The sequence below is a fragment of the Phaseolus vulgaris genome, chromosome 10, assembly GCF_051622355.1.
Source record: "Phaseolus vulgaris cultivar YP4 chromosome 10, ASM5162235v1, whole genome shotgun sequence".
NCBI classification, from domain to species: domain Eukaryota; kingdom Viridiplantae; phylum Streptophyta; class Magnoliopsida; order Fabales; family Fabaceae; genus Phaseolus; species Phaseolus vulgaris.
Genome location: NC_143507.1, coordinates 9,903,357 through 9,973,961, shown reverse-complemented (window position 1 = coordinate 9,973,961; position 70,605 = coordinate 9,903,357). Strand labels below are relative to the sequence as shown.

The 70,605-nt window shown below is 33.6% G+C and overlaps 8 protein-coding genes across 13 annotated transcripts in view; 3 read left to right on the top strand and 5 right to left on the bottom strand.

The window, feature by feature from the left end:
* The window catches only part of LOC137818283 (actin-related protein 2/3 complex subunit 5A), a 3,589-nt gene extending 3,199 nt beyond the window's left edge, over positions 1-390 (bottom strand). For both annotated transcript variants that reach the window (XM_090296565.1, XM_068621604.1), the window contains exon 1: positions 75-390. In XM_090296565.1, the coding sequence (XP_090152691.1) occupies positions 75-172 (98 nt within the window). In that variant the 5' untranslated portion in view covers positions 173-390. The remainder of the gene's footprint in view (positions 1-74) is intronic.
* A 1,445-nt stretch (positions 391-1,835) lies between these two features.
* Positions 1,836-6,287, top strand: LOC137818281 (FKBP-like peptidyl-prolyl cis-trans isomerase family protein). Of its 3 annotated transcripts, none has more exons than XR_016516382.1 (7): positions 1,836-1,960; positions 2,385-2,478; positions 2,569-2,783; positions 3,392-3,501; positions 4,382-4,490; positions 4,582-4,719; positions 5,923-6,287. XR_016516382.1 is itself a non-coding variant. In XM_068621601.2 (7 exons), exons 1-7 carry the CDS (start codon positions 1,942-1,944, stop codon positions 6,040-6,042), a joined length of 744 nt encoding a protein of 247 aa, XP_068477702.1. In that variant the 5' UTR covers positions 1,836-1,941; the 3' UTR covers positions 6,043-6,287. The 3 variants fall into 3 exon arrangements, 1 of the variants encoding a protein (XP_068477702.1); XM_068621601.2 differs by having other exon boundaries at positions 4,643-4,719; XR_016516383.1 differs by lacking the exon at positions 1,836-1,960 and adding an exon at positions 1,963-2,053.
* A 1,062-nt stretch (positions 6,288-7,349) lies between these two features.
* Positions 7,350-9,658, bottom strand: LOC137819557 (uncharacterized). The gene is made up of 3 exons (XM_068623443.2): positions 9,588-9,658; positions 9,290-9,491; positions 7,350-7,636 (listed from the first exon to the last, which is right to left on the bottom strand). The coding sequence occupies exons 2-3, from the start codon at positions 9,445-9,447 to the stop codon at positions 7,543-7,545; spliced, it is 252 nt and encodes an 83-aa protein (XP_068479544.1). The 5' UTR covers positions 9,448-9,491; positions 9,588-9,658; the 3' UTR covers positions 7,350-7,542.
* Positions 9,659-28,612: 18,954 nt separating this feature from the next.
* On the top strand, positions 28,613-29,491 carry LOC150024210 (uncharacterized). Its single transcript, XM_090296745.1, has one exon. The coding sequence runs from the start codon at positions 28,723-28,725 to the stop codon at positions 29,083-29,085; it is 363 nt and encodes a 120-aa protein (XP_090152871.1). The 5' UTR covers positions 28,613-28,722; the 3' UTR covers positions 29,086-29,491.
* A 2,145-nt stretch (positions 29,492-31,636) lies between these two features.
* On the top strand, positions 31,637-31,957 carry LOC137813715 (secreted RxLR effector protein 78-like). The gene has a single exon (XM_068616116.1). It carries the CDS (start codon positions 31,637-31,639, stop codon positions 31,955-31,957), a length of 321 nt encoding a protein of 106 aa, XP_068472217.1.
* A 3,537-nt stretch (positions 31,958-35,494) lies between these two features.
* On the bottom strand, positions 35,495-35,967 carry LOC137819649 (TPD1 protein homolog 1). Its single transcript, XM_068623553.2, has 2 exons — positions 35,908-35,967; positions 35,495-35,823 (listed from the first exon to the last, which is right to left on the bottom strand). Exons 1-2 carry the CDS (start codon positions 35,954-35,956, stop codon positions 35,519-35,521), a joined length of 354 nt encoding a protein of 117 aa, XP_068479654.1. The 5' UTR covers positions 35,957-35,967; the 3' UTR covers positions 35,495-35,518.
* A 7,444-nt stretch (positions 35,968-43,411) lies between these two features.
* LOC137818571 (calcium ion-binding protein) lies at positions 43,412-45,364 on the bottom strand. Of its 2 annotated transcripts, none has more exons than XM_068622077.2 (4): positions 45,255-45,364; positions 44,983-45,103; positions 44,076-44,136; positions 43,412-43,994 (listed from the first exon to the last, which is right to left on the bottom strand). In XM_068622077.2, the coding sequence occupies exons 1-4, from the start codon at positions 45,286-45,288 to the stop codon at positions 43,674-43,676; spliced, it is 537 nt and encodes a 178-aa protein (XP_068478178.1). In that variant the 5' UTR covers positions 45,289-45,364; the 3' UTR covers positions 43,412-43,673. The 2 variants fall into 2 exon arrangements, with proteins under 2 accessions (XP_068478178.1, XP_068478179.1); XM_068622078.2 differs by having other exon boundaries at positions 43,412-43,991.
* Positions 45,365-47,806: 2,442 nt separating this feature from the next.
* Positions 47,807-60,824, bottom strand: LOC137819453 (protein PIN-LIKES 3). 2 transcript variants are annotated; one of them, XM_090296783.1, is made up of 11 exons: positions 60,634-60,824; positions 55,320-55,432; positions 51,995-52,074; positions 51,671-51,795; positions 50,781-50,902; positions 50,434-50,673; positions 50,007-50,102; positions 49,238-49,338; positions 48,920-48,972; positions 48,621-48,806; positions 47,807-48,088 (listed from the first exon to the last, which is right to left on the bottom strand). In XM_090296783.1, exons 3-11 carry the CDS (start codon positions 52,072-52,074, stop codon positions 47,964-47,966), a joined length of 1,128 nt encoding a protein of 375 aa, XP_090152909.1. In that variant the 5' UTR covers positions 55,320-55,432; positions 60,634-60,824; the 3' UTR covers positions 47,807-47,963. The 2 variants fall into 2 exon arrangements, with proteins under 2 accessions (XP_090152909.1, XP_068479408.2); XM_068623307.2 differs by lacking the exons at positions 55,320-55,432; positions 60,634-60,824 and adding an exon at positions 52,885-53,164.
* Positions 60,825-70,605: the final 9,781 nt, after the last annotated feature.

The following is a 70,605-nucleotide window of genomic DNA, read 5'->3' as shown; positions in this document are numbered from 1 at the left end:
TGTAAACAAAAAACAGAAACAGTTAATTGATGGATGCAGTGATGAGAGGAGAAAAGGAGTAGAGGGGTTGGTACTGTTTGAGTAAAGTTTCGATCTTGCGGGATTTGTGTTCAATTCTGGTAATAATGGCCTCTGCATTATCTGCTTCAACGAACCCTTCTGCATCTGCCATTTTCAATTTTCTTCCTTTCCTCTTCAGAGACAAGCCGAGGGTGGAAGAACCTTACCTCGTCAGGTGGGTCCTATGTTCTTCCTCAAAAACAATGCTTGCTTATTAAAAATTAAAATAAAATAAAATTGAAGAGACAAAGAAATATTAATGGAAACAATAAAAATGTATCAATTAACTATGAGAAAAAAAATATAACATGTGTAAAATGATTTTAAACTGTGATACAATCATAAACAATGTTATATATATATATATATATATATATATAATCAAATTAGACTAGCATGAATTAAGTCAACATGAAATAAATATTACGTGATAACTTTTTCTCATAATATGGCATATGAGGAATTTTGTTTGTTTTAAAGATAAGATTGATGTTTCTTCGGCTATTTTGGTTATTAAAGATTTAACTTGTTTGGTGGGTATGTCTAAAACTTTTATAAAAAATGATATTTTGAATTTCAACTTGATCAAGTTTTTTTTTTATGAATAATTCTTATTGGTAAAGTTCTTCGAGGAAGTTTCCTTTATCAAGTTGAGTTAAAATTTACACTGATGAGCTACTAGGGATATTTTGGTTTTGCTACTTGTGGAAGTATTTTTCGTGGGAGTATGAGAGAATTTATTGGAACTTTCTCTACATTTCTTGAAGTTCAGATTGTTCTGGTTGGAATATAATTCTGTTTTGGTTTGTGCTGCTGCTAGGACAAATGTTCCTTGAAGAATCGATGGAATACTTGTCTTAATTACAGTAGGAAAATCAGGTTTAGGGTTACTCATATTTTTCGTGAAGGGAATGTGTGTGCTGATAAGTTGGCTAATTTATGATTTATTGATAGATAATAATTTTATTGGTATTTTTAGAATTTTTTATGAATATATATAATTTAGTATGTATGGTTTTTGTTAACATATGAACTTTGACCTAATCCTCTCTTATTTTTGTATTTTTTTTTAATAATATTTTTTTTCATGTGATAAATTTTTTTTTACACAATTTAATATATTTAATTAAATTATAATATGTTAAACTTATAATTGTATTGAAAATTTATATCACATAAATTATATATAAAACCTTTATGTTCATATGAACTTATTTTAATACATATATAAAAATTAAAATTGATATAATATATATTCAAACTATACTAAATTATTCAATTTTAATAAAATTTGACATAAATAATTATGATAATATCAAATTATAATTTAATAATTTAATTAACAAAAATTACTTTTATATATAAAATTATTATGGTATAACATTTGATATATCTTTATATATAAGTTTTATAATAATTATTTCAAAAGTCATAGAAATAATAATTTATAATGAGATTACATGGAATAAAAATTAAATTCTAAAATTATCTTGACATTTTAAATGCAAATTAGTATTTTTATCTAGCAGTTGAGTTTTAGTTACATATTATTATCTTAATTATTTGTGTTTAGATTTGTTAAAAAAAGATTAAGAGAAATTATGTTTTTTAATCTATTAATTTTCTACTATTATCGCTGGTAATCCTTATGTTTAAAATCGAATCTAGCAATAGATTTTTTTTTAAAAAAAAATATTAATAGAATTAAACAATTGATAGTAAAATAATTTATGTTGAATAAAGTCTTAAAAATTTAACAAAAGTGATTGTGTAAAGTAAAAAATGATCCAATTTTTGTTTATTTGCTTAAGCAGCAAACAGAGTAGATAACGTAGAAGCAACAGGAAACAGGTGTTGTGCTTGCTTCTACTCTCAGAGGCTATGTTGTCGTCTTTTCGTTGTAAGTCTTTCTGAGACACCCTTTGCATCAAAGTCCCAATTCCACCTTAAATATATCTCTATGTTTATGTTCAGTGTTCTGTGAACTATATTGGTATTATGCTTCTTTTGATGTTAAAGTTAGTATATTGTGCCTGTCCAAATCTTTAGCATTTGGGTGTAATGTGATGCTGGGGTTTGATGCCACTTTCCTTTTCCCTTCCCAGTTTTACTTTTCTCATATGATGGTAGAATCTTCTAGTTCTTGTTGGAATTTCACATCCCAGTTTTGTGATGGTGTAAGAGAAAGTGAAATTTAATGTTAATAGTAGTTCTTTGAACAATTTTGGAGCTGGCAATGCTGCTTTAGGGTTTACATGATTAGGCAACAAATTAGGGAATGGAAGTTTTTGCAGGTACTAAAAGGGTTTTACTGTTTTGGGCAGTGAACTTCCCTTGTGCTGTACAAGGAACTATATTTTCTCAAAGGAAGCAATTAACTCATGGATGCACAAACCAAAATTCAAAGGATTATTACCTGTAAGAGAGTGGCATGTGGACTGATATTCTTTTGTGAAATTTCGGTAATGGATTGTGATTTGGTGTGTTGTGTTTTGTCTGTGAGGATAGAGTGCAGGATAGTTGCATGTTGCATTCTGAAAAGCCATTGAGGAGAACACTCTTCCTTTCTGTCTTGGTCTCAACTGGTTTTTTTCCAACTTTGTCTTCTTATGGGAAGACAAAGGGTAAGAATCCTTACGACGAAAATCGGTTGCTACAACAAAATCGGCGGATACAGAAAGAAAACAATGCGCCAGAGGAATTCCCAAATTTTATTAGAGAAGGTGATCATTATTTTTTCTTTTATCAATTTAAAGATCTACTTATAATTTAGCTAGCTATATATGCTTTCCAGTTTCCGTTCCATAATGTCTGGCTTACATTTGTTTCTTGCACATGATTATGTTACTTTCTATGGTATATGCTGCAAATCTGACCATGGTTTCTGAGCTTACATTTGTTTTTGACACATGATTGTCTTACTTTCCATGGTATATTCTGTAAATCGGACCATGGTTTCTGAGCTTAGTTTTTGGCACATGATTGTCTTACTTTCTGTAAAACTTGTTCACACAAGGCAAACGTTGTTCAGAGAGACTACCCAGTGAATAATATCTTTAAGAATTTGGTTCTTAACTAAGTCCAATGACGTCTATGATCCACGTAACTGACTTCATTTTACGGGATATTGTTGTTGTTATTATGTTACTTTCTAAGTTTAGTTAAACAAGTTCTAGTACTTTTTACACTGGCCGCTGGTTAGTGTTTCAATTGTGCTGTCTACTGAAGTTCAGTGAGTTAAATTTAGGAGCCTAGTGTGAAATTCATTTGTTTTGAACCTCTTGGATGGTTTTTTGGATATGATGGTCTGATTTATTGTTATATATTTCAGGTTTCCAAGTTAAAATAGTATCTTCAGAGAACTATGTAAAGAGTGACTCAGGGCTCATATACCGGGATTTTGTAGTTGGTGAAGGTGATTGCCCAAAGGATGGTCAGCAGGTTTTTTTCTTTTCTTTCCAATCTACTGCTTTTTTTTTTTCTTTTTAAATGAATATTTATCAGTAAATTAGAAAGGTTGAAATTCTGGTGTTAAATTCAGATTATGATAGGAAATAACATCCCTACAGTTAAGGGGAGGATATATCAGGATCAAATCAATTGCTGATACTTTGTTATTGTAGAAATAGGTTTTTTTATTCCTTTTTTATTTATATGATGTAATTCATTAACGTGAGAATTAGAACAAAGTTTTATTCCCTTCCTACTTACATGCTATCTAGAGCATTAGGTTCGATCCTAAAACAGTAAAACCACCATGGCTGATTCCAGTTCATTCCCATCAAATGGTAGTAGCAACGCGGTGTTGTTTTGAGGAATATCTTTAGTTTGTTGAGATGGGAAAATTTGGAAATTGATATTTAAGTTTGGTTTTGTGTAAACTAATGATGTCAAAGTTATGTATTTCGAGGAATTTGCTTAGTAAGTCAGCCAAAATATTACGGCAACAGCATTTTACTTCCTTCAAGAATTTTTGCAAGAAATTTTGTGAATCTGCATTGCTGGGTTCTTCTTAGTGAAATTAATAAGACCATATGTGATTTCTGTGTTACTAAGCTTTCTTAATTTTAGTGTATAACAAAATAAACTCCTAGTCAATGCAAAATTTTACCCTTTTTTAACATTGTTTTATCATCTGTCAAGGATTAGACTATTGTTAGGTGAGATGGTGATTGGTTGAAAGTGGGAAGCAATCTAAAAAATGTCATTTTCAGCTGCAAAACTGGAACTTTTAGGCACTAGGAGTAGGCACTAAATTTTGAAGCATGATTTGTATGCACAAATTATTTTCGCTAATTTGCTTGTAAATCATGCCTTGCAGGTCACTTTTCACTATGTTGGTTATAATGAATCTGGTCGTCGAATCGACAGCTCTTACATGCAGGGTACTCCTGCCAAAATCCGCATGGGTACCAAGGCATTAGTTCCAGGTTAAATTTTTAGACTAAGTACCGTCAATTTCCTTGCAACTTTATGAAAAAAGTATTCATCCTTTGCTTGATTTCTGTCTCTCCCTTAAAGAACCCAAAAGGGGAGGAAATTAGTGCAGAAGGAAGTGAGAAAAGTACATTTTCTAATGTAGGATTTGAGGAAGGAATTAGAGACATGAGACCAGGTGGGAAGAGAAGAATCATCATCCCCCCTGAACTTGGACCACCAGTGAGTTCCAAAATATCTCATTTTTCTTTTATCACCTTTCTTAACTGATTTTGGTTTTTTTTTTCCATATTATATGATATTGACTGCATAGAACTTCATCCATTCTAAGGTCGAAGAAATTATTGTTGCATTTTACTCACAAAATTGTCATGTATTGACAATTTTCAACAATGAAGGCCTCTAATTCAACTTTGAGACATGATAGGATCTAGTTAGGACAAAATAGATGTGTTGATAAAAAATGAAGGAATAGTCTTTGGGAGTTTGAATATATACAGTTTCGTTGGATCTCTGGTCAAGAAAACAGCATACCTAGTTCCATACAGAGTTATATTGAAAATTATTATATTGTCTATTTTCTGTCAATAGTTACTGTTTCCTTTATTTTATGCCTAATGTCATTGTATTAGCAAGTAATTGATAAATGTGTATACATTTCCTGAATGGATTTTAGATTATCTTTCAATAATGGCTGACACAATGTTGGGATCAGAATGCTTAATTTATGCACACTCCTTACCCCCAACCATGAGAGCAGCTTGTTATGATTAGTCATGATCCTTTCTTTTAAGTGGGTAAATTTTGATCTTAGACACCACCAAATGCAGAAGAAATTTTGTCAGAATAGTGAAGTAGTCTATTACTTGGATCCAACTTACTCTTTTTGCGATAACTAATCTAAACTGTTATCATGAGATTCAATAATATGTTTATGTGTGTTATTAATGGAGAAGAAAGAAGAAGAAAAATGGAGTTGTTCTATGGTTTGCAGCAACATTTGTTTGAAATACAGGAACCACCACCAGGATAGGGAACACTTAAGCAGAATTTGTGACAAGCATTGTTGTCTGGGCAATGCCCCTCGGTGATGGAGCAAATCAACCATGGTTCAATAATATGTTGAATTCGCTAAAAATAAAACAAAAATATTAATATGTTGGAGACTATTACTTGGAAGATTGAACCTCTACTTTCCCCCCTCCCTATTTCTCTGCATAAAAATTTTCATTTCAATATTAAGTCCAAATTGGAGTGAAGTATAGATTTCAATCAGATTCCTGAGCACTTTTTTAACAATAACTCATCGATTTACTAAGACTGTCTAATTTACAGTTCTTGCACCTGCACTGAACTTCTCTCAGAAGCACAATTTCAAAGTAAGTATTCTCTCGAGTAGAATGAGTGATGTTTTGTGTTCTGCAGGTAGGACCTTCAACCTTTTTCAGCGCAAAACAGTTTGAAGTTTTTGATGTTGAGCTATTAAGCGTACAGAACTGTGAAAGGAGGACGGTAGCCTTTTACTCAGATGTCATTTGCAATTGAGACAAGGCTGCCATTTGAGTTGTCTAAAGCATGACCACCGAAAGCATAAAGCACAGATTATTCTAGCTAGGAACTCAATTATGATTGCACTATATAGAAATAGTAACTCTCACAACTTTTAGCTTCTTGCTTTGAGGCAATCATCATTTGACATTGTTAAGATATTTTCTTTTTCTCTAATTTGTAAGTTGTTAACCTTGTCAATCATCAAAAAAGGCTACAGACATACAGCATTCATTGGTAAATTTGTCATGAGTTTTTCACAGTTGTAGGATCCTGTTATCTTTGTTTGATTGGATCACAAATCAATGACAGCTTTGTAGCATGGACATGAAACGGTTCCATCCTTATATGATAAAAACAGGTTACTAAACCAGAAAGTACTTTCCACTTCTGCTGAACAAAATGGCTTTAACTTTGACAATACATAAGCACCCTTTATATATTTGTTTCCATATTCAATATTTAAATCCACCTACACCGTGCTTTTGCATGTTAATTGACACACTCAAGTGCATCAGTCATGTGAATTAGAAGAGTTAAGCCATTTAATAAAGGGATTATCATTGCCAACATTGGTATCATGTAATTGTTTCCAATAGCCAGTTTCCAACAATCGTGCGTATCATAGACATACTGAATGAGAATAAACTTCACGACATTACTGTCTGTTGTTTCTTTTTATTTTACACACTGATAATTTTAGTCTGTTGTTGTTTCTTTAATTTTACACACAATTTGATATCTTCAATTAAAAGCATAGTGCGTTTCTTTCAATGTAAGAGTTATTGACAGCTTTCATAGTTCAACCGCTTTAAGATTTTAACAAGGTACATAGTGAATCTCATTACAAAAATTCAAAATAATTAACCTAATGATGTTTAATGTTTAATCTTCAAAATGAATCTATATATTATATCATTATGAATTATATAAATTGACAATCAAGATTATGTGAATAAATATGACTGAGTTTTTTCTTTGTAAGAGAAATAATGTTTCTCATACCTAATTCAAAATGATTTGTTCCTAATTTCTGTAATTAAAATAAAACTTAAACAATAATTTTGAATTTTTAGAAAATAACTGTATTTGTCATTTTTAAATCTGTATTAGAATCCTCTTAAAATTGTCAGAGACCCAACAAATATTTTTTTGAATTGACCAATATGTATCATACGCGTGTCTCTGTTTGATATGTGTATCCGATACGAACACGCCATTTGAACACGTCATTGGAAATGTGTTCGAACTTCTTAGATTAATTAGGCATAAATGAACCTCCGAAAGAAGTTATGCTGCTGGAATGACTAAATGATGTACGTAACTTTCCTTAGGCCTTGAGTACCTTCAAATGTACAACAAACATGAATAGTATTTGACAGGTATGCAGTCCCATTTAACATCTTAATTCTTATGTTCTTTTTAGGTGATGGGATGAGTGCAAGTTGCTCCAACAGCATACATGTATTTCTGCCTTCAAAATTTGGCAAAGTTATGCTAAGCATGCTTAAACAACTTCATGCTGAGCCAATGAAAGTACACAGCAACCACTATGATAGGAAGACTCAATGGCACCAAGAAGCAATAGTACCTGTTATATTTGTCAAAAACATAATCAGGAAATGATAAGTTTTTCTGTCTTACTCAGGTAGAGACAACAGTAATTACAGAGATAACAGACAACAATAATTACAGAGATAACAAAAATTGGTAATACAAAAACTATTGCAACAACACATTTTATTCCAACAATATATGTAATTGTCAATCATTATCAAAGACGTCATTTATTTTTCTCATTTTAGTCCGAGAATCCAGAACAGGGTGATGTTTTGGTGGTGGTAAACCGTGACAAAAAGTAGAACACCTAACTTAAGGCATTAATCCATATCAACCATACAGCAATTACAACAATCTAGACCCAAGTTTGGAGGATCTCAAGCCCTAATGAAAGAAAGAAAGAATCACCTAGGAAGCTAGGACAAACATCATTCTGGATCAATCAAGAAATGGTATTTCACTAACTACTTAATCATAAAAAACAGCTTCTCTCCTCATCTCCACCATTTTGTTTCTTCTGATTTGATCATTTCCCTAACATTTTTCCAAAAAGCATCATCAGTGGGGCTATTATGCTACCAAATTCACTGCCTTAATAAGAAGATATCCAAGCTGTTTGGTCTAGACTGCAATAGAGTACAAAATCTTTAACTAGTGCAGACTTGATGCTACTATAATGCAGTTCCGTGACACCAAATATCACCCCCTAATTGTAGAGAACTAATGAGAGTTATCTGGGGATTTCAGGCATTGTTCTGGTATATTCTTTGTTCCCATAAGAGCAACTCCATTGGACATCATTACGGTCACAAAATCAAGGTATTATTTGCTTTCGAGCTCAAACTTGACTCTAACTTCAAAAGACATTACAGTGGGTTTAAGAGAGAAAGATATTTATGAATTACTATTGTCCTCGACTCCTAGTTGACTACACTAAGGGACTTGAGTGGCCTAGGAACTCTTACCTCAAGTGTCAATGATCATTACAAACTTGCTGGACATTGCTAGGGTTAATGCATCAAGGCATTGTTCCTTTAGAACTTGGATTCGAATTTGTCATGGTTTTTTTCTTAAAATATAGTTAAGAAAAATGGTATACATAAAATATTATTGATCTTCACTACTAAGTCATATGTGACTTTTGAGTGTATCAATACAACTTTCATTAGCCACAGACACTCATTCTAATATATATCTAAAAACCAAACACTTTTCCCCCTCAAAGATGTATGAAACAAGCATACTCAACATGGTGCAATCCTCAACTTTTCACTTCCCAGATACACAAAATGACAAAAAAAGTCAAGAACACAATCCCATCTAATTATAGGGTTTAGGGTTTAGAGTCATCACCAAACCCAAATTCTAAACTAAGAAAATCAGATCCTTGTCATGAATGGCACATACTGTAACCTTTTACCGTCTATCATGATTCATGAATGACATGTTCACGAAACACGGTATAACACACTGACTATCATCAGCATATGAAACAAAACAACAATTAAAAAGAAAAAGAAAACAAATCCATCACAGAACATATTGCAATTTCAAACCGTTATTATGTTCTACACTCTTTTATCATACCATCTCCAAAATCCAACAACCATGCTGAAAAATTACTGACATGAAAACCAACTCATAGAATCATGTGAATATAAGGAGCAGTCAAGTAGTTAATTACCAGTCATTTTGCACTGCAGAAATGAGGGGAACATGAGAAGGTGGCAGAAGCTTGGAAATCACAGCAACAAAGAAATACCCAACAAAGAAAACAGAGCCAATTGACAGAAACAAACATCCCCACAATTTTCTCTCATCAAATGAAGCCAACCAACGCATAGAATCACCCAACCTTCACCACAATCAAAAACCTCAAGAGATTTCTGAAAACAAAAACATGAGAATAAAAGATTTGAGCTTTATATTATAATTATAAATTATAAATGGGAGCTTATTTAAGCACAAAGAAAAGCATCCACCTTTGAAACTTCAAGATTGTTACGTCGATAACAGTTTACGGACTTGAGGAGCCTTTGAAAGTAGATTGGGTTTTGTAGTAAAAAATAAAAATGACATTTTTAGTCCCAAATTTACAATAAATTTGGTTTTCATAAAAAAAACTATTTTAATCCCTTAAAATTGGAAAAAAAATACTTAACACTAAATTTAAGAGACTAAATGATTTTATAAGATGTTTATTTAGCTATTCAAATTTAGTATTTATGATTAAATTGTATTTTTCTTTAAATTTGAGAGATTAAATTTTTTTTTTTAATTTGGTGGACTAAAGCATGATTCACCTACAAATTTAAGAACTCAAAATATAATTAAATTCTAAAAAATAGTTTTGGTTTTTGTGTATTTTTCATCTTTTTCTTAGATTTTGTTTAAATGATTAGTAAAAATATGGGCAAAACAAGGAAAATAAAGACAAACAATATGAGAAAACAAACTTTTTTTAAAGAAAAATTTTAAACGAAGAAATATTTACACATTATTCTATAAAGATAAAATATATTTGTAGGTTATCTCCAATTACAATTAAGTAATACTATTTAACAAAGTTTATCTTTGGAATTTTAATTTTTTTAACCAAACTTCTTACCTATTGAGAAATGCCTACTATCATATTATAGAAAGAGGTTTTGTTTTAAATACATGTGTATTCAAAAGCATTTCTATATATTTAAAACTCATACAAAGAAAATTGAGAATCTTTTATTGTTTTTTTTATCATATTGACCTAACTAATGTAGGTTATCTATATTAGGTTATAAATTTAGAGGTGAATATAAATAAAAAAATTATGTTGATGAAATAAGCACTAGAAAAAGAAAAAAAAAAACTTTAAACCAAATAGATTAGAATGGGTTTGCCACTCCTAATTTATTATCTATATTTATGAATTCATATTATTTAAAAATAATATGAAGGTTGAGGAAACAAATAACTCCTTAGTTATTTTTATATTTAGATTATAATGTAGGAACTAATTGAAGGAAATAAGAGGAGTCAAAAGGTTGTAGAAACTAATTGAATGTAATTGCACAATAATAGGAATAATAACATAGCCCTATAAACTGACCATTAATACAATAATAACAGAGTCAGTATAATAGTTTAAGGTAATAAAATTAGAATTAATAATAATAAAATCAGAATTAATAACCAACATCCTCCCTTAATTCTTAATTCGGATTTGGAACAACCTTCATGCTCAATAGATCTCTTAACTTGATGAAAGCATTGATCTTCAATGGCTTAGTGAAAATATCTGCAATATGATCTTCTGAGTATTCCAATTTGATCATGTTCTTCCCAACTTGGTCTCGCAGGAAGTGATATCGAATATCAATGTGTTTACTTCTTTGATGAAAAACCAGATTCTTTGCAAGATTAATTACAGAGACATTGTCAACATAAATCTTAATTGGAATATCTAGATTAAAACCAATTTGAGTCATGATATTGTTTTTCTCAATCGCCATCAATTCTTCATTCATAGCCTTTTGCCATTTGGGGTGTTGAATGACATCTGCAAGTCTCACATGTTCTGAATCTGTAAGAAAAGCAAAGTGAACTAAATCTCCATTGTCATCAACTTCATCATCAAGATTTACTTCACAATTTTGAAGGTGTACAGGTTGTCGTTGTTGCCTTCTTGGTCGCTCCATCATAGTTGCAATTGGAGCGCAACTTCAGGTTGAATTACAACTTCAGATTGAACTACAGCTTTCGGTTGAACTACAACTTCAGGTTGAACTGCAGGTGCTTCAAGAGTGACTCCATCTTCCACATCATTATTTAAAACGTAAATATATCATTTTTTTTAATCCATTTCAGCTGCTGCATTCCATTTCCATTCTTCATCTTCGGCAAATGTAACATCACGACTGACAATCACCTTTTTTGCCATTTGATTGTATAATTTGTATCCTCCATGCTTATATCCAATGAAAATGGTCTTCACTGCCTTATCATCCAACTTCGATCTTGCTGCCTTGCGGACATGGGCATAAGTAATTGACCCAAATACCTTCAAGTGTTGCACATTGGGTTTGAATCCACTCCATGCCTCAATCGGAGTTGTGTTAGGAACACTCCGAGTGAGTGATATGTTTATCAAATATACCGCATATGTTATGGCCTCAGCCCAAAAATAATTTGGCATACCTTTTGCTTTAAGCATGCTCCTCGCTATGTCCGTGATTGTTCTATTCTTTCTCTCGGCAACTCCGTTGTGTTAAGGTGTGTAGGGACATGTTATGTTATGTTGCAACCCAATTTCTTCACAATGCCACTTGAACTCATTAGACTTGTACTCACCTCCTCCATCACTACGCACCATCTTAATTTGTCTGGCCACTCTGTCTTTCAACAAAAGCTTTAAATATTTTAAAGCAGTGGAATACCTCATCCTTGCTTTTCAATAGATAAATCCAGGTTTTCCTTGAAAAATCATCAATAAAGGTTAAAAAAATACTTATTACCCCCAATTGATGATATGTTTATCGAGCCACAAACATCTGTATGAACAAGCTCCAAAGGAAATTTTGCACACCAAGGCTCATTAACAAATGGTATCCTGTGATTCTTTCCAAAAATGCAAGCCTCACACAATTGATCAAGGTGATGAATATGGGGTAAACCATTCACTAAATTTCGTTTGGAGAGATTTTCCAAACTTTGAAAATTTAAGTGCCCAAAGAGTAAATGACATAACCACGATTCATTATTCACTATTGCATTCAAGCACTTGAAATCACTCATATAAATCTCTACTGGAAAACATGCGGTTTTTTTTATAAGAAGGTTTTAAGAATCAAATTTATTTTCAACAGATTACTTTTCATATCAGGTACATAGAAAACATCATAGATGTACTTGTGATCACCATTTTTCAATGTGATAGAAATTCGCCCTTTTCCAGTCACCGAAATGAACCTGCCATCACTGAATTTCACTTTTGTGCGAAATGAGTCATCCAAATATGCAAACAACTCTTTCTAACCACACATATGTGCAACTTGTATCCAAATACCAAGTCTGATTGTTTGGAGTTTCATTTGATGTGGTTGCCATCAATACTGCATGATCCTCTTCATCTTGTTCGTGATTACTATCTTCTTGAGCACAATTGGCAGCATGATTATCACCTTTTGATCTGCAATCATTTGCATAATGGCCGCGTTTATGACATTTATAACACTCCACATTTGATTTATTATAAATGTCTCCTCGTCCTCCGCGGCCACGTTCTTCGTGCCAAAAGTTATTTGAACTTGGAATGTGATTGAAACCAGTGTTGTTTTGCTCAACGCCTCCATGATTCTAGCCACCACGACCTTTGCTGGAATAGCTACCACCATGTCCCCGTCCTCTGCCTCGTGAACTACCGTGTTTATTATAGGAGCTACCAATTGAGGCTTGTGCTTGTAAAGTCTGTTCAATTGGTTTTCAATATTGTCATTCATCCGCTGCTCATGCGCTTGTAGGGAACTAGACAATAACCTTATTGTCATTTTTGAAATGTCATTGACCTCTTCAATTGCGACAACAACATGTTCAAATCTGGGAGTTAAAGATCTCAAAATCTTCTCCACCTTTGTCTGCTCCGAATGTGTTTCACCATTGGTCTTCATCTGATTTGTCAAGGCAAAAACTTTATTTATATAGACATCAACAGTCTCTGTGGTTTCAATCTACAGCAGTTCATATTGGCGTCTTAGGGTTTGAAGACGCACCCTTTTGATCTTGTCATCACCTTTATAATTGGTTGACAAAATGGTCCAAGCCTCACTTGCAGCTCCTTCTATTTATTAAAACGTCTCGTCATTCATCCCTTGATGGATGAGATACAAAACCTGATTGTCTTTCTTCTTCTGATCACGATGCACTATTCGTTGCGTCTCAGTTGCATTAGCAGCTAATGCAGACACTCCACTCTCAACGACATCCCATAACTCATGATAATTAAACAAAACTCTCATTTGCACACACCATCGATTGCAATTTTTTTCATGAAGGATATGGACTGATAATTGGGTAAAGTTCATGATAATGGACTAGCTCTTGATACCAGTTGGAGGAACTAATTGAAGGAAATAACAGGAGGAAAAGGTTGTAGAAACTATTTGAACGTAATTGCAAGATTGCAAAATTGTTGAACTGATCTTATTAATTTTGATTTACTTCGATAATATATATAATAAAATTACAATTACTGGAAGGTATAAAATAGGAATACTAACAACCCTATAAACTGATCATTAATACAATAATAACGGTATAATAGTTTAAGGGTAATAAAATCAGAATTAATAATAATAAAATCAGAATTAATAACCAACACATTACTAAAATTGTCAATTTTTAATTAGGTGATTAGTTCACAAATTAATTCGTTAAAATAATGAATAGTAAAAATATATAGTTGCATTATTTATTTTCTAAAGTAAAGGTTACCATTACTCATTTTAAGAAAATATTTTACTGTTAGAGTAGTTGGTTCACTTGAAATTTTGTGTGTTTAATCCACTTTTAAATTTGAATTTTGTAAAATAAAAAGATAGTATTATTAATTTTATAAAGCTTTAGCAAGTTTATAAATTCGGTATGAAATGTAGTGTAATTAAAATGATATTTAAAAAAAAAAAAATTTCATTAAAAATCTCTTATGATAAAACATTTCATTTTGAGATATTTAGAGAAAGACAAAGATAACTCCTCACAATTTTATTCAAACAAGAAATTATAGTACTAAAATATTTGTAAAACTGTATAATCCTCTTCACAAAAGGTTATTTAGATAAAACTATATTAGTGAGAGTTTCACTCATCTATTTCTAATTTATCTCTAATAGCTTTCACTTTCTCCTCACTCACCTTATCCCTTCCAAATTCATCACAAATTCCAAGACAACTAGTCCAATTTATCCTTATATTTAGTATATGTATAGGTTTAAGATATTATATATATATATATATATATAATCAAAATATATAATTAAAAACTTAGAAATAAACAAAATATTTCAAAATAGGATGCATAGATATGTTAAGATTATAGGAGCATTTTGATCTCTTTCATTATATTCTTATTATGATTTCTTTCATTTTACTTTTAACTATTTTATTAGTTTTCAAATTATTTTTTAATAGAAAATGAAAAATATAAAATTTAATTGTGTTTTTAATATAGATTAAAAATAATTAAGTAAAAAAATTGATTTTTCTATTCATAACTAAATTGATTCATATATACATAATTTTTGTTTTCAAATAAAAAAAATTCAACTAATACTAACACTAATTCTCATATGTGGTTAAAAGGCATAATAATTTTAGTGGAATTCATAGATTACAGACTGATAACAGTGTTATTGAGGATTCTAAACTCATTACGAATCATATTTTGAATTTTTATGCTGAGTCTAATTCTAATGATCAGGCTACTGACAGTATGAAAGAGTTTATTTGTACTTATATCCCTGAAACGGTTTCCTCTGAGGAGAATATTATCTTGATTAAATGCCCGAATTATTTGAAAATAAAAAATGAAACTTTTAATCTTAATGGTAATAATGCTACTGGTTCAGACGGTTTTGATGGTGTTTTCTATCATTTTTGTTGGGAGATTATTGGGACAAATGTTTGTAAAGATGTTCAACAATTTTTAAACAAAATTGGATTCTTCCTAGAATGAAAAGTAATGTGGTTTCTCTTATTCCTAAGACTCAGGCTGATGAATCCATTAAAGATTTCAGGCCAATTGTTGTCGCTAATTTCAAATTTAAGATTATTTCCAAAATACTTGTGGATAGACTTGCAATTGTGGCTACTAGAATCATTTATCCTAATCAATATCAGTTTGTGTAGGGTAGACATATTCATGATTGTATTGGTATTGTTTTTGAAGCTATTAACATGCTTTATAAAAAAGTTAAAGGAGCTAATGTGGCTTACAAAGTTGATATTCATAAAGCATTTGACACTCAGAGTTGGAAGCTCTTAGTGTTAGTTTTGACACGCTTTGGTTTTCATCCCTCATTTACACTTTGGTTTTCATCCCTCATTTTTCGGTTGGATTAGTACAATCCTTCATTTAGCTATGCTTTCTATCAGGATAAATGGTGGTTTGGTGGTTTTTTTCCTTGTAGTAGAGGTGTGAGACAAGGTTATCCATTATCTCCCTTACTTTTCTACCTCGTAGAGGAAGTTCTAAGTAGAGGTATCTCTAAGCTTGTGAATGATAAGAAGATTCAACATATGGCTAGTCCACAAGGTTATATCACTCCCTCTCATATTTTATATGTTGATGACATATTTGTTTTCTATAGGGCAGATAATAGGTCCCTTAGAAATTTGAGTATTTTTCTTAAAATATATGATGATTTTTCGGGTCAATATGTTAATAATTCTAAGAGTAGCTTTTTCACCATGGATACTTCTGCAAGATTTGTTACCAAAATTCAACGTCTTCTTTCTTGCAGTCATGGTTGTTTACCTTTTAATTATTTAGGGTGTCTATCTTTATTGGTGCTCCAAAGTGTCAATTTCTTCAACCTCTGGTTGATAAAGTCAAATTGAAGCTAGCATCTTAGAAAGGGAAATCTCTTAGCATGACGGGGCATATCTAGTTGGTGAATACAATGATTATTGCTTTCTAACTTGTAGTTTTAATATGTATAAATGGTCTGTTTCTATTCTTAAGCAAGTTGAGCAATGGTGTCAAAATTTTATTTGGATTGGTGATATTATGAAAAAGGCATAGCTGCAGTTAATTGAGCTAAGATTTGTTCTCCACTTGAGAATGGAGGATTAAAGATTATTAAACTTCACCATGAAAATAACGCGTATCTTCTTAAGCTTACTTGGAATTTCGCTTATAGTAATAAGACTTGGTCTCTTCTTCTCTTGAAAGCCTTCTTAAATCAAAGTACAAGCTTAAAATGACTTATAGATCCTCCTCTATTTGGCCTGAGATTAAACAGTTTTATGACACTATTCTTGAACATACTTCTGAGACTATTTGTACAGGTACTTTATTAATTTCTGGATTGATAAATGGTGTTCTATTACTTCTTTATCCAACATTGCAGGGGTACCTGATGGTTCTAGCATCTCGGATACAATTTCCCAATTCTGGACTGGTAATGATTGGAATATTCCATTGTCTTTACAGCAGATGCCTCATTTTTTGAACATATCATGATTAGACAGGAACAAGATATTCCTAATTGGATTATGGACAAGTCTGGTCGTTTCACTCTCAAATTGGTGGTTTCTCTGCTTTCCTTGATGCTCATACTGCTTTGGTTGCTGAGTTTTATGGAGTTATACATGTTATTGAAAAAGCTCAAAAGATGGGTCCTACTAATTTATGACTTGAATGTGATTCTGCCTTGATTTGTATTGCATTTACTGCTAGAACTAAGGTTCCTTGGATGTTTCGTAATAGGTGGAACACTTGTCTTAATTATTGTGGGAAAATCAAGTTTAGGGTTTCTCGCGTTTTTCGTGAAGGGAATGCTTGTGCCGATAAGCTTGCTAAGTTAGGATTTATTCATAGAGAACAATTTCATTAGGTATTATAGGCTTCCATGTAGTCTTTTCTTAGAGTTCTTTATGAATAGGTATAAACTACCTATGTATCAGTTTTATTAATATATGGGTTTTTGTCTAGTATTCCCATATTTACTTGTATTTCTTTTCTTTTTTTTTCCTTTAATAATATTTTTTTCATGTGGTGGCAAATGATTGTTGTTACTTGAGGTGTTAGCCTAACTGAGATGTCAAGTTTCATAGTGATGTCTAACATGAGAGATTTTATAAAAAAAATTCTAATATATATATATATAAGATCAAATAATAATAAGATATATATTTCTCATGACATTCATTTGCTTATAATCTATAATTAATTAACTAATGGTAATACTGAGAAATAATTCTCTAGGAGTTAATTAATCTCTCCTTATATTTTTTTATCAGCAAAGAATTAATTAAATAAAGGGGATACTTCAGGGGTGTCCTAACCCTTATACAAAAACCTATCCATCTTACTCCTAAAACTAGAGACAAAGAAACTTGAACAATATACAAAATCATAGCTCATAAATGCCTAACTTTGCTACATAAATATGCAGCAAAGCATCCTATGTTAAGGCAAAGAAAAAAAAAAAAATCCTCATATACAAAGCAAAAAGTTTCCACCCCCTCTACATCAAACCCGACACAAACCAACAAAGGACTAGAGACTTTGACAAAACTGCACTATACCAGCATGCATCTGCATAATGAGCTTGAAAAATCTGCACAAAAGTTACACCAAATAACACTATCAACCACAATGGTGCTCCTTTTGTTATTACTAACTTTAGTGAACTTAATGGGGAAAGGTGGATGTTTCCTTGAACCTTAGTTCAAAGCCCATCTTGAAAATGACTGAGTTTCTTTGCTCCCACATACACCTGATTATAGTTGTCCAAACGCCTTTCCAAACCAGATTTTGCTTACTACTAGCCTGGATCAAATGAAAACTCTCAAAGTGGGTCTTTAGTTCATTGTGTTGGACAAACAATATACCAATCCATTTAAAGCACGAGGACCAAACACACATGGCATATTTGCATCCCAAGAATACATGTTGACATGTTTCATCCTTGGTCTGACACAGTGCATATAAAGTTGTGTTCAACGTCACCCCTCTCCTGCTCAAACACTCTCTTGTTGGAATTCTACCTACTAAGACCCTCCATGTTGTGATCGTCACATTGGGAGACACCTTAGCCTTCCATAGGTACTTGTACGCATCATGCTGATGACCTTTGTCATGCTTAGCTAGGCATTCATATGAATAGTTCATTGAGAAGAGTCTTGATTCATCAGTACTCTGCACTTGGACGTCCTTCTCTGCCCTAGTCATATTGACCCTTGATATCTATATTACAAGATATACTTCCATAAAGGATTCCCACTCAAATCTGACACGCCTCCACCGCTATACCGATCCTTCCCACTCACCTACCTCTTCCACCTTTTGACCCTGATTTAACGATAGAGAGTACAACCTGGGGAACAAGGTTTTGAGGTTAGTATTGTCAACCCACAGATTCTCCCAGAATTTAACTTTGTCTTCACCTCCTAATTTCCATCCTAATTCTTCTTTAAACCACCCATCTCCTCCTCCCTCCCTACAAACTTTAAATAAGTCTCTCCACCACCAAGACTTAAATTTTACTGGTGTTTGGGAACTTTCAAGTTCCACACCATACTTTGAAGCCAACAACTCCTTCCACCTCCCTTTCTCTTCAGATATACAACGCCATCTCCATTTAGCCACTAGAGCATAATTAAACTTTCGTATGTCTCTAAATCCCATACTTCCCTCCTCTTTCGGTTTGCACAAGACTTTCCAGCTTACCCATGCAATCGACCTTTTCCCCTTCCCCCATCCCCACAGAAACCTCCTTTGGATACTGATAATGCTTTTACAAACTGAATCCGACGCTCTGAAGAGGGATAGGTAGAAAAGCGATACAACAGTGATAACATATTTGATTAGATAGATTCTCCCTGCCAAAGATAAAAAAAAATATCCCTTTCCACACGTTGAGCCTAGCTTTTAATTTTTTTAAAACAGACTCCCAGAATTGTTTCTTCCTTGGGTTTCCTCCCACTTCTAGTCCCAAATACTTAAAAATTATGCCCATCTGAGCGCAATTCAAGGTCTTTGTGTAGCAGTCAAAAGCACTTCTATGAACATTGATGCCTCCTAGCTTTGATTTATGGAAGTTAATCTTCAAGCCCGAGGCTAGTTTAAAACCCCTAAGTATAGCCTTCATAGTCACCACATTATCGAAAGAGTCCTCACATAGAAATAGTGTATCATCCGCGAATTGCAAAATGCTCACCTCTACCTCATTTATTCTCCACACGTTGAGCCTAACTTTTAATTTTTTTAGAACAGACTCCTAGAACTGTTTCTTCCTTGGGTTTCCTCCCACTTCTAGGCCCAAATACTTAAAAGATATTCCCATCTGAGTGCAATTCAAGGTCTTTGTGTAGCAGTCAAAAGCACTTCTATGAACATTGATGCCTCCTAGCTTTGATTTAAGGAAGTTAATCTTCAAACCCGAGGCTAGTTCAAAACCCCTAAGTATAGCCTTCATAGTCACCACATTGTCGAAAGAGTCCTCACATAGAAATCGTGTATCATTCGCGAATTGCAAAATGCTCACCTCTACCTCCTTTCTTCCGATCGTAAGACCAGACAACAATTTGGCCTTCAAAGCTTGCCTTACTAACCCGAAAAGGCCTTCATCTACCACAATAAAGAGGAAAGGAGCTAGAGGATCACCCTGCCTCAACCCTCTCGATTACTTAAATTCCTCCATAGGACTCCCATTAACTAACACAAATACTGTAGTGGATTTCAAACATCCTCGAATCCATTTAATGTGGAACCCCGTCCTATGTAGCATGTCATATAGGAAGTCCAACCTAAATGAATCATATTCCTTTTCAAAATCCACCTTCAAATACAAATTGCTCCTCCCATACCTCCTGATATCCTTTACTACTTCATTATCCATAAGCACACTATCTAGTATCCTTCTGTCCTTTAAGAATGTCGATTGGCTTTCATCAATAATTGAGGATAACACGTTCTTTATTCTGCCAACCAACACCTTTATATTATTTTGTACATTTCACCTACTAAAGAGATTGGTCTATATTGCTCAAGCTTAGTTGGATCCCTTCCTTTAGGTACTAATGCTATGAATGAAGCATTACAACCCTTCGGGATACTTTCGGTTTCATGGAAAAGAGCCATTGTTACCATAAACTTATCTTTTATAAACTCCCAATTTTTTTGATAAAGTTGAAATTAAAACCATCAGGTCCTGAACTCTTTGAACTTTCATATTGCCACGCAACATCCCTTATTCCTTCCGCAGAGAAAACAGCTACAAGACAGTTTATCTTCCATCACATAAGCTTTTTCCTTCCTTCATCTATTCTTCCATTGTCATTCCATTTTTACTCTTTGTATCATGTTCTTGTTTGGTTTTCCTTGTTTCCATTCGGCAATTCTATTTTGGTTTCTTTTCCTTGTTCTTTAATTTCGCACCTTCTAACATCATTTTCACCTTATAATTGTCTTTTCCTTTTGTCTTTGTGAAATGAACCTTCACATCTACTTAACCACTTGGTTAAGTTAATGTTCAGTGGGAATTTTCCTAAGGGTATCACTCTTAAATTTCTAAAATCTCAATCTAAGTAAAGTGTCACACCATAAAATGAACAATCCTAAAATCAACTCACATCATGTGGTTATTAGAGCTTAGGTTTTATTTTTCTTTGAGTTGATTGACACTTTACATTCTTTACTTTCAAGCACCTTTAATTTCTTGTCTTTAAATTCAAGCACCTTTAATTTCTTGTCTTTAAATTCAAGTACCTTTAAATTCTTGTCTTTACATTCTTGCTATTTAATTTTCAGCCCTTTATTTTTCTTGCAATTTTCATTCAGCACTTTTATTTTCCATAGCTTTGTTTCACTTTTGGATTGTTACTTTTTTAGTCTTATTGTGTCTTGCCTTTTTCTTTGAGTCATAAGTTCATTAGTGTTCCAGGAGTCCTTACTTTGATTCTATTTACTTTTCTTTTAATTTTGAAAGTTTAAGAAGTAATTAGAAACTTGTTTTAGTAGAAGTAGATTTAAAGTTCCAAACAAAAAATTTCAAGTGTTCAATTATATTGAATCCCAAAATTTTTGTGAAAATTGGAGTTATTGGAAATTATGCATGATTAAAACTATAGACATTTCATTTCCATAATTCAAAAAAACTAGTATAAAAAAAAGTGAAAGCGCAAATTTGTGGTATCAATTACCAAAGAAAAACATTTTCCAAATTTGAATTCAACTTGATTGAAAAATTGATTTCAACCATTGTGGAATTTTTTATCCCTTTGTTTTAGCAATTTCTAAAGAAAAACTTTCATTGTTAAAAGTATAGTAAGTATCTTTGAGTTCTTTTTGTGTGCCTTTTTTCTTGATTGTCTTTCTTCAAGTTTTGTCATAATCTCTTTCTCAGATTTGGTTTAGCTTTTCTTGCTTAAGCTTTTTTTGTTTGTCTTTTATTTCTTTTCCTTAAAGTTTTGTGGTGGTGTCCTTTAAGATCAAGTGTTGAAGGCTTTGACCTTTTCATTTGAGAGTTCTCAACCTCAATAAAGACCTTTGTGAAGGGGAGAAGAATTTATTTGAAGTGCTTTGAGTGTCCTCTTCTTGAATTTCACCAAAAGTGATGCAAATGTGAGAAGTGTTTAAATTGTTTTCACTAATTGTTTGTTCCTTTGTGCAAAAATTATGGGTAATTTGTCTTTAGGTGAATCTTCAAAACCGCAATCATATCACAAAACCACCTTTTCGGAGAACTTGTGGAGGTCAAGAAGCGACTTGTCCACAAAGACGAAAAAATAAGCCAACTAGCAAAAAGATTGCAAAGATTAGAAGAAGCTCAAGTGAGGCAAAATCAAGAAAGGAGATTGGAGTCACCAAGACCACCTAGACCATCCATGCACAATGGAAGTCAAGAACATGATTGACGAGTGCACACTTTTGCAAAATGGCACCATCAACACCACCACCAACCACAACATTCTTTTGATTTTGTAAAGTTACCTAGTTTTAATGGGTCCAATGACCCTACTTTGTATTTAGAATGAGAAGCTAAAGTTGAACATCTCTTTAATGTGTATACGGTCACTGAGGACAAAAAGGTTAGTTTAGCTTCCCTAGTTTTTTAGACTATGCCATCCAATGGTGGCAACAAACTGTAATGGACATTGGGTTAAACAAAAGGTCAGTCTTGGTCTCTTGGTATGATTAGAAAGAATGTAAGGGTGCGCGATTTGTTTCTCCTCCTTATAGGAAGGAACTCTTGTTGAAGCTCCAACGGCTTCATCAAGAACCTAGGACGGTAGATGAATACTTTTAAAGACTTAGAAACAACTTTGACTAAAATTAATATGCATGATAATGAAGAGTCAAAGATAGCTAGATTTGTAATTGGTTTGAGGAGAGAAATTCAAGATATTGTAGAATTATATGAGTACTCTTCTCTAAAGAAAGTGGTTCACCTAGCCATCAAGGTGGAATCACAAGTTTTGAAGAAAATAATTTTCAAAAATACTCATAATGATGGCTTCTACAAATCTTCATGGAAGGATACAAACAAAAATTCTACAAAAACTTCTCCTTCCAATTTTTCAAAAGAAACCACTTCTCACCAAAAATTTTCTAAACACAATCCTTCTACCTCTACCCCTAAGTCACCCACCAAAACTTCAAGCACAAAATGTTTTAAATGTTTAGGTTTTGTGCACATAGCTCTCAATTGTCCAAATAAAAGAACCACAATGTTACAAGAAGTAAATCAAGATCAAATTAAAACAAAAGCCAGAAAAGAAAATGAAAAAGAAGAGGAAAGTAAAGTGGGTCTCATCTTGTTGACTCTACGAAAATCACTGCACCTCCTAGGTATACTTCTTCCTTCTCTTTTTCATTCCCAAATAATTCTAAATACTTGACATCTTTGTTAAAGAAGTTTAGGGATGATCTTCAAAAACCTCCTGAAGGTTATCCACTTCTAAGAGGATTTTCACAAACAAATCATCACTTCCCTTAACATTCTCTACAACCATATCCTGTATCTAGAATTCATCATGTGAACTCCCTAAGCTTCATGAACATAAGTTTGTTTCACATCCTAAACTTAGAAATATCTTCTCTGGGAACAAACTAACTATGTTATTTGCAAGAGTTCTAAATTCTCGGACGAATTCTTTCCAACTTGGGGGGACTTATACAAATCAAAGCAACCAGCGGATGGCTAAGGACAAATCAAGCACCTCACAAAAAGGTCAGTCATCTCAGTATACAAAGTCGAGCCCCTCCAAACCTCGAGAAAGCATCAACGGAAGAAGAAGTTATAAACCAGAATATCAGAAGTTCTTCCTTCTAGTCTTTTCCACAAGAGAAAAGTTATGTAAATAAATTGGGCTCATTTTAGGGGTCCAAATAGCAAATATAGGCTAAAATAAGGTACCTTTAGCATAGTAGGGGGTGTGAGTAGCATTTTAGCTTCCTAACCCTTTTGGAAGGCATTTTGACCTAGTTTCTAGAAGGACAAGCCTAGGATGTGGGTTTGATTTCCCTTTTCCCATCCTACCCCTTTAGCTTGTTCTCTAAGGCTCCTTCACCTATAAATAGGAGGCCTACCTAGTGTATTTTACAAGTTGAATTGAATAGAAGAAAAGTTACTCTGCACAATTTGTGTGAGATGCTAGTGAGGCTTGTTCCCCTTAGTCTTTAGTCTTATCTTGTGAGTATTGAGAGCTTTCAAGTGGCGGCTATCTTCACTTATCTTTGAGGCCAGTCACACTCCAAGTGGCGTGTTCCACTTCTCAAATCCATCAGATAAGATTTCTCCTTCCTTCATCTATTCTTCTGTTGTCATTCCATTTTTACTCTTTGTATCATGTTCTTTTTGGTTTTCCTTGTTTCCATTCAACAATTCTATTTTGGTTTCTTTTCCTTGTTCTTTAATTTCTCACCTTCTAGCATCATTTTCACCTTATAATTGTCTTTTCCTTTGACCTTTGTGAAATGAACCTTCACATCTACTTAACCACTTGGTTAAGTTAATGTCCAGTGGGGATTTTTCTAAGGGTTTCACTCTTAAATTCCTAAAATCCCAATCTAAGTAAAGTGTCACACCATAAAATGAGCAATCCTAAAATCAACTCACATCAGCTTCCCACGGACGCTCCCTCCTCTTCTAGCATATGTTATAAATTCACGCCTAAGCAAGCGACCCCTAGTGCGCCACTGTCATCTCAGACTCCGTGCATAACTTGGTTTTTCTGCAGCCCATCTTGCTTCCGCAACATCGTCGATGACCCACTCTCCGACACAGAGTTATCTGAGTTGCTCGCCTTATTTATATTGTTTTGAGCTTCCTCAAACTCTCGCACTTCCAAGCCTCCCAACAAGCTTCCGCATTCATCAAAATCTTTTCCCTCCTCGCACCTTGACTCGAAGCCAACATGCGATGACCCAAACCCTGACCTGCCATTTGCCTCTTCTGTCTGGGCTAGCTCAAAATCCAGACCCTTACCTAGTTGGGCCACTACCTTGCCCTCCTGGGCTGAATCTACAATGACTTCCCACTAAGCATTTTTGCACTCGATATCCACCACAATTTTAGCCAACTCAGCATGTACATACAGACTAGGTTGATGAAATCAAACTCTTCATATGCCTTTTGAAACTTCTTTTCTTCATTCGTGAAAGATTTATCAACTTTCCTCTGGCTTGCTTTGATTTTCAAAGAGGATTCCTGAACCAACACCTTTGTCGTATGCATATTCTGTTCCCCTCCTCCCACCACCTTTCCTCCCTCCACCTCCCCTTTTGACTGACATCCGTCCCCAACCCATTGCCTGACCTCCTCCTCACAACTTTTCTTAGAGAATGTTGTTTCTTTTACATATGTTTCTGATGAAGAAACACTATCAGAAGAATCAAAGGAGTTGTGATTATGCTTGCACTGACCTCCATATTTTATTGGGAACTCCTCTTCAATGGAAATACTAAGTGTTTTATCATTGATCTGCATGCTCTTTGTCAACCTAGCATTGTAATTTCTCAATAAGTGGACTTGTGATCTAGCATACTCAAGGTTCTCCCACAACAACGTGGATTTATCAATGGACACCAACGTAGCCCCTTCTCCAACCACTTTTGCAAAGCAATTCTTGTTCCATAAATGAATCGGTAAATCATAACACCTCACCCAGACGATTTTATGGCCCGCAACATGAGCTTCCAACCAAGGCTCAACACTGTCAAAGACACTTTCGAACCACTCTTTGTTGAGCTTTATTAAATCATCCATGTTCTCCCCTTCTCTTGGTGTTAGCAGTGCTAGGTCATCCCCCAAATACCTCACTTTTATCATGCTCATACCCCCTTTCACAAATTCTTCACCCAACTGATCAAAGTCCAAATCTACATTGAACTGACCAATAACACTATTTTTCATCCACGACAAGACATGATGTTGTTCTTTAATAACATGCCCCTTCCACTTCTGTTGTGTTTCTCCTTTAACTACATCAACAAAGGAATTTCCCTCTCTTTTCCACCCAAACCTCCTTTCTTCTCTTCTTCCCATTTATCTCAGGATCATCCAAATGCAGCTTCCCATAGTCCCTTGGTTTCTCCGTGTGTAGGGTCCTCGAGTCCCTTCTCTCATCTCTATTGGATTCGAGCTCATGTCTCACAAAGAGTTTCATGTTTCCTATGTAGATTTGGTCTAACTCCCTCTCTAGACGCCCCACGTTTCTCACATAAAAGAATCTCACAAAACCGAATCTTCTCCCCCATTTATTTAGCCTACGTGAAATAAAAACTTCTTTCACCCTAGCCCATCTTTGAAAGACCTTGATCATGTCCAGTTCACCAAAACCATTTGGGAAATTTGAGAAAAAGAACATTGTATAACCATGAGAAGAGAGAATTGTTTCGCAGGCAGAGCTATGACCACCGTGCCTCTGAGTGGTACGTGTTTTGCTTCCCGATATGGGATTTTTCTATTACGGGGTAACTAGGGGTTAACCCAATAGCATGTTCACCAGCTCGATTATCACATTGACATACACACACAATGTGAACAAGGGAACCAGAACCACCAGTACCACCCGAGCCTCCTAAGCCATCTGAGCTTCCTGAACCACTAGCACCTCTTGAACCACCAGAGTCTCCTGAACCACCGGAATCACCTGAACCATTGGGACTGCCAGAACCACCCTAAACCCTTGGACCTGAACCACCCGAGCCTATGAACCACCAGAGCCTTCTAGTCCACTAGAGCCTCCTGAATCACTAGAATCCCCTGAACCACCACCTGAACCACTGGAACCAAAGATCGAGAAACGAACCTCTATTGAAGCAGTTTATGAATTAAAATTTATTTATATCATGTATAAGTTTGTAGACCAAAATCTCATACATTTGATAAAAGTGATAAGATTGATGTTGGTCTTAATAAAAGTAATAAATAGTTATTTATTATTCTACCTGTCTTCTTGTAGTTGGATCTCTAAGTTTTTGGAATGTTCCAAATTCTACTTGAGCATCTAAATCTGGGTCGATACCAGCAAAAACATCTCTGAACAAAGTTCTAGCACCATACCAAATGTGTCCGAAAAAGAATAACAGAGCAAATGAAGCACGCCCAGGACTGCTACAAAAAACACCATCTGATTTCAAAGTAGCACTATGAAAAAATTCTTTAAAATGTACTGCTCTAACCTCTAATAGTAACAGGTATTTTGTGCATGCCTGAAATTGGACTTTGCAAATTGCATAGAAGAATTTTCTTCACCCTAAGAAAATACATAAAATAGGTTAAATACTACAAAAAAAAATGCAAAGATAACCTTAGACATACCCATAAGTTTAAACTAAATGCACAAAATATATAAAACATTTTAATCAAGACATAAAAAAATACACCAAAGTCAATAGTACTTTGTTATCTTCACATAACCTCAAGTTACATGAAGTGTTTTGATTGAATTTTTAATTTCCATTTATCCACATCTTTTAGATTTGCAGATCATTTCCAAGTGACCCAATTGATTTTTCTAACTCTTTTGGAAAACTTCTCTAAAGTCTCTTGAATTCCTAGATTACCCTTCAGATATTTTGTTTTTACTAATAATAAAAAAATAAAAATATGTAAGAGATATTTCAACCGAATTAAAAAAAACTTCCATAATAACTATACAAAGACATGATCAGAACCAGACCAAAAAGCCTAAACAATTCCTTGAGATCCGTACAGAAACCAAACAACAAAAAGGATTCAAAATTCCTTTAATTCAAACAGAGAAGAGAGATTTAAATTAAAGTGCTTGGTAGAATATCTTAGGGCATCATATCACTTATTTCCAACGAATTTTGAAGACTATAGAGCTACACCAACATCACAAGCAAATAACAATCTGGCGAATGATGAGATAGTTTTTTTTTATCAACGATAAAACAATATATACAACATAATCATTTCAGGAGTGATCCAACCCCATTTATATAGATAAAGATAACTTGGTGAAAAACATCATAACCTAACCTCACTAACTTGTGACTCCAAATCTCACTAACCATCGCAATCCAAATATTCCGCATCTCTAATAAGATCTACTCTGAAGCATTACACAACCAAAATTGCAAAAAATAGAGTGAGCCTGAATTAGGACTATCGAAGAGATGCCTAGCCAACCATAACAAAGATTCCACACCATCCAAAAAATATTTACATTAAAAAAACAAATAAGAGATCATGTACCCAGAACAATTCAAATGAGAGAAACTCTTCTTCAATGAACAAATACTAACCCTTTCATCTTGCCAACTGTTTCCTCATTATTTTTTTCAAAGAATAGTTTCCAAACATCAACTCTCCTCATATTCACCCACACTGATAGAACTAAATAAATGCTAGCATTCTTACATTAATTAAGGAGAAGTTTAACTAAAATAATCAACTTTAGTAAGTTTCATTCCTCATTCTTTCTTTTCTTCGACAACTTAGTGATTTTTTTAATAAATTATATAGTATAACTTGTTTTTAAAATATAACAAAAATAGTGTGCTATAGTTTATAATATTTGGATATAAATATCTGAAATAAAGTGGACATATATAGGCAATGAAAATTAAAATTCCTAAATAAAATCTTAAATTGATGATTCCTTATAATTGTAATCATAAACCAATAATAATGCACAGGTGGGAAATCTTGCAGAAGCCAAAATTGGAATGAAAGGCAAAGCTGATTTTGAGGGTGAGAAATTAATGGAAGAACACAAGAAGAAGCTATTTCAACAAGTTTTCAAAGTTTTTAACATAACCCAATTGACTCTGTGTTCTCCAACTTCGTCACCATCATCTGGATGTAATTTCCTAACCCTAAGTAACTCACCATTCAACCTATACCCTTCAAAGGTAGGGTTGCTTGGGAGTCACATAACACCACCATGAGCCTCAATTGCCTTGCTTGTGGCCCAGTCCTCCAAAGGGTGAATTCAAACAACGATGGTGCATGTCTCCCACCACAAGAATCAACCAAACCCTTTGTTAATAACATTCAGAACAACAACAGCAACAACATGAATAGAAAAGTGAGTAGCAATCATAACAGAAGCTGGTCTTCAGGGAACATGGAACCACAATATGCACTCAGTGGACCTTTGGCCAAGGTTAAGGCAGAACACCATAGACGCACCAATAGTGAAGGTGGTGTTGGACCAAAATTGGTAAGGAGCAGTGGAATGAGAAGAGATTGGAGTTTTGAGGATTTGTCTGCACAACAAAAAGACAAGGGAGTTAGATGCTATTGAGATTTCCCTATCTGTCATTCATTCATTCATCTCTCAGTTCTTGGTTTCCCTTTATATATATTCAAAATTTGTTGGGTTATTCTTTGGAAGAAATTATTACATGCATGATCCATGCAAGATAGCCATGTGGTTTTATAGTTTTGATCAGTCTTATTATAGTTTCACGTGTGATCAAGTTTTTTCAAATTTTTTACCGAAGGGAAAATGGAACTTGTTCATGTGTGTGTCCCTAGAGATTGATGGAAATCATGTAACATTTTTTTGTTCTTTTGAAAATAAGGTGGAAGAAGTGAGATGTACAATTAAAGAAGGGATTAGTGAGACATTCTAGCATGGTGTTTCAAACACTTATAGCAAATTTTATGGGAGTTTTCTTTTCACCATAGTAAATTTTAATTCCCTTTTCTTTGGCTATATATAGTTTATTCTAGTATTATTCTTTTCCATTTGTTGCCTTGTCATTCATTTTCACTTTCTTGTTTCTCATCTAATTTTCACATTTATTATTATGATGTTTTTAGTTTAATAGATTTTTTTTATAAAAATATAATAGAATAAAAAGAGTATTTAAGGATATTCTAACTCTTGTACGAAAAGATTAAACTAGTAAATTCTACCGTTCTCATAAATCATAACTCAACCATCCCCATATATTACTTACATTATATAGACAAAAAAAAAAAAGAGAGGATAAAATATAGCTTAATAGATTTAAATGTTAATTGTTCTCTAATGACAAATAAAGGTAACAAGAGATTAAGGTTTTATATAAATGATCCAAATCCTCCTATTATTGTGTTGACTTGAAGATTCTTAACTATGTTTAACCAACAACGTGATATTGCTAAGTGTATACAAGAATTCGATTTAGAGTCCATTCGTAATGAAGTATTTGTTGAAAGAAATCAATGGAAACTTTTTAAACGATAATTTAATTTTATAAAAAAAATTGAAATTCTTAATTATAATAAAAATATGATATTTAAGTAAAAAAATCCTTTTAAAATAATTAAAATTTTATAAAAATAATTTGAATTATTTGAAATTAGAAAATTTCAAATTTTATCTAAAAGTTAAAAAATTTGAAATTCTTTATATCCTCTCTTCTTTCGCATCTGCATTATTTTCTCATACTTTCTTTACCTTAATTTGATTATTATTGTCATTAACTTAACTACGATTAGAATATTATCAGCTTTGAGCTTAATTGAGACAAAGACGTTGTCAACTCAATCGAGATAAAAATAGTTTATTTGAGACTTTTTTTTTAATTGATGTTGATGGGTATGCATTACTATTATCATTTATTTTCAAAATATAAGCTATTATTATTTCTAGTTTTTTTTTTATATAAACCTGAGTGTTGGTTTTTTTCTTCTAATTCAAATCGATTGGAATGAAATTTGAAGGAATTGAGAAGTTGTCCAACAGGGAGAACTTCTATAAATGTGTAAATTTTTGTTTTGTTAATTTTATACTCTTTTACATTGGGAATTGGGAATATGGTTGCATACTCTATTCTTTAATTTTTATTGGATGGTGTTAGTTATCACATATAGGTATTTCTTAATTGAGGTTGGAAATATTGTTAAAAGATACATCTTCAGAATGAGGACCAAAACCTTTTCTTAGTCTGGATGTTTGGCAAAAGGATGGCAGATTTAGAGATTTCGTCCGTAGTCATTGGCTCAGTTATGAGATTCACGGAAGAGGGATGTTTGTATTTAAAGAAAAATTGAAGAAGTTAAAATTCGATTTAAAAATTTGGAATAAAGAAGTTTTTGGCAATATTAACCAGGTAGGGGAGTTACTACAAAAGAGAATTCAGGAGCTGGATGAGTGCGACGATGCTGGCGGCTTAGATGAGGAGGGAAGAGAGGAGAAAAGGTCTTTCTTGGCAGAACAAAACAAAAACTTCTTCAAACAAGAAGCTATTATTCATCAGAAAGCTCGCATTAAGTGGCTGAAAGATGTTGATCTTAATTCAAAGTTCTTTCAATCAGCCGTTAAATGGAGGATGAGGAATGGGCTTAATGGGTTGTTTATTAACAGGTGTTGGTGTGAAGATAAGGAGTTGGTTAAAGATAAGGTAAGAGAATTCTTTGAGGCTAGGTTTGAAAGTGGTGATGGTCCTCAAGTCAGGCTGGACAATGTACCCTTTAATTTTGTTTCTGATGCTGACAACGAAATGCTGGTTAAGTCTTTCTCCGAAGAGGAAATCAAGTTAGCTATTTAGAGTTGTGATAGTTCCAAAAGTCCTGGGCTGAATGGTTTTAATTTTGGTTTTATTAAATTTTGTTGGGATTTTTTAAAGGATGATATTCTTTAGGTTGTGAATGATTTCGCTAGGTCTTATAAATGGCCTAGGGGGACGAACGCCTCATTTGTGTGTTTGGTCCCTAAGTTTGAGAACCCACAACAACTTTGTGATTTTAGGCCTATTTCTCTGGTCGGGTGCTTGTACAAAATCATCACGAAGATGCTTTCGTTAAGGCTTAAAAAGGTGATTAGCAAAGTCATTGATCCAAGGCAATCTGATTTTCTTTAGGGAATGGGAATCTTGGATAGTGTTCTTGTGGCCAACGAGGTGTTAAAGGAGGCAAAAAGGAAGAGGAAAAGTTGTGTTTTCTTTAAGGTGGATTATGAGAAGGCGTACGACTCTGTGAGGTGTGAGTTCATATACTATATGCTTGGTAGATTAGGGTTCTGTGAACAATGGATTGTTTGGATTAAATCTTGCCTGGAGTCTGCTTCGGTGTCAGTGCTTGTGAGTGGTAGCCCAACCAAGGAATTTGTTCCTCAAAAGGGTTTGAGACAAGGAGACCCCTTTGCTCCATTTTTGTTCCTTATAGCGACTGAAGGCCTTGCATGAGTGGTAAGGAATGTAGTTGAGAAAAATATGGTGGATAGTTTGGAGGTTTGGGCTAAAAAGGTTGAGGTCAATATACTTCAGCATGCTGATGATACTCTGTTTTTTCTGCAAAGCGAATATCAAAATGTGTTTAATATAAAGGTTATTTTAAGTTGTTTTGAGTTGGCTTCAAGACTAAAGGCGAATTTCTTGAAAAGCAATATTGGTGGGGTGGGGGTCGATCATTATATGATTTGCCGCTTTGCGGATATTCTTAACTGTAAGGTGATGAAAACCCCCTTCAAATACCTTGGGATGATTGTGGAGGGGGGGGGGGGGGTGCCATAGGAAGAAGTGTTTTGGGAAGGGGTGGGGGATAGAATAAAGACTAGATTGGAAAGATGGAAAGGTAGGTTTATCTCAATGACCAAAAGGATTTGCCTTATTAAGTCTGTTATTTCTGCTATTCCTCTGTTTTATCTTTCTATGTTTGAAGATTGTGAAATTGCAAAGGGACTTCCTGTGAGGTTGGGGGTCCGAAGGGAGAAAGATTGTGTGGGCCTCTTGGGAAAAGGTGTGTGAATCACGTGATGTTGGAGGTCTTGGGGTTATTAATATTAAGCTTTTTAATGTAGCTTTATTGGGAAAATGGATTTGGAGGATGGGCTCCTCCAAGGGCGGTTTGTGGAAAAAGGTTTTAGAGTCCAAGTATGGAGGCTGGAGAAGTTTGAAAGTGTCCAATCCAAACAGGTTCGATCCCTTTGGTGGAAAGATTTGAATGAGGTGTGGGCATCGAAGGAATGGGGTGACAAGTTTGAAGACCATGTTAAGTGGGAATTAGGTAATGGGAATGTTATTTTATTTTGGGAAGACATTTGGGTGGGTAATGTTGCTTTGAAAGGTAAATATCCGAGATTGTTTTCCCTGAGCGTTAATAAAGAGTCTTTGCTGGAGGATTGTGGAGATTGGGCTAACGGTGTGTGAAAGTGGAATCTAGTTTGGCGAAGAAGTTTGTTTGAGTGGGAGAAGACCCAGGTCTATCAACTTTATGAGGAGGTTTTTGGGTTGGGCCTTGTTCTGGGTTCTGATGACTGGTGGTCCTGGAAAGGTAGTGTGCCCCCTTATTTTTCGTTGAAATCTGCCTATCGTCTTTTGAGGGGAGAAGGCAAATGGGAGTTATCGTATTTTTATAATCTGTTTTGGAATTGTAAGGTCCTACCTGCTGCTCAGGTTTTGGTCTGGAGGGTGTTGGAAAACAAGATTGCTACTAAAGTTAACTTGGATAGGCGTGGGGTGGTGGTTGACAATATTCTTTGTTGCTTGTGCGGGGTACAAGAGGAATCTACAAATCATTTGTTCTTTGGTTGTAGAACTACCTGATTAGTTTAGAACCCGTGTCCTTGTGGTTAGGTTTGGTGTCGGCTGCTCCCATTGATCCCTTCTCAAATTTTATTATGTTCTCTTTATGTAAGGCATATGTATCTGTCAACTCAGTTTTGGGAAGCGTGTGGATTGATGTGGTAAAGGAGATATGGAATCATAGGAATAAGATCATTTTCAACGGTGGAGTGGTGGATCACCTTGAAATCTTTTCTTTGGCCCAACTGAATGTTTGGTCTTGGGTTACTTATAAAGTTCCCGGTGCTCATTTTTGCTATTCTGATTGGTGTTTGGCCCCTATGTCTTGTCTCAATTTGTTATAAGTTGTTCAATTTTGTTTTCTTTGGTTCGTTTTCATGTGTGGGTTGAGTGATGGATGTTTGTGAGTTTGGGTTACCTTGTTATTCCCTTTAGAGGCTATGGTTGTTTATGGGTTGTTTTCTGTTAGGTAGTGGTTTTTTTCCTCGTTTGGGAGTGAATGTTTTGGTGAGGTGTGCTAGAGTGTCATGATATGTATAAGGGTTGAACTACCCCTGAAATGATTCTATTTATTTATTTATTATTGCTGATAATAAATAAATAAATAAATTATGCACCTTATATTCTCTAAAGGCTAAGGCATTTTGAATTGTTCATTGTCAATGACAAATTGAAGGAATACCTCAACAATGTTTTTTCTATATTAAACTTTGACATATTATTAGTATTAATTGAATTTTGTACTACTCGTCTTCGACAGAGAGATTTCAATATATACAAAGACAATATATAATATAACAAACAATCAAATATTTATATGTATATAATAACAAAATTGGTTATAACTAAGTGAATGTAAATTACTTATTAATCAATTGAATATTTAATTTAGGCTTAAAAGCCTATAAATATAGATTGATCACACATGAAGTGTTCAATCAATTCTTTTTATTCAAACACTTATTCTTATACATTCATCAGTTTCTTTAACTTTTATTGACTTCTCGGAGAATCTTTTACAAGTGGATCTCCCTTAGGTCTTTTTCATCAATAACTCCACATTCCTTGGACACTCAAGCTTGGCTCCCCCGAAGTATCACTCTTTCCACCCTAAAAAAATCACACTCTTTTCTAGTAAGAACATTTGACACCTACCATTGGTTTAAGGTTTAAGATCGAAATAGTACTCACTGATACGAGCAACACTTGTAGGATAAAACTTAATGCATCGAGTAAATAATCGAGTCTCATCCAACCCTGACGAAAAAACAACTTGTCTAGGATGGAGGATGACCAACACGCTACTAAATCTTAAAGAGTTACAACATGGATAAAAACACAAGGGTTTTAGACTGACTCACAATCTCAAACCCTATATCAAAATAAGACTTATTATTAGTTGTATTAGTCATTTTTTCCTTAACAATTGAGAACTATTAGTCATATTAGTCGTATTAATCAAAATAAGACTTATTATTAATCGTATTAATGAAAATGAAAGTATAAATATATATATATATATATATATATTAATATTAGATTACTTTACATTATATTTGTTCTCACTTCCTTATTTTTGTCTCTTATATATGATGCAAATAAAAATATCAATTTAAATAGATGGAATCTCTGGAATTTTCAAATTCATTCTCTGCTATTCTCACAATAGTTTTTCTTTAGAATAAATATATCATTGCTAATTCAATCACTTTTAGAAGGACAAGACTATTAACTTTAACATTTTCCTTTAACATAGAAGCCCCTGTTATTTTGGAAAGACATATATTGATCACTTTTTATATGTCTCCTACCATCTATACCAATCTCTTAATCAATATATTTTCACCAACTATGTAAAGAAACTAGTAGAATAAACAAAAAAAAAAAATTATAGATAAATAAGTCACCTTCTTTCTCCGAATAGTAAGAAAATTTATATGTGTGTATGAGGTCGAAAAAATATATAATGTAAAAATTATCTCATAATTTAATTTTGTCGATATTTGGTAGAAGTAATTATCTCATAATAATTAAAATAATATATAAATAATTATCTCTTAATAATTAAAATAATATATTATTACTTTGAATAACAAGTGATAAATTATAAAAAAAAAAAAATCAAAGAACATCAAATTAATGTTTTATTATAAAATGATAATGATGATGAACAAGATTGGAGTAATAAGATGAATTTATTATAGAAAATGATTTACATTACATTTAACATGCAACCTTTGAGGAAATTGGATTTAGTGGGAATTGAGTGTCCCAAGCATAGTTGAATTCGATAGCACCTTTCCAGACAGGTTGACCTAAACTAAGAAGACAAACATCACCTGAAACTTTCAAAAGTGAAGATTCGACTGGTTCAACAGTTTTAAACCCTTTGCAATTCAATTGTACATTTTGTTGAACACATGCACACCAATTTGTGATAGTCACACTCCATTCTGGCTTTCCACCTACTGTACGTCCTGTTCTAGATTGGGTCACATGAATATCGTTCAAAGAGCATTGTCCATAAGCTAAAATCATCAAACACAAACACAAGTTATCAATAATGTTTTATAAACAATTACTATATCTCTTTCATTGGGAACAAAACTCACCTTGAGAGACAAAGACAAGTAAGAAAGCTACAATGAAATTCTTCACCATTTCTAATAACACAAATAATAACTTCAATTATTCAATTGATTATCCCAAAAACTAACATTGAACACCATGTTATTTATAGGCATATTTGAATTAGTTCCATTAACTTTAATAAATAAGATTCATTTGAAATTTGACACCCTAAAAGAAGTAAATTAAAATTTAATAATCATAAGTTAGAAAAATAATCTAAATTAGGAACATATATATTTTTAATTATATACATGATTATATCAATAAATACAGAAGAAAATAATCACATAAAAGTAATAACTGACTAGTCATTCCTATCTGGATAAGATTATTCCAATAATAATGCAATTAATTAATTTCAAAATTCAACGGAGGTAATGCATGAATACATTTCATATTCTTTTCAAAAACACCTTTGTAACAATTAATTTCAAATTAAAATTCTTCTTAATAACTAATTTTGTTTCCATGTATAATAAGTAATTCATAAAAATAAAATAAAAAATGAATTAATTTAGTTATTATTTCTAAATTTGTTAATAATTGTATTTTCTAAAATTGTCTTTAAAATCATTTGGACTAATCATAATTGTTTCTTTACCCAAATATTTTTATTAAATTCTTATTTTATAACGGGGAAAATGTTTATGGAGTTATGATTCTTTCTCAATAATAATAATAATAATTATTATTATTTTGAAACAAAATTTATTTATTGAATAATTTATTATAAATTAATTAAGAGATGTTGAATTTGGGTTAAAAATAATTATCATATAAGATGATTTTTTTGAAATTTATTTTACAGAAATTATTATCTGTCTAAAATATTGTTCTTCTCTTTTCTTTCTAAATTTAAGAAATGGTTGTACGTTTTTTTCATGAGTTTATTTTAGAAATTTTGGTACAAATAGAACAATTTTGTGAGATTAAATGCCATTTTTTTAGTAAGTTTCTCTTTCTCCATTTTTTAGTTGGTTTTATGAAAATGGTGCATGTCTGTGATTTAGAGTTTTACTTTTATATGACAAAAATAATATTTATTAACATGATTCTTAGTCTAGATTATTTTTTAGAGTATTTTATGAATATGTTTAGCCTTCTTGTTAGAGCAGTAAAATTAGGAACTTAAGCCTTAATTATACTTTTGATAGCACTTAAGGTATGTGATTTAGGGGATATGAGTTTGTCACAATGTTAATGTTGATTTTTGTGTAGAGAATGCGTTTCGTTTAAGAATATTTAAAGTATTGAGTTTTTTATATGGATGGTATATTTAATGATAATTTTTGAGATATTTTTTTTATAGTAATTTTATGTTTGCAATATAGTGAATGTTTCTTATAGACATTATTTAGTAATGTATTATATCAACAAAATGTTGAATTGTTAAAAGTGATAAATATGATAAATTGTGTTCCTAAGTGTATCTTGCTTGATTATTTTATATTATTTAATTAACAATGATATATTAATTAATATTTTTTTTATTGTAGTTATATATACGTATTTATTAATTTACAATGTTTTTGGTTAGTAAATAAATAAAAAAATATAGGTATATTATTAGAAATACAATAAATATTAATTCTAATCAATATAATAATGTATCATGGTAATTGTTAGTACACTCATTAAAAACAATAAAATAATAATAGTAATAATAATAATTTAAATTAATTTATATTTGGAGGTTATCTTAGGATTTAAAATAATAAATATAAGCAAGATGAAATAATTTTGTATATTGTCTGATATTGATGGGCTTCTCAATCAAGAAAAGATTGTTATGGAGGAGCTTGATCATGTTCTTCATTATTAATATATGTTTTGGAAATAAAGAGTTAAGATGTTATGGTTCAAAGATGGAGATCGAAATACTGCTTTTTTTTCCATGTTGTGGTCAAAAGAAGAAATAATTCTAGTGGGATTTATCGTCTACGGATTGATAATGAGGTTACTAAGGATCCTAAACTCATTGAGGATCATATTTTGGACTTTTATAAAAATCTTTAAGCTGAGTATATTTATAATGCTTCATATACAAGTAATATGGAAGATTTTATTGGTTCTTATATTTCTGAGCTAGTTTCCTCTTAGGAGAATATGATGTTGATTAAATGTCCCAATTTTTTGGAAATCAAGACTGTTGTTTTTAATCTTAATCATAATAGTGTTCCTGGTCTTGATAGTTTTGGTGGTGTTTTCTATCATTCTTGCTGGAACATTATTGGGACAGATGTTTGCAATGTAGTTCAACAGTTTTTTAAACAAAATTGAGTTCTCCCTGGAATGGACAGTAATGTGGTATCTCTTATTCCTAAGATTAAGGGTGCTGACTCCATTAAAGATTACAGGCCAATTGTTGTTGTTAATTTCAAATTTAAGATTATTTCCAAGATACTGGCGGATAGACTTGCTCTTGTGGCTGCTAGAATCATTTCTCCTAATCAATATGAGTTTGTGCAGGGTAGACAGATTCAAGATTGCATTGGTATTGCTTTTGGAGGTATTAACATACATTCTAAAAAGGTTAGAGAAGGTAATGTGGCTTACAAAGTTGATATTCATAAAGCCTTTGACACTCTGATTTGGAAGTTCTTATTATTAGTTTTGACACGCTTTGGTTTTCACCCCTCGTTTATCAGATGGATTAGTACAATTCTCCGTTCAGCTATGCTTTCTATCAAAATAAATGGTAGTTTGGTAGCTTTTTTCCCTTGCAATAGAGGTGTCAGACAAGGTGATCCTTTGTTTCCTTTACTTTTCTGTCTTGCAGAGGAAGTTCTTAGTAGATGTATCTTTAAACTTGTGAATGATAAGAAAATTTTAAATATGGCTTGTTCGCAAGGTTATCTCACTCCCTCTCATATTTTATATGTTGATGACATATTCATTTTTTGTAGAGAGATATTAAGTCTTTTAGAAAATTGAGTATTTTTATTAAAACATATGGTGATTTTTCTGGTCAATATGTTAATAACTCTAAAAGTAGTTTTTTCACCATGGATAATTCTGCAAAAAATTTCACCAAAATTCAACGTATTCTTTCTTGTAGTCTTGGTTGTTTTCCTTTCAATTATTTAGGAGTGCCTGTTTTTGTTCATGCTACAAATTGTCAATTTCTTCAACCTTTGGCTAATAAAGTCAAATTGAAGCTAGCATCTTGAAAAGGTAAATCTCTTAGCATGATGGGTCAGATTCAGTTGGTTAATACGGTGATTACTGGATTTCTAGCTTATAGCTTTAATATGTATAAATGGCCTATTTCACTTCTTAACCAATTTGAGCAGTGGTGTCAAAATTTTATTTGGACTGATGATATTTTGAAGAAAAGGCATAGTCACCGTGAATTGGGATACGATTTGTTCTCCTATTGAGAATGGAGGTTTGAAGATTATTAATCTTCGTCATGAAAATAATGCACATCTTCTTAAGCTTGTTTGGAACTTTGCTTATAGTAACAGGCCTTGGTCTTTTTTTCTTGAAAGTCAAGGTTCTTAAATCAAAATACAAATTTAGAATGGTTTACAAATCCTCATCTCTTTGGCCTGAAATTAAGCAGTTTTATTCTACTATACTTGATTATACTTCTTGGACTGTTGGTACAGGTTCTTTTATTAATTTCTGAAATAATAAATGGCGTTCTACTACTTCTTTAGCAAATATTGCAAGGTTATCTGATGGTGCTAGCATTCTGGATACAGTCTCTCAGTTTTGGACAGGTTGTGATTGAAATATTACCTTATCTTTAGAGCAGATGCCTCATTTTTTTAATCATATAATGATTAGTGAGGAACAAGATATTCCTAATTGGATTCTAGATGAGTCTAGTCGTTTCACTCTTAAATTGGCTAGGACTTTTTTCTTGGAACCAGGAGTTCCTTGTGGTTGGGGTAAATTCATTTGGTCTTCATCTATTATGCCTTCCAAAACTCTAGTACTTTGGAAAGTTTTTCATGGCCGGCTTCCTACAGATCAACATATTCAGAATAAAGGTTTGCATATATGTTCTATGTGTACACTTTGTGAAAAGCATGAGGAATCTATTCAACATTTATATTTTTGAATGTTCTAATGTTTTGCATATTTAGAGTTGGGTTCGACAAATATTTCTTACTTCTCATTTATCTAATAAGGATGATCTTCTTTCTTATAGTAAGAGTAATGACAGTCCTTTGGTTAAATTGATTAAACTTGTTGTGATAACTTTTTCTATTTGGATGATATGGCATAGGAGGAATTATGTTAGATTTTAGGATAAGATTGAGGCTTCTAGGGCTATTACAGTAATTAAAGATTTAACTTGTCTAGTGGAAAATTCGTCTAAAGCTTCAATGAAGAATGATATGTTGAATTTCAAAGTGATTAAGTTTTTTGGTATTAATACTCGTAGTGGTAAAGTTCTTCGTCCTCTTCTTGTTAGATGGGAGTTTTCTTCACCAGGCAGGGTTAAAATTAACACTGATGGGGCTGCTAGGGGTATTTTGGTCTTGCTACTTGTGGAGATATTTTTTATGGGAGTGTGGGGGAGTTTATTAGTGTTTTCTTTACGTTTCTTGAAGTTTAGTCTGCTATGGTTGCCGAGTTTTATGGAGTTATACATGTTATGGAGGAAACTCAAAAGATGAAGCTTACTAATGTTTGGCTTGAATGAGATTTTTCCCTGATTTGTGTTGTGTTTACTACTAAGACTAATGTTCCGTGGATGTTTCGTAATTGATGGAATACTTATCTTAATTACTGTGGGAAAATCAGGGTTAGGGTTACTCATATTTTTCGTGAAGGGAATATGCATGCTGATAAGTTGACTAATTTAACATTTATTCATAGAGAATCATTTCATTGGTATAATAGCTTCCATTTAGTTTGTTCTTAGAATTCTTTATGAATAGGTATAGTCTACATAGGTATCATTTTTGTTAACATATGAGTTTTGGTTTAGTCCCCCCATATTTTTTGTATTTTTTTTAATAATACTTTTTTCATGTGATGACAAATGATTATTGTTACTTGAGATGTCAGCCTAGCTAAGATGTCAAGTTGCATAGTGATGCCTAACATGAAAGCTTTTATAAATAAAATAACAATTTTGTATATTTTTTCAATCATAATGAAATCACACTACAAGAAAATCATTAAATAACAACTAAATTTAGAAACAAAAAATAATTAGTTACTATATTGACTAAATTAGATACTAATTTAAAGACTAAAAAATTATTGATATCTAATATGGTTTCTATTATTAATAATATATTATAAAATGGTTTATAAATCGGTATCTAAATTAGCTACCAAAGCTTTAACTACTAATATTTTAGATTCCAAATTAGTCTCTAAAAGACTAATAAAGACTAATTTAGAACATAAGTAGTTAGTAGTTAAAACCTTGATAGCTAATAGTTAGAAACTATTTTATCAATTTTTATTAATAATAGAAACTATTTTAGATACCAATAATTTTTTAGTTTATAAAATGATCTCTAATCTAGTAAATATAGTGACTAATTATTTTAGTCTCTAAAATTAGTTTATATTTAATTATTTTCTTGTAGTGTCATATCAACTACAAAAGTAATTCATATCTTTTTAAAAAATAAATAGAACAGAAAATATTATGTTTTTATGCATGTTTCTCATTTTACAATCAATTGAACATTGATTTCAGTTAGTTGATTTTTATGAAATTTTCAATCTAACTTAAACATTTGTGAAAGTTGTGAAAATCTTTTTGAAAATAATTCATCATCCATCTTGTTTTTTAAGCCACGTATTCTAACATTTGTGTCAGTGCAAATTGTATGGGCCAAGCCGATGTAAGATAAACGCGATCATTGGTCTGACCGATGCAAATGCTATCAGGGACGCCATCATACGTCAACCAAGCCCAAAAAAAAAAATTAAATACGTAATTGTGTCGGTCATAATTTAAAAAAAAATAGATTTTCCTTACACCACATCATTAAAATAAAAGATATAAAATACTGTAAAAATTAGATGCAAAATTTTAAAATTAAAAATCCACCTATTAATCTAAATTATAAAAATCATTATTAAAAGGTTTATTTGAGATATTAAGATAAAATTATAATGTTAATTAGCAATTATCTACTGAATTAATTAAAGAGTTAGTAACTCTTATTTACAATAAAATTCCCTCCCCACGGAATTCACATAAATGCCCACAAAATTTCCAAAACCAAACCAAAGCGAACAATCATAAACAGAAACAATAAGAAACCTATAAATTACTAGAACATAAACACCATAAAACTAGCATATAAAATTTCCAAACCAAAATTACCAGAATATAAACAACAACAAAACCAACAACTCAAATCCAAATAAAAAATAAAACCTTTCAACAATTTAAACCTTCGCCAGAGAAAATACCACGAAGAGGGAGTTGAAGCTTTGGAAAGGTGGAGTTGGAGCCGGAGCTGAAATAAAGAAATGAATAAATAAAAAGATTACATGAACAAATAAAGAGAAGAGAAAGATAGAAGCCGGAGAGAGAAAGGAGAGAATAGAACATGTGGGAGGACTAGTGGAGAGAGGGACTGCAATGATGGAGGGACTCGACGAGAGGGATGAAGGCATTGACAGCGCAGGGGGGAACGGGTGAATTTAAACCTCCCCTTTGTACAATGCGTAATCGATGGATGACCTGTGGGTGGGGGAGAAGAGAAGAAGTTAGGGTTAGAAATTGAATGTGGAGGAAACGAAATTGATATTTATCAAACTCTTTGCATTGGCTCAGGCCGACGCAACGACTGACACATTCTTTGTGTCATCTTAGGCTAACGTAAAACAATGCAACAACTGACATGCACTTTGCATCAGTTGTGTCGGCTCAAACCGATGGAAAACGTCGCAATGACACACACTTTGCGTCAGCCAGGCCGACGCAATAACAACAATTCCTTTAGCGTCTACCATGCATCGTATTGACCCACACAACCTTTGTTGTGCGTGCTTATTATGGGTTTGACCGACACAATTCGCATCCTTCTCTTCGTTAACGCAAATCTTACATAGCTCATTCTTGATTTTCTTGCCGTGTAATTCTTTTCATTCAAAAACTCATATTGTCATATATTCTGATTGTGATCTTCCTTCAATTTTCATGAACAACTCGGTAATCTTTCATCGGATACTCAAGCTCAACTTCCCCAAAGTATCACTCTTTCCACCTCCAGATAATCACGTCCGTTCCAATAAAAAAAATAGTAAATGGATGGTTTTGCCCCTTCATAGGTTATGTACTTTTTTTTCTATCTTAGATATGTTGATTTTGAACATATTATTGAATATACATGTTGTATAAATGTTGTTTGTTTACTTCTTTAATGCTCTCTGATATATTTCCTCATTCACTCATCTTTGCATGGTCATTTGTCAAGATAGATGAAGTGAACAAAGGTTGTGTTGTTGTTTCAAAACCAAGCCATGTCTGCATGATGCACAAATGTCAGCAAATGCTTTTTATGCAATCTTTGAGAAAATCTGATTAACACTGCTGGATGCCATTCAATATCATCTCTCAGTCTCTGATGAGACTATTTTCATATTATATCACTCTTAGAATGTTACATTCTGTGATTTCTGAGATCACATAAATTGCTTGGTGAAATTAAAGGATATTTGCAGAAGCTAATTGGCACTAAAATTCATCTGTGTTCAACACTATGAATGTACAAATATTTGCATTGAAAACAAGATGAAAGATGCATGAAAGGGAAGGCTAAAGGGCATTCTCTTTTTGATCAATGGAAGGGATATTCTTGAAGGCCATTCTTTTGGTGAGCTTGATAGCAATGAGAGCCAAGATGGTAGCTCCAGGAACAAAAGCAACATCAGGGATGGCTTTAATGACACTGAGTTGGGGCACAGTCTGTCCAGTTTTCTTAACTACCATGGCAAGTGGTGGAGTCACTAAGCCAGTGATCATCATAGATTCATCTGCTTTGCTCAGATTCACATTATCATTGATGAATTTGGTGAAACTTTGCTTTCTCTTTTCATCATCAGATTCATTACTCCATTCATCATCATAACATTTCTGCTATTGTTAGAAACAGATCAGTTAAGGAGGAATGGATATTACATTATTGTTCAACACAAAGGGGAAGAAGAGTTAACTCACCTTTATATCATCATGTGGTGGTGCATCATAATGCTTACCAGGCAAGGCCATGTTAATTGCACTATGAAAAAATAGTTGACAAACTATCATTAAAACTGATGTTAATGTTCATTTTAGTTTCTTGAAAAAAATTCTATAGTTTTTGTCTTTGTGGACTCTTCAAACATTTGTTTATGTCTCACCCACAACTATAGGATAATCAAAGTTTGGAAAAATTTGTACTTTACACTAAAAAAATTATTATTAAATACAAATTAATTTTAAAAATAAAAAATAATTAATCACTATATTAGATAAATTAAATTAGAGATTAAGATATCTAAATTAATTTCTATTATTAATAAAATTTATAAAATATTTAATTAGTTACCAAAGTTTTAACTACTAATTTTTTAATTTAAATTAATTGATAACTAAAATATTGGTAGCTTATTAAATACCAATTTAGAAAGTAATTTATAAATTTTACCAACAATAAAAACTAATTTAGATACCAATAATTTTTTTAATATCTAAAATAATATTTAATTTAGTCAATATAACAAATAATTATTTTTTACTTCTAAAATTAATTTCTATTAAATTATTTTCTTGTAATATATATATATATATATATATATATATATATATATATATATTACTATTATGAAACTTGTTTCACTTTAGTCCTTTAGAAAAAAAAGATAAAAGATAATCTTTAGTGTAGGGACCAAATTGTTAATAAGTTTAATGATATGGACACTCAATGTAAACTTTTCTGCTTTTAAAATCAACTAGAGACTTTAATATATGCTTATTAATATAGAAATCAATAAAGTTGTGATGTTGTGAAAATTTGAATATTTTCTACTTGCCTCTTTTCCTTTTCTTTTACCAGGGTATGAATTGAAATGACATGCATACTTACTTGAAGATATCAAGAATGGCAGTGTGGAAGTCTTCAAAGTTTTCAATTTTTCTCTTTTCAATAACCCTATCATAGAGAGTTCCTGTTACCATAGTCATCCCCTTGCTCGCAAGCTCAACTCCTGATATATCCATTCATTTAAGATCAAATCATGTTTTTTACACACATGAACATAAACAGAAAATGATGCATTTTCTACCTGTAACTATAAAAAAAAGTTATGAAGAACAGAAGTTGGAATTCTGAAGCAAAATAAAAGCAAGAAAAATGACCTGTTCCTCCCATGTAACTCATAACCATTCCCATGATGTGTTTGTGCTGTGAGAATGTTTGAGTTTATGAGCACAAAAGCTTATGATAAGAGCAATATATATGAGAAGATACAACGTGGGTAAAGGAAATGAGTATATATGTTTGTTTGGTGAAAGTAAGGTATTCTTTCTATTTTTTATTTTTTTTTATATTTCTTTGTTAGATTCTTGCCTTCAATTGGCCTGTTGCTTAAAGCAGGCATATATGCATGATGGAGGGAGAGAGAAACCTCTTTTCTGCAAATTCCAATGATATATATATATATATATATATATATATATATATATATATATATATATACACACACACGTGTGTGTGTACGTTTGAATTGTTCTAACTTTTTTATTGGAATAATGCAAAGGGAATGTGTAACAATTCAGCATGAAAGTCAAAATCTATTAAACTAGTAACAACTAGTTAAATCAACTACCTCAAAAAACGGCGAGAAAAAAAACCTACCTCAAAAGACTACATTAAATAATTTTTTTTAATTAAAATTGGTGTAATATAAAGTGAAATGATTTACTTAATTGATTGAATTAACAATTTGAAGTTTAACAATCCTACACTACAAAGAAAATTATCGAATAAAAATTATTTTTAAAATTAAAATAATTAGTTACTATATTAATTAAATTAAAAATTATTGGAATTAAAATAGTTTCTATTATTAATACAAATTTATAAAATATTTTTTAAATTAGTATCTAATCATTAACTATCAAGATTTTAGCTATTAATTAACTATTTTATATTTTAAATTAATTTTTATTATTTTTAAAAAAATTAATTTAAAATCTAAAATATTAATAACTAAAATTTTGATAACTTAGATACTAATTTAAAAATCATTTTATAAATATTTATTAATAATAAAATTTATTTTATATATTAATAATTTTTAGTTTCTAAAATATTATCTAATTTAGTAAATATAATGATTAATTATATTTTATTTTTAAATTTGATTGTCATTTAATTATTTTTGTTGTAATGATATATAATTATCCTATCTAATGAAATTAGTGATGAGATTATTTAAATAATAAAAAATATGCTCAATTTCTATGATTTGCTAAATTTATCGGATTAACGATAAGGATAATTTTTTTTATCAGCAAAGAATAAATAAAATTAAAGGGAATACTTCAGGGGTATCCCAACCCATATACAGTAACCAGAAGTGGACTTCCTATATCATCCACAAGTTTATTATTTAATATACCAAAAACCATGTCTTAAATGAGAATTTTCTATTTAAATTATTACAAAAAAAATGATTTTTCTATTTAATATCATTCACATGTTTACTTTAATTTAACTAAAACATACAGTTAATGATGTGAGTTAAGGATAAATATTATTTATTGATATTTTAAGATATTTATGATTTGCTTTACATATATTATTTAATATAATTAATTAACTTTTTTTTAACTGAAATGATTTAATTTTTATCATTTGTCAGAAAAATAATGGTTTATATTTTTTTAAACTCTCTCAGACAAAAAATAAATTTAATGAAATCTATGAAGAATCGAATCGGGCATATACGTAATAAAGAAATCCTCTTTTACCCTTTTTTTTTACCTTTTGCGTTTTGGATTAGAATCACTTTCTATGTTTATGATTTTTTTTTACTTAAAAAAATCGTTTTTTCAACCTTCTAAAACGCAACTTATAATTTTTTTAGCAATAATTAACTTCACCCAAACATACTTTCATTTTTAAACTTTTAATACACACTTTTCTCTAGCAGAGTTTCATTTTGTGTTTAAAAGAAAGTTTAATCTTGTGTAAATACTTATATAGTATTGATAAATTTTAAATAACTGTTACAGAAATTAACAACTTTAATATAAATGACATTTATGATTAAAAAATTGTATAAAACATATTTTTAAAAGAGAAAAATGAAAGAATTTTTTTATAAGTACAAATTAACTTGTGTATAAACTAATCTATAAAATGTTTTGTATAATTTTTTTACTGATTCTTTTTCTTCTATATTAGAAATATTTATAGACAAATTTATAAGAAAAACTTTTAAACTCATGAAAAGTCTATTCAACTGTGCATTTTTTTAATGTTAGAAATTGACGAATAATATGTTTCTATAATATTACTAGAAAATAATTAGTTACTATATTAATTAAATTAAATATTATTTTAGAGACTAAAAAATTATATTATTGATATATAAAGTAATTTTTATTATTGACAAATAGTTTCTAAATTGGTGTCTAATTAGCTATCAATTTATTTAGATTCTAAAGTTGAAGGTTTAGGGTTTAAAATATTGGTAGTTAATTAGATATAATTTAGAAACTATTTATAAATAATAGAAACTAATTTGATATCAATAATTTTTTTAGTCTCTAAAATAGCCTATAATTTAGTTAATTTAATAACTAATTATTTTTCCTCTAAAGTTGGTTTCTATATAATAAATTTTTTTGTAGTGTAGGGAAACATATATCATATTGAAGAAAAAATATTGAAGACATTTGTATGTTTTCCATATATTTTTGCATTGTTCAAATCTTTATCCCTCTTTACACTCATAATTTAGCCAAACTATGTTCAATTTTGGCTCCTTATTGCACTTAACAATTAACAATGAAACATGTGTTGTGTGAATCATCAAAACAAACTATATATATAAACAATTATAGTACAAGCCACATAAACAATGTGCACCAAAGAGGAAGCAGAACTGCAGCACAGGAATAAGTTGCTAACATGATAGCTGAGCACTCACACTCACCAACTCCAAACATTTGAGTAATTGTACCTAGAACAATCATAAATTGAACATTTGTTTCAATTAAATGTGTGGATATGTCATAATGTAAAATAAACTATTACATGTGGATGTAAACTAAGTAAAATATATTGAGAATCCAAAGATTTTCAATAAACAAGAAGGAAATGTCATTATTTTAGTTAGGACAATGCTTGTTAATATCAAATTTTAGTGCATGCAATTTGTTAAGTGTTGAAAATGTTAAAATATGAACAAATATGATTATTGTATGGATGTTAAAATTTTTTTATATGAACAAATTTTAGTAAAATATCTTTGAAGCCAAAACAATAGTTTTTGAGCCTGTGATGTCTTGGTGCCATTGGAGTTTGTTTTGCTATAAATCTCAAAGTTATCACATCTTTCAAAATTGTTGGAATTTCACCATCAATTACTTTTGCCCTTTTCTTTAAGAAAAAGTTTACTACACACTCTATAAGACATCTAAGTGAGTTCATTCAATTTATAAAGGATAACACAAAAAGAAAATGCTATTGTTTAAGCATCATAAACAACTTACTCACTACCATCGCAGGTGGAACGACATATTGAAGCAGTAAAACAAATTGATACAATGGATCATGGCGGATCAAGTTGAAATGAACTGCACTTTTGACAATGCATATGCCTATTACCGGCAAGACAACAAATTTAACCACAATGATGCCAACAATAAGTGGAACTTGTTGACCTATTCCTTTTAAACCTGAAAAACATCCAATTTATGTCCTCACATTTTCAAATATAACAAAACTCAATCTACGAGACAAAAAGAAAAAGTTAAAAATTTAATTTTTCTAATTAATGAATGATTATTACCCTTAACAAGGTTTGCCCCAAGCAGTAAGACCATCGTTGGAACACTTGCATCCCTGAACACCAGGAAGAAGTGAAAATAAATATAATATACAACCAAATAGTTTTTTTTTAATATATTTTAGTATATTACTCAAACATAGAGAACAAGTTATTACATGATCTCTAAGCATTACATGTTCATGGTCTTGATTGACCAACACCCATGTTGCATGTAGCTGTATTTTTAAATTTATGAAAAAGAGTTACATGAAACATAAATATTGATCAGGATCATGATGCTTGACCATACTATAATTTCTTGTGGTAGAGGTCACTCACCCCAACATGATTAAAGTGTCTTGAACCACATTGAAGATAGCCTTGTCACCAACTAGGAGTTTTCGAAATTGAGGCACAATACCAATTGTCAAACCCAGAATCTACATACACAAAAGTGAAAGGAAGTGAAATTATTTTGAAAAACTAAATATGTTTGATCACATTCCATTGTCAATAAGTGGCACAAGGCTAAGTTGGTTTTGCTTTGTCTAACATTCTCATATCATGAAAACAATGTCTCATTTAAGCACTAAAGTTAAATATTTTCATTGCTATTTAGTGAAGCTTTTTCAAAAGGGGTATTGGTCTACAAACACCTTACAAGAAGTTTGATTCCCATTAAGTAGATCACAAGTTTAAGTTGTGTATGGAAAACGTTGGTATTAGGAAGAGTTTTGCCTAGTTAAGTCTACCCTATTTTGACTCAAGAAATATCAAATTCAAATGAGCCATGGACTAAACAAATTAGAATTTAGGTGATGTAACTTTGTTTTGTAACTAATATATACATTATCCTATACTTTATAAATATCATCTCCTTCAAATGAATTTCTTAAAAAAAAGGATATTTGTAATGGATAAAAATGCTATCAAGATTCTTTTGAACACATTCTTTATTGATAAATAAAGTAAAAAAACTACAAATTATGAGAGTTTCATTTCTTATTTAATGATTCATGCTCAATATTTGATATTTTTCACTTAAATTTTAATCAATAATGATGATAAAGTAACTTTTTTTCTAATAACAACACAATCATGGACTTACTGCTGCTATAGTGGAAGGAGCAATTAGTGTCTTCATCTTTTTTATCTTCTCAGCTAATAGTTTCAACCATTTCATAAACTTTAGCTTTTCTGGTACCTGTAAAAATCTTAAATAAGATCTCTATCACATAAAAAATTTAGGATATGAAATCATGTTATATCACATATCAGTCTTATCATCTTTTTTTATTTTTATTTCACTAAACAAGGCATTTTGCAAATACATTATGTCTACACCACCAATCACTCTTGTTTATTCCATACAATTTAACTCTGATTCAAACAATACAAGTTTTCTTACAAAAAGGTTTTAATTCATTTCATTGTAGTTGAGATTAAATTGATTATATAATTAGAGGACACAAAAATTCATGCAATACAAAAATGTTTACTTAAAGTAGTTATATTATATTAGAAAAGACAATAACCTTTTCTTGTCCATTAGCCACTTTACATTCAAATTTAGGTGGATCTGTACCACCATTAAGCTTTTCTGTATCCTCATTCATGACTAATGCTCCACAAGGGCATTTCAATAGATTTTTTGGGCCAGTTTCTGTTGTAGACTTTGGATTTATGGAGGATTCATCAACTTTGACTGCATCGATCTTAGGAGAATATATACGAACAACGTTAAATGTAAAACACCAAGAATAAGTGTATCCTACCTGAAAAACCAGAATCATGTGAAAAACTTTTAAATCATTCAAACCTCAACTCCATTGTGTGATGTAAATATTTACTAAGTGGTAAAAATCCAAATCTCTTATCATACAGCCATTGACAGAGAAGCATATGCAAGTCCATTTCTATGACAAATAGCTTCATCTCCAAAAGGGTTGTTTTTGTCTTCACAGATAGTTGGAACTATAATTAGAGGAAAACTAGCCAGATTTCCTACAGAAATCAAACACCAAATGGTCATATATACACGTTTATGCATAAATTATCTTTATTTATACCATGGTTGGAATTATTCCACTTAAATCTAATCTAATTATACCTAAAGCAGGATTTAAGTCTAACTTAATATTATATGTATTATATATATTTTAGTTATATATTTAGTTGATGTGAGATTTTCGACACACCTCTTTATACCAAAATATAGTAGGTGATACAATAGACTTAAAAAACTTTAATATACAGGATATACTCTAATTATAAAATAGACTCTAATACCATTTTAAAAAATTATTTTTTAAACCTAACTAAATCTCAAAATCAGATCATGAACATTGATAATATCATATAAAGTAGATTTTAACTAAACTTTAAAATTGACTATATATAATTGAATTAGAACAAATTCAAGAATTAGGATAACAGTAAATTCTTATTGGTGTGTGTGTGGTATGATTTTTCATATTGGATTTTTTTCCGGAACACAAACATTTTGTATGGTTATCTATTCAAAATCTATAAAATTTGAAATATTAAGCACCAATTTAAAATTATTACTAAAATATGATTTATAAGGTATGATTATTTATAGTGAAAAGTTTTATCCTACTAAGGGAGAAGCTTCATGAATATTATAACTACAATAAGAGGTCTAAATATAGGTTACATTTATTCATAACACTCAAATCAACACATCCTTATTTCATCACATTTACACATATCATATGTTACATTTAACATAAAATATTTAAACAAACCTACCTGCAGCACAGCATCCCAACACTAAACCATGCAGATGAGGAGGAACTCTAATTGTTTTGATCATTAACCATCCAGCAAATGTTCCAGTAATGTATGTTACAAGAATACTTAAGGGCATGAACCACCTTCACAACTCAGAAAGCAAATTAAGCATAAACCAATTAATCATACAAAACTTGGAACAATAATGGTGAGAAAAGTCATTTTATTATCTTGAATTGTTGAACTCTTAAACTAGATAAGGATATATATAAAGTATCTTGTTTTATTTTATTAATTTATTACTAATAAAAAAAATAATGATGAGAAAAAGTATAAACTTACAACATAACCATGCTCTTTATGGTTAAGGTATTAGAGATGCCGCTATAGATAAGAGCAGGGGTGAAGACAAAATACACCATCTGTAAAAAATAATAAAGAACAATATAAGAGTCAAAAAAATAATTTATATGAAAAATTTGTTATAATAACTATTTAAAAAATATATATGTATATTGTTTTTATTGATTTATAGTGTAATTTTTTTAATGTTATTACATAAAATTAAACTCCTGATTTTTTTTCCATGGTCACAGATAAAAAATATTTGGATATATTTGGGTAGTGCTCTTCACTCTTACTTACGAAAATTATAAAGAAACATACATTTTCCAATTAGTCATAGTAAAATAAAATTTATTCCATAAACTAATTAATATATATCTATATATAATCCGCATAATGTAAATAATAATTAATTCAATACTAAATAAATATTACAAGGATCAATAAAACAAAAACTCAAAAGGATAAAATATCTATTTTCTGGCATTAAAAATTGTATTTTTTTGGTAAGGATTAAAAATGAATATATGGATTAGTCATGTTTATTTTTCATTGAGTATATATTAATTACAAATAAAATATGTTCTACAGACCTTGAACTTCTGTCAAAATTATTTTGTTAATGATGGTAACATACCAAAGCAAGGATGTTGTGCTTATTTGAAATGAAGAAAATTATGGTTTGATTAAGTGTTAACCACAAGAGAAAAATACATGTAGATACTAACTAGTAAATTGGAAATAAATAAATAAAAAATCAACAAAATAAAAGAGGAAGGAGTGAAATAAGCTCTAGAAAAATATAGGATCATTATTTATTTTGCATAAAATTTTGTTAAAAAAGATATCACTGTTAAAATTATGAAACCCAAAAAAATTATACTTACAGCATTAATGTGCTTTGTGGCATTTTCTCTGAGTATATTAAATCGATGATGTGCAAGCAATGCCCCAAGAACAGTGATCAACAAAAGTTTCATAATTGATGTAAATGCAACAAAGAAAAGCATCCAGAAATCCATATTGTGGAAGAAAAGAAAAATAATTTCTTCAACTTATTATGAAAATTCTAACACTTTCTAATATTCACATCTGAAGCAAGTATCAAATAAACACAATATTCATCTTGCTCTAAGCTGAATATAATTATTTTCTTAATGTCAATACAATGGCTGCTGAGTGATAAATTGGGCTATTTAAATTTAGAATATTTCCAAAATATTATAAAAAAATATTTTGTGTTTTTATAATCTAAGAGCATTAAACTATTAAAAAGGGCAATATTATAAATATTTTATTTTCAGAAGATGCCCATTGCTATTTATTTATTTAATTACTTGGAGTTATAGAGCCATTTAAAGCCAAATTTAAGTTGACTAAGAAAATTGTATTGTCTCTTCAATTACATGGACACTATACTAATAATAAATTAGTATAATAAAAAAATACAGATTTTTTGTATAAGCTATTGTCTATACGTGCACAAATGGGACAACCATGAATTATTGGTGAATAAATGTTTCACAGAAAGGTGAATAAATTCTGTGTCCATTCCATTAATAAGATTATTTCATGAAAGTAACATGAGATTTTAATAAATAATTAAAAATTAAAATTGGTCTATAGTGAAGAGAATGATGTCAAACGATTCGACGTGCTTTGGCAAAGTATATATATGACAATAATTTTGTTAAATATGGTTTAATTATGGAAAATTCTTTCTACTATATCAAATTTATGCATATAATCAAAATAACGAAATGTTCATGGGAAATGATAACTTTTTGAAAAGGTGTTGATAAAAAAAATACTTAAAAAACATTTTTTTAATATATTTCTGGATTTAAATTTTCATAATATATTTTTTAATTTTAAATTTTTTTATTCGTCAGATTTTGTGTTCCAAATTTGAATTTTCAGAACACGAATTTTGGAAAAAAAATTCTGAAATGCATTTTTAGATTTTGTGTTATGAATTTGAATTTCTGAAACACCATTTTGAATTCTGGAAATTTTTTTCTGGAATGCATTTTTTTAATTATGTGTTCCAAATTTAATTTTTTGGAATGTATTATTTGCCTTTTGAATTTTTTTTCTAAAACAAGATTTTGACCCTCGAATTATATTTTTAAAATTTTGAATTTTGAAATTCAGAATAAAGGATAAATTTGAAAATTTTAGGGTGCAAGTTTAAATTGATATGGTGCAGGAAAAACTTATCCTAGATCAAAGGGAAGTGGGTTGAGTATAGATACAGGGAAGAGTGTTTTTTCCTGCACCGTCAAAGTTCTTTTTCACCCCATCGAATAAGTAAAATGACTAAATTCCTCATCTAATTTGGTCTCTTTCCAAAATATATTCTTGAAATGTTATTCTGAAAAAATACATTTCAAAATGTATTATATACATTACAAAAAATTTATTTCGGAAATCATTTCCAGAAAATGCTTTCTGATTCAATAAAGCTAATATGAAAGTGATTTAAAAAAGGGTAAAATCATCTTTTCAGTTATTGATGAGGTTTAGGAAGAACTTTTATGGGGGTGTAGGAAGAAACACCCTACATGGAGTTGCAAATGAAAATTTGAATTCTTTTTAGTTCAACAAAACAACCAATTGCTTCATTTTCTTTTCAAGTCTTCATTTTTCCTCTCATTAACAACCTAATTTCCTTTTCCTTCTCTTGTAATCTTCCATGTGAATAGAGAAAAAAAAATCATTCATGAATATTTCATTAAATGATATATTAATTTACATTATTTAGATTATTAGTAAATAAAGATATCCTATAACTTAATATTCATATTAATATCATATAAATAGTATTACATTCCTAATAACTATCATCTCATACTAAATCACATCATTAAATGAATCACAATTCACAAATTTATGATAGTTAATAACATATTAACGTATTAAACAATTAACATAAATCAAACATTTGAAACATATAATATAACATTAATTATAATTATACTACATTTTAAATTATTTACATACAATTAAACAAGTATAATATGGTATTAAAAACAAGAGAATATCATTTGAGTAAAGAGTTATTGCTTGACTGATATATCCAATTGAAACAAAGCTTACATACAATGATCTTCTAGCTACAAGAGGATGTTTGAGCAAAAGACTCTTCACTTTTATAAAATCGAAAGTCTTATTCTTAATCTCTATTTCACTTGAGTAATCTATATTACTCGAACTCTATATAGGAACCAACCAACATAATAGAAAAGATAAAAAAAAACAATATTTTTAACTAACATATGAGTTTACTACAAATATTAAATCAAGTTAAAACTACATTCACCTAGAGAACTATTGAAGTTTTCGTCTTCCTCCTTCGGTCGGGCAGGTTGTTGGGGCTGGGATCCTTCTCACCTTCGACTCTCAGTCTCAGGTGAACACCGAATGGGGGGGTACCTGCAAAAAAAAAATATTGAAACAATTATGAATTCCATTGAGTTTCCCTTACTTGATCAAACAACCCAAAATTCAGTTATTTCAACTACATTAAAATGATTTTTCAAATTGGCACTCCGATGCTCAAGTCAGTAAAGCGGGTGATCAGCACTCGGGTAGGTGCACAATAATAAATGACGTACCTTGTTCCTTGGAATGTGTACTATTTATATTATTATAATGGGCTTACCTCATTGGGCCTGATTAGTGGAATGGGTCACACTTAGGGTTGTATTACCTAATCCTTAATGATGGTTTAGCTTCACTAACCTTGGTTTGAGCGTTAATGGTTGTACGTGTCGGTCGGTCGGGCCGCCCGTGGTGTCTCGGCCAGCTTGGTCAGACAGACTGGGACACGTCAGCGTGTGTCTCGGTCATCTTGGGTAGGGAGACCAAGACACGTCATGATGTCGGTCGGCCATACCGGTACAGTTGCCCCCCAGGCTCGAGTATGGGTTCATCCGATGAGTCTTGAATGGTAGGTATCGGTCGGCCTTCCTTCGGTGTGAGACTATTGGGCTTCCCGAGGTGTGATGTGATCTTCAGCGGCGTGACGTGACGTGCATTAATGAGGGGTTTTTCGGGCGGGAAACGTTGTGGACCGTTGGATCTAGGAGATCTAACGGTTGAGATTGATCCGATGTTTTGAATTCTGAGGTCCTTAGGCCCTATAAATAGTGGTCCCAACAGTGCCGAGACGTTGTGCTTTTTCTTTGTGAATTGTTTAATAGCCGAGCAATCTCTCGTCCTAGCTCTGAGAATCGAGTAATATCTCGCCCTCTTCATTAGACTCAGTCTCGTCTTTTTTCACAAGGTTAGTTATGTCGACCTTGTCTCGGCCTACGTCCTCTTCTTCTGGTCACCCTTCCTCTCCTCTCGGTCGCCCATCTCTTCCCCCTTGGACCTTCTTTTTCTTTTTCTTCTTCTTCATCTACCACTGACTCCTTGTTAATCAGGGTGGTCGAGGCGCCACCTCAGGTAGAGGTAGTCAGGGGGGACGATCCGGCCAATGCGGTTGACCGGTCGGACTCTCCCCCGACGGCCATTCCTCTCGTGGACCTTAGCTGGGTGGACCCTAAGGTGGTTGAGATCTCGTCCACCTATAAGACCGAGGTGTTTGTGACCAAGTTTTTGGCCAAGCACCCGATTCTAAAGGCGGGCGGACATTCTCACTACTTTAGCGTTTTGCCTTGTGAGCCCATCGAGAGTGTGTGTGCTTGGGGCGATCGGATACCGGTTCCCCCTTCTTCTACATGTACACTTGTCTTTTCTCGGACCTACATGTCTCTCTCCCCTTTGACAAATTCACAATGGGCGTCCTTCAGACGCTCAACGTAGCTCCCACCCAGATCCATCCAAACACCTGGGTGTCCCTCCAGGCCTTTCGCCTGTTGTGCGATGTTATGCGCCTTCATCCCACTCCCTTTTTTTTCTTTCTTACTATACCTCTCACCCCGCCAAACCTACCTCTTGGCACTCCTTGGTCGGTCGGTCGGGGTGTGTGTTATTTGACTCCTTTATTGTCTCTAATAAGAGATTCAAGGAGAGGTTTGTAAAAGTTATCGTTCGGCTAGAGGCGACGACCTTCTTTTTTGACAAGGCTAGTCGGTCTCGGTTCCCCCTGTATTGGATTGCCAAGCCTCGAGATTTTAAGGTGTGGCCGAGGCCGATGGAAAGTGACGATGAGATGGAGATTCTCTCCCTCTTCGATGCACTTTCGAGGAAGCTTCCATGCAGGAGGTTGATCGGTGCTTATGTCGAGACGGCGCAATGGGCGGCCGTTAGGGGTATGAGTTTTTGTATTTTGCTTTGTCGGTCGGTATTTTGTTCTCGTCTTTTAACAATTGTGGTTTTTTTATTTTGCAGCAAATATGGTTCAAGATAAACTAGCCGACGCTAGCGTGCTGGACAAGTATCGGCAAAGGGCGACCAAGAGGAAGGGGCGTCAAAGCATCGACATCCTTCCTTCCACAAAGGGCTCGGATGCCCGTGCTAACAAGGGCTCAGTCGACCCTTCCCACAAGTTCAAGAAGAGGTCGAGGGATGGTGGTAATATTGCCACTACCACCCAATCCCCCGGCTCCCTAACGACACCTCCACCTCGTCGGGAGACGGTCGAGGTGGACTCGCCCCCACCCAGGCACGTGGAGCAGGCGACTCCTCCTCCAAAGACCGACCGGGTGATGGAGGTCTCAATGTCGCCCCTTCGCCTTCTAGGAGGTGACTTGTAGCTCACGCGAAGGGTTCGTGTGGCCCTTCCCGAGGACAGTCTGGAGGTCATCCGAGGCGTGCCTTCGGCGGATTTGCTAAGGGGCGACCTGGAGATGCTCACTCGGTCGTTCGTCATGGTCCAGTTGGGCACCCAAGAAAGGGAGCGCCATGCCGAAGAAATCTCTCGGTTGGAACATGAGGTGGGCGAGGGTGCCGAGCGTCTAAGGCAAGCTCTAGCTGCTAACTCCGATTTCTCGGAGAAGATAGCTCGGGAGGCAGCTGAGAGGGAGTTGGCCCAACAAGAGACCGTTGAGGCTAGCCGTCGGTTGGAGGGGATGAAGGTCGAGATGGTCAGGGTGGTGGCCGAGAACGCCAATCTGAAGAAGATGGTCGAGGAGAGAGATGAGAACTCTCGTCCTCGACCGATGAATTAGCCACCCTCCAGGCTGCCAAAGACGAGGCCAAGGCTGAGCTTGATCGCAACTTTGAGGAGATCGAGGAGTTGCTCAGGCAAAGCTTTCTTCGGGTTGTGCGCCAAGCCCACGTGCTCTATGGGGGACCGTCGACCTCTGGTGCCTTTGACCTCGACCATGAGGTGTATCAGGGTCGACTGATGCCCAGTGCCAAGGCGAGCACTTTGATAGCGCAAGAGGCTGGACAGACCGAAGGCGAAGAGGGCGAAGGTCATGAAGATAACCAAGATTAGATTTGCCTTCGGCCGGGCTGTGGCCTTATTTTGTCCTTTCTCTCTCCTCCGAGACCGAGGTGTGGCCTCCCCCTTTGTTATATTAAATGTATCACCCTTTATTTCATCATTTGTACCGTTGGTCTTTTTTGTTTCTAAGAAAATTTTGCACAAGTTAAAAAGTCGGTATTTACTTGTTTGGGCGATCGGCCGCTAATACGAAGATTGTAAAAGTGTAACTCGTTGTCGACCATTGTTTATGATTGTTTTAATCGAACAAATTTAATTGGCTGTCGGCCATTAATTGTGATTGTGTAAATCGAACAAATTGAATGGGCGGTCGACCATTATTGTGATTGCTTTAATTCAACGTGTTGAATGGACGATCGACCATTAATTGTGATTGCTTAATCGAACAAGTTAAATGGTCGATCGACCATTAATTGTGGTTGCTTATTTGTGCCAAGTTATAGTGTTAACTTGGGTGTCTCGGTCGATCTCGGCAGGGTATGCCGGTTAAGGGTTCATCCAGACCGAGCCGAGTGAGAGGTGTTGGCAGGGTATATTGTTTAAGGCTTCGTCCAAACTAAACCTAGTCGGTCGGTCTTGGCAGGGTATGCCGGTTAAGGCTTCATCCATACCGAGCCGAGTGAGAGGTGTTGGCCGGGTATGTTGTTTAAGGCTTCGTCCAAACTAAACCTAGTCGGTCGATCTTGGCAGGGTATGCCGGTTAAGGCTTCATCCAGACCGAGCCAAGTGAAAGGTTTTGGCAGGGTATGTCGTTTAAGGCTTTGTCCATACCAAACCTAGTTGATCAGTCTCGGTAGGGTATGTCGGTTAAGGCTTTATCCAGACCGAGCCGAGTGTGAGGTGTTGGCAAGGTATGTCGTTTAAGGTTTCGTCCAGACCAAACCTAGTTGATCGGTCTCGATAGGGTATGCTGATTAAGGCTTCATTCAAACCAAGTCGAGGAGTTGCAGGAGAACAATGCTAGTATTTTGATGAAAACGCCTCGTCAAAACCTCCCTGGTCGGGTGAGGAAAGAATGAGTGACTTTATTTAATTCAGCTATAATAAAACTTGAGGTGCGTGGCTTTCCACGTCCTCGGTACAATTTTGCCCGAAAGCCACTCTAAGTGATAAGCTCCCCCCTTTGCGACTTCTCGAACTCGGAAAGGTCCCTACCAGTTGGACGAGAACTTTCCTTCATTTTTCCTCGCATCGCTGTGCATCCTCCAGACGAGGTCGCCTTTCTGAAAGCTCCTCGACCGGACTTTTGTGTTGTATCGCCTTGACGTCTGGATCTTGTAGGCGGTCTCCCGAATCCTGCTTTTGTCACAAAACTCGCTTACCAAATTGAGGTTGACTGCTACGCTTTCCTCGTTTAGGGTGAGGTCGAACATCTGCCTTCGTATGGTGGGCTCGCCCACTTCGACCGGGATCATGACCTCAGCCCCATATGTCAGACTGTAGGGTGTTTCCTGGGTGGTAGTCTGGGGGTGCATTTGTACGTCTAGAGTACTTCTATCAGTTCTTCGGTCCATCGGCCTTTTGCCTTGCTCATACACTTTTTCAGCTCATTGAGTATGACCTTGTTGGCAGACTCGGCCTGCCCGTTGGTTTGCGGGTGTTCTACCGAGGCCGTAACAGACTTGATGTCCAGGTCATCATAGAAGGACTGCAGGCCTCAGTCAATAAAGTATCGGCCATTATTAGTTATTATCGTGTGCAGGATGTCGAATCGGCAAAAAATGCTCCTCCATACGAAATTTTGCACATTTTTGGCCGAGATGGATGCAAGGGGTTCGCCCATGATCCATTTGGTAAAGTAGTTGACTCACACCAGGAGGAATTTGGTATGTCCTTTTCCTGTCGCAAAGGGACCGATAATGTCCATCCCCCAAATGTCAAACGGCCATAGGGAGTTAATATCGTCCAGCTCTTCCGGCCTTGTGAGGTGGAGAGGGTCAAACTCCTAGCACTTGGCACATTTCTTCACGCACTCGGCACAGTCACCCAAAGCAAGGATGTTGTGCTTATTTTAAATGAAGAAAATTATGGTTTGATTAAGTGTTAACCACAGGAGAAAAAATACATGTAGATACTAATTAGTAAATTGGAAATAAAAAAAAAAAATCAACAAAATAAAAGAGGAAGGAGTGAAATAAGCTCTAGAAAAATATAGGATCATTATTTATTTTGCATAAAATTTTGTTAAGAAAGATATCACTGTTAAAATTATGAAACCCAAAAAAATTATACTTACAGCATTAATGTGCTTTGTGGCATTTTCTCTGAGTATATTAAATCGATGATGTGCAAGCAATGCCCCAAGAACAGTGATCAACAAAAGTTTCATAATTGATGTAAATGCAACAAAGAAAAGCATCCAGAAATCCATATTGTGGAAGAAAAGAAAAATAATTTCTTCAACTTATTATGAAAATTCTAACACTTTCTAATATTCACATCTGAAGCAAGTATCAAATAAACACAATATTCATCTTGCTCTAAGCTGAATATAATTATTTTCTTAATGTCAATACAATGGCTGCTGAGTGATAAATTGGGCTATTTAAATTTAGAATATTTCCAAAATATTATAAAAAAATATTTTTTGTGTTTTTATAATCTAAGAGCATTAAACTATTAAAAAGGGCAATATTACAGTATTTTCAGAAGATGCCCATTGCTATTTATTATTTTAATTACTTCGAGTTATAGAGCCATTTAAAGCCAAATTTAAGTTGACTAAGAAAATAGTATTGTCTCTTCAATTACATGGACACTATACTAATAATAAATTAGTATAATAAAAAAATACAGAATTTTTTGTATAAGCTATTGTCTATACGTGCACAATGGGACAACCATGGATTATTGGTGAATAAATGTTTCACAGAAATGCTATAGGATCACTCTTATATGTTTTTATAATACTTTTATTAATTATTGGATAAAATTCTGTGTCCATTAATAGGATTATTTCATGAAAGTAACATGAGATTTCAATAAATAATTTTAAAAATTAAAATTGGTCTATAGTGAAGAGAATGATGTTGAACGATTCGACATGCTTTGGCAAAGTATATATAAATATGGTTTAATTATGGCAAATTCTTTCTACGATATCAATTTTATGCATACAATCTGTAATCAAAATAATGAAGATATAAAAAATAACCAAATGATAAAAATAACTTAAATGAAAGGAGGTGTAGATAAAAAATACTTAACATTTTTTTTCTGAATATATTTCCATAACATATTTTTTAATTCTAAATTTTTTTATCGAGAATGCATTTTCAGTTTCTGTGTTCCCAATTTGAATTTTCAGAATACATTATTGAATTTTGGAAATTTTTTTCTGCGATGCATTTTCAGATTTTGTGTTCGAAATTTGAATTTCCAAAACACATTCTTGAATGCATTTTTAGATTATGTGTTTCGAATTTTCTTTTTTAAATGTATTTTTTGTCTTTTGAATTTTTTTTTCCAAAACAAGATTTTGACTTTCAAATTATATTTTTTAAATTTTGAATTTTAAAATTCAAAATAAAAGATAATTTTAGAAATTTCAAAAATTATATGATGCAGGTTAAAATTGATATGGTGTCAGAAGAACTTATCCTAAATCAAACGGCAGTTGGTTGAGTATATATACAAGGAGGAGTGTTTCTTCCCGCACCCAGACAAAGTTCTTTTTACACCCCCATCAAATAGATAAAATGATCAAATTTTCCATCTAATTTGGTCTCATTCCAAAAAGTTCTTTCCAAAATATATTCTAGAAAAGTTATTCTAAAAAATAGGTTCCAAAATGTATTATACACATTACAGAACTTTATTTCGGAAATCATTTCCAGAAAATGCTTTCTGGAAATTCCAAAAAACGTTTTCCATAGTACATTTATAAATTCTGAAAAGGGGTGTTCAGAAAGATTCCAAAAAAGCTAATATGAAAGTGATTTAAGAAAAGGGTAAAATCATGTTTTCGGTTATTGATGAGGTGTAGGCAGAACTTTTATTGGGTGTAGGAAGAAACACCCTACATTGAGTTGCAAATGAAAATTTGAATTTTTTTATTTCAACAAAACAACCAATTGCTTCATTTTCTTTTCAAGTCTTCATTTTTCCTCTCAATAACCACCTAATTTCCTTTTTCTTCTCTTGTAATCTTCCATTTAGAGGCTAACTAAAAGAAATTGCATAACATTAATTTTCACTGTTCTTTTTGGTAAACTTTTTTCTCCAATATCCTCTCTTCAATTTCTATTTCTTATTGAAACATGCATGGCTTGGAGCTTGTTGGGTATAGCAAATTTTGAGTTTGAGCTGTGTTTGGTGATTATAACTGAAATATTTGAGGGTTAATTCTCCTTGCACCAGACCTATTATGACCTACAGCCAACACTACAAAGAAAATGTTTGTTTTACCCTTATTTTTTCAGATATTTATATCTGTAATATAAATATGACAGTTTTGAATATACAAATCCAGAACTGAGATGTATCTTCTGGATATGACAATCCACAACACAGTAATATCTTCCGAATGCTAAAATTCGAAAAGTTTTTTTTCATTCCAGATGCGAAAATCCAAAATTTTTGACAAGGGCAATATGGAATTTAAAAAGAAATTATGGGTGCAGATAAAAAATGATCTGGTGCAGGGAGAATTAGTCATATTTGAGGTGTTCAAGGAATCCTTTTTTTTCAAGTTCTATTTTCCTTAAAGTAGAAGAAAAACTAAGACAAGGGAGGTTAAATTTATTTAAAATTCCAAATTTTTCTATAAGTAGTAATTTGTTTTTGTATTGAACTAATATCCTTCCAGGGAGAATTAGTCATATTTGAGGTGTTCAAGGAATCCTTTTTTTTCAAGTTCTATTTTCCTTAAAGTAGAAGAAAAACTAAGACAAGGGAGGTTAAATTTATTTAAAATTCCAAATTTTTCTATAAGTAGTAATTTGTTTTTGTATTGAACTAATATCCTTCCATGTGAATAGAGAAAAAAAATCATTCATCAATATTTCATTAAATGATATATTAATTTACATTATTTAGATTATTAGTAAATAAAGATATCCTATAACTTAATATTCATATTAATGTTATATAAATAGTATTATCTTCATAATAACTACCATCTCACACTAAATCACGTCATTAAGTGAATCACATTTAACAAATTTATGATAACTATAATCAAACATTTGAAACATATAATATAACATTAATTATGATTATATTACCTTTTAAATTATTTACATACAATTAAACAAGTAAAATACGTGTTAAAAATAAGAGAATATCATTTGAATAAGGACTTATTGCTTGAGTGATATATCCAATTGAAACAAAACTTACATACAATGATCTTCTAACTACAATAGGAATGATATTTGAGCAAAAGACTCCTCACTTTTATAAAATCGAAAGTCTTATTCTTAATCTCTATTTCACATGAGTGATCTACATCACTCGAACTCTATATAGAACCAACCAACATAATATAGAACTCTTGTATCTGCCCATATCACCATGCCACACTGAGTATCCCAACATGAAATTAAAAAGTGGTCTAAGATTGGACCTAGTCAATCGATGTCATTGTAGGGTGAGAGGGTGAGAGGTTTCCGGCGAGGGGTTTTCCGGCAAGGGTGTGAGTTCTGAAGATGGCTGATATTTCGTTTTTCTTTACTAACTTTCTTGACCATTTTTTTTAGAGAGGTCTATGGAAAGTGTTTCAAAGGTGGGGAAGAATCCTGGATGTTTTCATTTCTAGAAAGCTTAATGCAAGGAATCGGAGGTTTGGTTTCGTTAGGTTCCATGGGGTGTCCGATGCGCATTCCCTGGAAAGAAAGTTGGACGCAATCTGGATTGGCACGTGGAAGTTACAGGTGAATCTACCTAAGTATGGAAGGAATGATGCCCCTAAGTTTGGAAAGAAGAGAGTGGCGGTTAATAGGGCAGTCTGGAATCCGAAGGGGCAACAAAAGCAACAACTATCCTTTTCTCAAGTCGTGGCGGGTGAAGGTGGACAGGGGGTTCTTGGTGATGCTATTGTGGGTGGTTCAGGAAAGAGTGCAAGCGTTTCACGAGAGGAGGGGTGTGATTTTTTAGTTTCCGGTAGACATGGAGTCTTCTTCTTGGTTGAAGGGTTGTTTTATCGGCCATCTTAGGGAGTCTGCAAAGTTGCAGTCGATTAAGGAAAGCTTCATACTGGGAGGTTTTAGCCTGGTTAGGGTAAGACTACTCGGGGAGAAGTATGTATTGTTATCCTGTGACGAGGGAGACATCCTTGGAAAGGTACTTTAGGACAACAAAGCTTGGTTTGACAGCTTGTTTTCGGAGTTGAGTCCTTGGCGCGATTCATTTGTTGTCCCTGAAAGATTCGCATGGGTTCACTGTAGAGGAATTCCTTTACAATTGTGGTGTAACCAATGTTTCATTAGCATTGGGTCTCTGGTTGGGGAAGTCATTGAGGTTAATGCTGCAATCGAGAAGAATGAATTGTTAGAGTTTGCCCGTGTTAGGGTTAAGATCCAGATGCCAGTGCGGTTAGTCTGGTGAAAGATATTTGAATCAATGGAACATGGTGTAGGGTGTCATTCGAAGAAGAGGCATGTGTGCAGGCCCTGGATCCAAAAGAACTCTTTGGTAGGTGGGGAGGTGGTTGCTATGAGGTGGACACAAAAGCAAGCTCAAACGCGGGAGATGATGGAGCAAGCGGATGCGACTCAGTGAGCTCGGTGCTTGGTGCAATCGACGAAGTAAGGTTCGGGGAAGATGACTCGGTTCACTGCAACGAGACACAACGTGGCTCTGGAAAAGAACACCTTGCACATGGGGAAGTGGGGATTGTTGGCTCCCAAGAAGAATCAGGTGTCGCAACAATTAAAGTTGCCATTCATGGATATTCCCCGCAGCAACATCATGGCTTTTTTGCAAGGGTGGAGAACGAAAGCGGGCTGGTGATGATTCAGAGGATTGCATGAAAGCGCAATGCAGCCTTGGTTTGGAACGTACTATGCATGAGAGTGTTGGGTTCATTGGTTCCCAAGAAGAAGTTGTTAATGGCTTCCTTGGGTACTGATGGAAGAGGCCCCAACATCCAAAAGAGCGTCTAGGACCAACCTTGCATGAAAGGCAACCAAGAGAGCGTCTAGGACCAACCTTGCATAGAGGGCACCCACAAGAAGCGTCTAGGACACACAAGAAGCATCTAGGCCACACAAGAAGCGTCTAAGAGAGTTGACATCCAAGAAGGTTGACGTCCAAGAAGGCCCAACAAAGTGTAGCTTAGTCTTAATTGTGGTGTCAATAACATAGCCTTGTGAACCTTTGTTTAAATTCTGCAAATTAAGATTAAGGAGGAGTTAACCTAGATTAGCTACGGTTTCTAGAACCTCCCCACTAATCTAGGACCGGCCATGTGCAAGTTAGAAGGCCATGTGCACCCATGTGCCATGTGCTCCATGTGCCTCCATGTGCTACTCATTTGCATCTCATTTAGCTTGCATTTGCTCATCATTTAGGTTACCATTTTCGGTCCTCTTTAGCCTATAAAAGAAGGAACCAACCTCATGTATTTCAAGATTAAATTGAGTATTGTTATGCTGCCAAACTTGAGCCATACTTTACTCCCTTGCCTAAGATTTAGGTCTTAATCTTCAATCCTTCACCTACAAAAGGGGGCTGGCCGAACCTCCCTCAATTTTCCTACTCTCATGCACTTCCAAGGCAGCCACACCTCCTAGGAGGGCCTTGATCCATCAACAAACCACTAAGCTTCCGCAAACCACCCAAAAACCACCAAAGAGAAGAGCTCAATGCTATCAGGTACTCACCGAGCCAACAACACGATGTAGTCTCGGGTCAGAGGTTGGAAAATAGTGTGGAGAGGAGTGACGGGGTCACTGGTTCCCAAGGAGTTTTAAGTGGTGAGTTAAGTCATATAGGGTGCTCCATGTATTCCACGCACCACCAACTTGGCTTTATTGCAAGTGTGGAATGTCAAAACAACCACCAACATTGAAGTGATGCATGAAAAAAAGGATAGGGCCGTAGGTGTGGGGGATGGTGCTTACGTGGTGCCAAAGATGAAGTGGGCCCCAATGTCAAGAAAGTTGGACACGTAGTGGATAATGGCAATAAGCTTACATTGGTGCAGCAGCTTCCCCCGGATGTTGGTAACGTTCCTGCTTTTGATGGGGACTACATGGGGCACGTGGGAATTCTGAATTGGGCAGGAGAACCGGGTGGGTATGGGGTTCTTTTGGAAGAGTAGGAACATTCAGGTTCAAGGGTGGATGTTGAAGTTGTTGAAGCGTTGGAACACTCGGACATGGGGGTGGTCCCGGAAAAGTATGTGGACGTGCACGATGGAAGAGTGGTAGAGGAGGGTTGTTTGTCGGGACTTGTTAGCGCCATGTCCAACGTATAGGGCACGCTCCTTTCTACTAAGGAATCCCTCTTTGGGGTTCCGTTGGTGTGGGAGGGATTGGGGTCTGGCAGTTCGTTGAAAGTAAAGGTAGGGAAGGAGGAGTACGGGGATAGATGTCCTAGGGGTAAAACAACGAAGGTGAAGAGATTGAGTAATGTAATGGGGACTTCCTCCGAAATTATATTTGTGGCTCTAGCTCCAAGGCCGAAGGCAGGTGTTGTCAGCGGTGGGTGTGTTTCAATGGATAACTTGTTCGAAGAGGGCAATTTGGTGGATGTAAGGGTCGATCAAGTCCTAATGGTCCATCAAACAGATTCTAGGACCGACTCCTTTTTCACGTCTGACAGTGCAATTGAGAACTGTAATAGGATCTTCTGGGTCAAGTCTGATGAGAATGAGACGTCAAACGTTTGGTGCGTGGGAAAAGAAGTCGGATTCTCCTTCCTAGGTTGCGAAGGCACAATCTTAAACAGTTTATTGTCCTTATCAAATCAAGGTGGTGTTCATACGAGGAAGTTGAGGGATGATAGGAGTAAGTTTGTTGATGAAGATAATTAGCTTGAATATCAGAGGTTTAGGTGGCACCATAAAAAGAAATTATTTAAGGGATCTGATCTACAAGGAACAGGCAGATATGGTGTGCTTACAAGAGACGAAATGTGTTGGTGTCAGCAGGGAGAAAGTTTGTCTTCTTTGGGGTTCTAACGAAGTTGATTGGGTTGAGAAAAAAGTCGTTAACAGTGCTTGTGGGGTTTTTACGATGTGGAGTAGTAAGTCTTTTCAGTTGTACAGGTCAGTAAATGGAAGTAACTATTCTGTGATCGAAGGTTTATGGAAGCATGGTAATGGGGTGAGTGTAACGGTTGTGAATGTTTATTGTTCTGGCTCGTTACCGGAGAAGAAGGAGGTGTGGGATGAAATCAATGCTGCTAGACTGAATCAACTGTCAAAGGCTTGGTGTATCATTGGTGACTTCAATTCTATTAAACGACAAAAGGAGAGGAAAAGTATGATTTCGACGTCAGATTATTCTAGAGAAATAAGAGGCTTCAATTAGTTGATGTTCCCTTGGTTGGTAGGAAGTTTACTTGGTACAAGCCAAACGGGTTAGTAAAAAGCAGAATCGACAGAGTGCTAGTTTCAAAGGAATGGTTGGATTTTTGGCCAAACTGCCAACAGCTCGTGTTAAGTAGAACAATCTCATATCATTGTGTTGTTATACTCAGAGAGGTGTCTGCGGACTAGGGCCCAAAACCGTTTAGTTGTTTGGATGTTTGACTAAGAGATAGCAGGTTTAAGGAGTTTGTGAAGTTATGTTGGTCTTCCTTTGAGGTTGTAGGATACAGAATCTTTGTTTTTAAAGAAAAATTGAAAAAGCTGAAAGCTGAGCTAAAGGTATGGAATAAGGAGGTATTCGGTGATGTGAATCAGGCTAGTAAGGAGGTACAAAAAAAGATCGAAGTTTTAGACGAACGCGACGACGTGTGTGGGTTAGTTGAGTCTGAACGGGAGGAAAGAAAGACTCTTCTTGCTGAACTTAATAAAGTTAAGTTTAAACAGGAGGCGGTCTTGTTTAAGAAAGCAAGGCAAAAGTGGCTAAAGCAAGGGGATCTTAATACAAAAATTTTCCACTCGTCGGTTAATTGGAGAAGGGCAAGGAATCAGTTGCATGGGGTTTATGTTAACGACATTTGGTGTGAGGATAAGGAAGTGGTCAAGGACAAGGTTCGAGAGTTTTTTGCATACAGGTTTGTTAAGAACGATGTTTGTCAGGTGCGACTGGATAATGTTAGGTTTTGTTCCATTTCGGGCCCTGACAACAATATGTTGATTGGTGATTTCTCTAAAGAAGAGATTACGGCAGCGGTGTGGAGTTGCGATAGTTCTAAAAGTCCTGGCCCTGATGGTTTCAATTTGGGTTTTATAAAATTCTGCTGGGAAATCATTAAAAAGGATGTGATGGCGGCGGTGAAGGATTTCTCGGTTAGTGGTCATTGGCCAAGAGGTACAAATGCTTCATTTCTTTGTTTAATACCAAAAGTTGAAAACCCTCAGCGGCTCGATGAATTTCAACCTATCTCCTTAGTCGGATGTATGTACAAAATCATTTCTAAGGCGTTATCACTACGATTGAAAAAGGTGATTAGTAAAGTTATTGACGTCAGACAATCAACTTTTCTTGAAGGAATGGGGTTGTTGGACAGTGTGTTGGTAGCAAAAGCGGTCATAGAAGAGTATAAAAGAAAGAGGAAAAGTTGTGTCTTCTTCAAAGTCGATTATGAGAAGGCGTACGACTCAGTTAGTTGGGAATTTATTTATTATATGCTAAAGAGGTTGGGCTTTTGCGAGTTATGGATTCGATGGATAAAGGGTTGTTTAGAATCAGCGGTGGTTTTTGTTCTTATGATCGGTAGTCCAACTAAGGAATTTTTGCCTAAGAAAGGTCTCCTTCAAGGTGATCCATTAGTCTCGTTTCTCTTTCTTATCATGGCAGAAGGGTTGGTCGGGGTGTCAAGGATGGCTGAAGAAAAGAAATTGATTGACAGTGTGGAGATTGACAGGGATAAAGTGAAGGTTAATATGTTACAGTATGCAGATGATACCTTGTTCTATTGTGAAGCTAACACAAAAAACATTTTTAACATTAAGGCAATCTTGCAATGCTTTGAACTTTCCTCTGGGCTTAGGGTTAACTTTTTGAAAAGCAGGATTGGCGGAACAAGGGTGAGTCAGTTTCTGCTTCGGAGTTTTGCAGCCATTCTTAATTGCGATATGATGGTTTCCCCTTTTGTTTACCTGGGTTTGCCTGTTGGTGGGAGTTATAAGCAGGGGGGCGTTTTGGAATGGGGTTGTTGAGAAAGTTCAGGCTAGGCTAAGCAAGTGGAAGGGAAAGTGTTTGTCGATGGCAGGGAGGGTTTGTTTGATCAAGTTTGTTCTATCTTCCATCCCGTTGTTTTTTATGTCGTTATTTAAAATGCCTTTTGGGGTGGTTGATAGGTTGGTGAGGATTCAAAGGAACTTTCTCTAGGGTTGGGGCGCTGAAGGGAGGAAGATCACTTGGGCTTCTTGGAAAAAGGTATGTATGCCTCGCGAATTCGGGGGACTTGGCATCGTTGACTTAAAGCTTTTTAACTTGGCTTTGTTAGGAAAGTGGATTTGGAGGTTGGGATCGGATAAGGGAGGTATTTGGAAGGAAGTTCTTGTTTCTAAATATGGTGGGTGGAGAAGTTTGAGAAAGGATGGTAAAAGCAACATATGTTCTCTGTGGTGGAAAGACCTGAAGAAGGTTTGGGCTCCGGAGGAGTGGGGTAGCAGTTTTGAAGACGGGGTCAAGTGGAAAGTCGGCGATGGAAAGGATATATCTTTCTGGGAGGACAGGTGGCCGGTGGTGGCGCACTGAAGAGAGTATTCTCGAGATTGTTTTCTATTTCTTCGACTAGAACTGCTAGGGTGGCTGAGATGGGGGTTTGGTCTTATGGCTTGTGGGTGTGGGATCTCACCTGGCGTAGACCTTTCTTTGACTAGGAGAAGCCTTTGGCGGACGAGTTGAGCCTGGCTTTACTTGAGGTGAGGCTGGGTTCGGGAGAGCCGGATAGGTGGGTATGGAAGGAAGGGGGTGATCAGGAGTTTTCAGTTAACTCTGCTTACTCTCTAGTCAAGAGGGATTGCGAGGCAGATTTCTCTCCAGTTTTCAGTAAGTTATGGAGAATAAGATTGCTACTAGGGTCAATTTGGAAAGGCGTGGGGTGTCGGTTGAAAGTTCTTTATGTTGTCTGTGTGGGAGGGAGG

What these genes read in the sequence shown, in the direction of transcription:
- LOC137819557 (XM_068623443.2), bottom strand. Translation starts at nt 9,447, where the DNA reads ATGCGTTGGTTGGCTTCATTTGATGAGAGAAAATTGTGGGGATGTTTG. An exon ending in TCTGCAGTGCAAAATGACTG is followed by an intron (nt 7,637 to 9,289) that starts GTAATTAACTAC and finishes CAAATATAACAG; the next exon opens with GTACTATTGCTTCTTGGTGC.
- LOC137819649 (XM_068623553.2), bottom strand. Translation starts at nt 35,956, where the DNA reads ATGGTGAAGAATTTCATTGTAGCTTTCTTACTTGTCTTTGTCTCTCAA. An exon ending in ACTTGTCTTTGTCTCTCAAG is followed by an intron (nt 35,824 to 35,907) that starts GTGAGTTTTGTT and finishes TGATGATTTTAG; the next exon opens with CTTATGGACAATGCTCTTTG.
- LOC137813715 (XM_068616116.1), top strand. Translation starts at nt 31,637, where the DNA reads ATGGGAATCTTGGATAGTGTTCTTGTGGCCAACGAGGTGTTAAAGGAG.
- LOC137819453 (XM_068623307.2), bottom strand. Translation starts at nt 53,019, where the DNA reads ATGGATTTCTGGATGCTTTTCTTTGTTGCATTTACATCAATTATGAAA. An exon ending in ATGCTTCTCTGTCAATGGCT is followed by an intron (nt 50,674 to 50,780) that starts GTATGATAAGAG and finishes CTGGTTTTTCAG; the next exon opens with GTAGGATACACTTATTCTTG. An exon ending in GACACTTTAATCATGTTGGG is followed by an intron (nt 48,973 to 49,237) that starts GTGAGTGACCTC and finishes CCTGGTGTTCAG; the next exon opens with GGATGCAAGTGTTCCAACGA.
- LOC137818281 (XM_068621601.2), top strand. An exon ending in CCCAAATTTTATTAGAGAAG is followed by an intron (nt 2,784 to 3,391) that starts GTGATCATTATT and finishes TATATATTTCAG; the next exon opens with GTTTCCAAGTTAAAATAGTA. An exon ending in TACCAAGGCATTAGTTCCAG is followed by an intron (nt 4,491 to 4,642) that starts GTTAAATTTTTA and finishes TTTCTAATGTAG; the next exon opens with GATTTGAGGAAGGAATTAGA.
- LOC150024210 (XM_090296745.1), top strand. Translation starts at nt 28,723, where the DNA reads ATGAGCCTCAATTGCCTTGCTTGTGGCCCAGTCCTCCAAAGGGTGAAT.
- LOC137818571 (XM_068622077.2), bottom strand. Translation starts at nt 45,288, where the DNA reads ATGGGAATGGTTATGAGTTACATGGGAGGAACAG. An exon ending in GAGTTACATGGGAGGAACAG is followed by an intron (nt 45,104 to 45,254) that starts GTCATTTTTCTT and finishes TGGATATATCAG; the next exon opens with GAGTTGAGCTTGCGAGCAAG. An exon ending in CACCACATGATGATATAAAG is followed by an intron (nt 43,995 to 44,075) that starts GTGAGTTAACTC and finishes TTCTAACAATAG; the next exon opens with CAGAAATGTTATGATGATGA.